We start from the raw sequence: 72,089 nt of genomic DNA, 5'->3' as shown, positions 1-72,089 counted from the left end.
TCGCTGGCAGCACCTCTCGAGATGATCCGTAACTCGTGAGTCCAACTTGTGGGGGTATAATCTGTGTGGGTCGCTCCTTCATACACAACCATTGCCATCGGTACAGATGGTTTGGTGGCTGTGCGGAGGGACATGTTATAGCATTCCCTCGCTTCCTTCTGCTTCCCTTTCACGCATGCTACTCCCTCGGGGATCGGGAACTTCATAGCTGGATGATACATAGAAGTTATCGCCTTCAATTCTCTCAGAGAGGGTCTCCCTAATACCGCATTGAAGGCTGAGGTGCAATCCACCACAACAAAGTTAGCCATTACGGTGGTTTGCTTGGGTCGCTCCCCCATGGTGAGGGCTAATTCGATTGCCCCCAGGGGCTGTATCGAATCTCCCGTAAACCCATACAAAGACGTAGGGCAAGGCTTTAGGTGGCGGAGGCTCAACCCCATATTTTCTAGCGCTGGTCGATACGAGATGTCCACAGAGCTCCCGTTATCCACCAAGACCCGATGTACCCTCATGTTAGCAAGCTAGGCAGTTAGCACCAGGGGGTCATTATGAGGGAAATGCACCCCCTGCGCATCTTCTTCAGTGAAAGTTATTGAGTCATTCTCGCCCTTGAAGCTCTTCGGGGGGCGCTGCTCCAAATTTAAAATGCAAGGTGGTGGACTTCGTCTGGCCTCCTTGGCGTACTTGTCTCGCCCCTTCCTTGAATCGCCTCCGAATCCTGGTCCTCCAAAGATGCTCCTGACCTCTCCTTGCACTTCTGGGGCCACCCCTCGTGTCCGCGGCGGGGACACTCCTTATTCTGGCCTTTGGTTCTCCTTGCGCACATATCTGTCCAAATGTCCTCTGCGGATGAGCTCCTCGATTTCCACCTTCAAATGGTTGCACTCCGCGGTGGTGTGGTCGATATCCTTGTGATATTGGCAATACTTGCCGGGTCTCTTTTAGACCGATCCTTTTTTATTGGCGGGGGCCTTTTAAAAGGGACCCAGTTTTTGTTCGTAACGAAAATATCCTCTCTCGCATGGGTGAGGTTTGTGTAAAAGGTGTAGGGGCTCTGTATGCGCTCATCAAAGCGTTGGTGCTTTCGGGGTCGATCGTCCCTCGTTCACTCATAAACTCCCTTCTTCTTTGCACTGCTTTGGTTTTCCCGGACTAGAGGTTTTGGGGGTGATGGGCCTTTTCCAGCTTTGAGGTTCTCGTGACCATCCTCCACGCGAATGTACTTTTGTGCCCGCTCGTAGAAATCATCCAAGTCCGTGACCTCTCTCTTGAGCATGTTATCCCATAACTTGCTCCCTGGGCATACTCCAGCTGTGATGGCCATTTTCAGCTCTTGGCGGGTCAGGCTCCCTACCTTAGCTGCCTCCATATTGAACCAGTGGATATAGCTCTTCAAACTCTCGTTTTCTCCCTGCTTCACATTGGCGAAGTTGGTGCCTGGCATCGTGTAATCTCACACGGCGTGGTGCTGCTGGAGGAATTCATCAGAGAGTTGCTGCCAAGATCGAATGGACCCCGGTCTAAGCCTCCTAAACCACTTGTATGTAGGTCCTCTTAAGGTGACAGCAAAGCAATGGCATCTCGCCCCGCAGCCAATTCCCCTCAGCTTCATCAGGTCATTAAATGTATCTAGATGATATTTTGGATCTGTGCTTCCTTTGTAGGTGTCATGTGGGGCTCTTTAAAGTTGACCGGGAGCCTGATGGCCTGGATCTCACTAACGAAGGGTGACTCATGGTCGAACTCCTCCTCAAAAACCTGACCGCCAAAGGCGGTGACGATCCTGCTTCGCAGGCTCCTTATTTCTGTGTCTAGGTCCTGCCTCCTCTTGCTTAGAGAGTCCTTCAAAGAGGACGGGTTAAGATCCGCCTTTCCCTTGCCCTCCCGAGGCGCCATAGGGGGCGTGGTTCCTTTACCCACCCTCTTTTTATTTAGCTCCTCCCGTAAATCCGAGGGTGTTCTTTTAGAGGTGATCTCGTCCTCGTTGCGAGGGGCAGCGTTGGCCCTTGGTGCTGGTTTCTGGGCCTGCTTCGGTGGTTCAGGATGTTTGCGTTGCTTCGCTCGAGGGGTGGTACTGGTAGAGTGTCGGGTCCTCCCATCATCGACTGGTACGGTGGTCTCTACCCCCTCCTGACCTTTCTCCTTCCTCTTGGGCAAGGTCACGCTTGACTTACCCTACAATAGGCCATTCAACATCTCTTGCATATTCTCCAGGGTGGTCTCCAACCTTTGGTTCTTACGGTGGAGCTCACGTATTTCTTCTTCATAGAATCGAGATTTCGAACTCGAGCTCACGGAATGGACCCGGGGATGCTTATCCTGCCTACGCGTAGAGGGGCCCAGGTCCTGCCGGCCGGAGTTCGGTACTTGTGGTGGTTTAGGGAGCAGGAACTCGTTAGCATTTCCCGGTGGTGCTCCTGGAGGACTCTCTATAGGCGGGACGCCTGGTGACGAGGCCTCTCTATCACCCTCGTGAACCTCAGGTTCCCTTGGGGGCTCCACCTCTCTGGGTGGAGGGGGGTCCTTCATGGAGGCCTTCAGCTGGACTCCGTTAAGGTGGACCTCCACCTCTCGTGGCTCCCTGAGTCGCTTTGAACATCTTGGCATTTCTTCTCGCGGAATGTAATGGTAGAACAGTAGCTTGGAACATAAGTTCCCACAGACGGTGCCAAACTGTTGACGATAAGAACTCGTCAACTAAGTTAAGTTGGAAAAAATCGCAAAGTAAAGACTGTCAATAAAATAGCCTTAGAAATTTAAGTAATATCTCAAGAATAATGGCAGCACAACAATGGAGAAATTAATTTTTCTATTCACTCTCAAGCACTTGCTACAGTAAATTTTCCAACCCCCTTTTAGGTGGAGTTAGAGTTCATTTTATACTAGGCTCTAATGGCCTTGGGTACATGGTGGTCCAAGGGACTAGATGGTACACGAGTACACTAACATGAGAGTGGTTCCAAGGGTAGTGGTGTCGGCTCTGGTACATGGTTAGAGTTCGTGGGAGCACCTCAGCTTTTGTACCCAGTCATGACTCCACTACTTGTCTTGTACGGGTGTCAAAGACATGGTGGTGGTGTAGCCACTTCTCGTACTATTCCCAACTGCCTCTATTTTTCGGGTACAGGTGTCAGGCCTGTCCCATGATCCCTGTGGGCGTGTACGTACCCCTTTAGAGGTACCTTGTTCATATCCTTTTTGTCTCTTGTGGGTCACCTTGAACCCTGACACCATCCACGCGTAGCCTTTCATCTAAAGGTTGCTGTACCTCGCGCGGTCGTGGCTGAGTGCAAGGCGGGGCGACGACGGGTCCGCGCATGGGCTCGGGCCTTGCTTGCGAGGTGCTGGGACGCTGGGCCTCGCGTGGCCGAGGCTGAGCACGAGACGGGTCTTGCATGGCCAAGGGTGGCCTTGCATGGCCAAGGTGCGACGCCGAGAAGGGCCTCGCGTGGACGAGGCACGACGCCGAGACGGGTCTTGCATGGCCGAGGGTGGCCTTCCGGGGCCGTGGTACGATACCGAGATAGGTCTTGCATGGCCGAGGGTGACCTTGTGTGGCCGAGGTGCGACACCGAGAAGGGCCTCGCGTGGCCGAGGGTGGCCTCGCGTGGGCGAGGCGCGACGCCGAGACGGGTCTTGCATGGCCGAGGGTGGCCTTGTGTGGTCGAGGTGCGACGCCGAGAAGGGCCTCGCGTGGCCGAGGGTGGCCTCGCGTGGGCGAGGCACGACGCCGAGACGGGTCTTGCATGGCCGAGGGCGGCCTCGCGTGGGTGAGGCGCGATGCCGAGAAGGGCCTTGCATGGGCGAGGCGTGACGCTAAGACGGGCATCGCGTGGCCGAGGGTGGCCTTGCATGGGCGAGGTGCGATGCCGAGAAGGGCCTCACGTGGCCGAGGGTGGACTCGCGTGGGCATGCTGAGAGTGAAGCAGGGCCTCACACCTGGACATGGCCGAGTGAGGCAGGGCCTTGCGCCTAGGTGCGTCTTGGATCTTTTGTGGGCGCGGAATATTGAGCATCCACAGTTTTCACTGTAAAGTTTTGGAGGTACTATCTGTACGAAAAAAAGTTTGAAATCCATACGAACAACAAGAGTTTAAAGTAATTCTTTGCGCAAAAGGAACTCAATATGAGGCAATGGAGGTGGCTGGAGCTAGTAAAGGACTATGAATGTGAGATCTTGTATCATTCGGGAAAGGGTAATGTCATGGTAGATGCGCTTAGTAGACGAAGTTATGAAAGAATATCAACACTTAAGGGGATAGTGCAACACTTACAAGATGATATTAAGAAGTCCAAAATTGAGTTAATAATTGGACAACTAGCCGACCTCATGATCAAGTCAACACTAATGGTGGAAATAAAGGAGAGACAACAAGAGGACGAGTTTCTCCTTAAGAAGAGGGAAGCACTACAAAGCACAGAGAATGTTGATTTTTACTTGACAAGAAAAGGCATGCTATGATATAGGAACTGAGTGTGTGTTCCAAGAAAAGGTAAATTACGAGATAGTATTATGAAAGAAGCGCACACTACTCCATATTCACTTCACCCGAGATAGACCAAGATGTACAACAATGTTAAGACAATATACTGGTGGGCGGGGATGAAGAAAGACAGCGGAATTTGTAGCAAAATGCCTTACATGTCAACAAGTTAAAGCTAAACATCGAGAGACCCGCTGGAACATTGCAACCATTAGAGATTCCTAAATGAAAATGGGAAGATATAGCGATGGACTTCGTGACGGGGTTACCAAGAACCACCAAGCAGCATGACTCTATGTGGGTGATTATAAACAAACTTACAAAATCAGCTCACTTCTTGATAGTAAGAATGGTTTACAACGCAACGCTTTAGGTGGAAGAGATAGTGAGATTACATGGAGTTCCAAAGATGATAGTTTCTGATATAGGCTCAATTCTTACCTCAAATTTCTGGGAAAGTCTACAACATTCAATGGGCACTAAGTTAAAGTTAATTATGACATTTCACCCTCAAACCGATGGTCATTCAGAACGTAACATACAAATATTAGAATATATGTTGAGGGCGTGTGCTTTAGACTTCTTAGGATCATGGAGTAAGTATCTTCCATTAATAGAATTCTCTTACAACAACAGTTATCAAGCAACGATAGACATGGCGCCTTATGAGATGCTATATAGACGAAAGTGTCGATCACCACTTCATTGGGACGGGGTTGGTGAAAGACGATACTTATGACCCGAGGTCGTAAGAGAAGTAACAAAAGCGATACAAAAGATAAGACAAAGAATGATTGCCGCTCAAAGTTGTCAGAAGAGCTATGCAGATGCTAAAATGAGAATTGTTGAGTTTTTAGTAGGCGATCAAGTCTTTCTCAAAGTATCTCCGATGAAGGGGATTATGTGTTTTGGAAAGAAGGGAAAGTTAAGCCTGAGGTTTATAGGTCCTTTTGAGAAATTGGAAAAAGTAGGGCAAGTAGCATATCGGTTGGCTTTACTGTAATCATTAGATGAAACACATAATGTTTTCCATGTATCTATGTTGAGAAGGTATGTATAAGATCCCCCATGTGCTCAATTACAAGGCTGTAGAGTTGAAACAAGATTTCAGTTATGAAGAACGACCAGTACGCATTATAGATCAGGTAACTAAGGAGTTAAGGTCCAAAAGTATCCCTATAGTTAAAATCTTGTGGAGCAATAGCATTGAAAGAGAGGCAACATGGGAATTGGAGGATGATATGAGGGAACAGTATCCCGAGGTATTTGGTAAGTAAAATTTCGAGAACGAAATTTCTTTAAGGAGAGAAGATTGTAATAACCAATGTTATTATGTTTTCCTTAATTATGACTATATTTTGTTATTATAGTTTATAATTTAGTTTGAGTGGTGGAAATTAAAAAGATTGCTTTAAGTATGAATTATTTAGTTTAAGGGTATGATTTTATGACTTAGAAAATAATTATAATTTGGATAATTATAATTATTTTAGTTAGTATTTATAAATATTTTAGCATATCATTTAAATTAGTGTATAGTTTTAAGCTTTTAATTAAATTAGAATTTAGTTTTAATGCAGACATTATTTGGGTGGTCTAAGGATTTTACATGTGGCATTAAATTAAGTCCCAATTATTTATAATATAAGGTGTGGTCGAAATTCCATATTAGTTATTTTTGAAAAGCCAAATTGAAGACCATAACTAGTCATAGATGTGTGGCACAATTCTAGGCTAGGTTTTGACTCATTTTTTAACTTAAGGAACTAGGTTTCACTCCAAGCTTGCAAAAAGGAAACTGAGCAATTAAGTTGATAATAGTTGAAACCATTTGAAATATTTTGAATTTTAAATGGCTTAGGTGTAGGCATGGGAGATTAAGGAGGGACAAATGGGGGACTTTGACTGCATTTTGTTACATATGAGGCTATGTGTCATCTTGAGAACAATTTTAACCCTTTGAATAGGTAGAAAATGGGCTGGCCGAAACTATGATTAAGGAATGATTTTTGAATTTTGAAAAATTGTAGAATGGAGTGAGAGAGAGTCAAGGAAAGGAGTTGGGGTTGGGGCCTATAAATAGATCTATTCTCGTCACCATATTTTACACTCAACAAAGTTTTCAAGCCTCTCCATTTTAGAAATCCTATAGTCCCAAAAGTATTCATCTTCTTAACCTACAAACACCTAATAGCCAAACCACTACATCCTTAATAGTGCTCGAAAATTCTTTTTCTTCTATTTTCTTAATTATCCTCAAACACTAGAGCCAATATCAACCACTATAGTCAAAACACTAAGCCCTTGTTAACCAATTTATACCGAAATAGACCAAGTATTGAAGCTCTTGGTGCTATGTTGGAGATAGGCATTTCAGAAGGCTTGGGATTTAGATCTTTTGGTTTTAAGGTGAATGTATAATTTTAATAAAGGTTTAGAGATTTTGGAAGTTTGTTTTTATTATAAGTTTCTAATCTTAAAATTTTATGTCATATATAAGGTTTGGGTGTTCGGTAGGCTTGGTTGCCAAAATTGTATGACAGACTTATGTCCAGGGCTTATTTGCCACCGTTGTATAAGCACTTATCTTTTTCTTATACTTGTCTTGTTATTATGACCTATTATTATTACCTATTATGAACTATTATGACCTATGATTATGACTTAGTATGACTTATGATTATGATCTCCGTTATGACCTATTGTATATATATTATGATGATTAGTAAATTAGCATTGTTATGAACACTTGTATGAACTTATGATATGTTTGTTATGACTATATGATTATATGTTTGCTTGATTGTATTTTCCTTACTGAGCTTAGAAGCTCACTCCTTATGATGTTGTTGTGCAGACAATTGAGGATAGGAAGGCAGGTGGCGAGTGGGACCTGAAAGCTTAGTGGTGTTAATACCCAAAGTTTAATTATTTTAAAGGATGTTTAAGATAATTAACAGTTGTATAATTCAAAATGGATATGGAAAAGGGTGGCATTGGCTCAACAAGACTACATCTCAAGTCTCGAGATCAAGGTGTTCTTCATCGGGCCTTAGCCAGTCTAGGTTATATTTTCATATATATTTTGCAAGTGTTGTTTAAATGTTTATTTATTTTAAATGTTTGAATATGATTAAAGTGTTTAATATTTTGTCATGCATTATAACATGTCATTCATGTACTCACACAGTGTGCAATTAACATGCATTACATACGTGTAGAAACATGCTAAAAGGAACGACCTATATTTTATTATATGATAATTCATATAATAATAAATTTATTATTAATTAGTTAAGATGGTAAATTAAAATTAAAGTTATTTAATTTATTATTTTAATGAAAAATGTTTTATTAAAATAAAGATGGTATTCTTTTAATTAAAGCAAAATTAAAATTAGAATTAAGGTCACAATTAATTCATTTTATTTTGCTTAATTGGATTAATAATTATTAGAATATCATTTGGTAAAAATAATTAAATTTATCTTTACAACTGAATGAAAAAATATTGATTTTGTGAAAAACACATTTTTCCAAAATAGTGAGTGGGAGAGGGAGTTATGACAATAAGTCCCATGGTCTCTATTATTGGTTGAACAATGAGAGGCATAGGAAGGGTCTCATGTCACCTCCATTTGCAGCCTCCCTAAGGAAATGCTTCTGAATATGTTTATTTTATCTCAAGGTTGACTTCTCTTATGATAATATAATTAACGATGTATTTCAAGTTTGACTAACCCTAAGGCATACTCTTGAGTTAAGTCATTAATCGAAAATAATGGGTGTAGATGCTCAAAATTCCACGCTGATGAAAGACTCAAAGTACGTGCTTAGGACCCATGTCCCTAGATGTGTATTGGGAAATCTTGACAAATGTAGCCCCAGCAAGTGTGCCACCCAGGACCCCCCGTCTCGTGCCTCGCGAGCCTAGGAAGTGTGCCACACGAGCCCCTCAGGCACCTACATGAGGTCGTCACCGCCACATCTCCGCGAGGCTGTTATGCCCTTGCCTCTCCTCGCCACAGCCGTGCCACCAAGGCCTCGCGAGGGATGGCCACACCTAGTCTTGGTCGTGCCACTAGGGCCTCGCGAAGGATGGCTTCGCCTAGCCTCGGTCGTGCCACCAGGGCTCGCGAGGGATCGCTCACCACGCCTTGCCATGCTCCTCATTCACGAGCGTCTCGCGCCAGGAGACACCTCACACCAAGAGTAGTCCCACATAAGCGTCTTGCGCCTAGAAGCGTCTCATGCCTCACCACGCCTCGCCATGCTCCTCGCCCACAAGCGTCTTGCGCCAGGATACGTCTTGCACCATGGGCCTTGCGAGACAATGTTTAGCCCTCACCTTGCCCCGCGCATCAACCATGTCATGGGCCTTGCGAGATGGTGTCTCGCCCTCGCCTACATGCGCCACACACCAATGACCCAAGGACTCCCTCTCATGCCTCGCCCAAGCCAGCGCCTCGTGCACCCAAGGCATCCTAGTTGGCCTCGCGCCTGGCACCTCAAGGTTGTGTATCCTATGAGGACCTGCGGAAACTCCAACGTTTAGAGGTAAAAGAACAAGTATAATTCGAAAAGATTGTACAAGTACGGAGCTCATACGGGGTATGACTTGTAAGACCCCGTATGTCTGATCCAAATACTCATGTCAGACAAGTAGTGGGAGTACTAGGAGAGGGGGCATGGCCTGTATGCTTCTAACCAGATGTCAGAGTCGACACCATCACCACCACCACTATGCCTGGTGCCACTCCTTTGACATTCGTACAAAATAAGTGGTTGCGACATCCTCACGGTATCTGACCACGTACTGGAGCCAGCACCACTACCCCTGAGACCACTCTCCTGACAGTGTACTTGCGTACAATCTGGTCCCCTGGACCACAATGTATCAGGGGCCATTAGAGCCCACTATAAAAGGAACCCCACTTCCACATGGAAGGGGTCAGAAAAAACACTGTAGCATCATACCACAAGAAATACAAGTTCTTTTTCACCATTTTCTTTCTGCAACTATTCTTTAAGTTTCTTATTATGTTCGTTTTTCATCTTTGAGCTATATATTTTGATTTTTCTAACTTAACTTTGTTGACGAGTTCTCACCGTCAACAGTTTAGCGTCGTTTGTGGGAAGAATAAGTGTCAAGCCACTGTTCTTCCATCAATTCTGATAAGAAAGGGATGCCACGACGTTCGAAGCGATTGAGAGAGCCGTGAAAAGTGGAGGTCCATCTCGACAGAGATCAGCTAAAAGCCTCTATGAAGGATCCTCCTCCACTCACAAACGTGGAGGCCCTAAAGGAGCTTGAGGTTCATGGAGATGAAAGGGAAGCCTCCTCCTTGGTAGTCCCACTTGAGGAGGATTGTCCAAGTCCAACGGTTGCCCTAGCAAGGGATGCCAGTGAGTTCCTGCCTCCAAGGCCGCCGTAGGTGCCAAACTTCGGCCGGCAGGATTCAGGCCCATTGGCGTGTAGACCTAACAAGCACCCTCGGGTCCACTCCGTGAGCTGGAGTTCTAGATCTCGATTCTACGAAGACGAGATACGTGAATTGCACCGTAAGAACCAAAGGCTAGAAACCACCCTGGAAAACATGCAAGAGGTGTTAAATGGCTTGTTGCAAGGGAGATCAAACGTAACACTCCCTGAGTGAAAAGAGAGAGGTCAAGAGGGGGAAAAAACCACTGTCCCAGTAGACGACGGAAGGACTCGACTCTCCACCAGTAACACCCCCTGGACGAAGCAGCACGAACGTCCCGGACCACCGAAGCAGCCCCAGAGGCCAGAGCCAAGAACTAACGCTGGCCCTCGTAATGATGTTGAAGTCACCTCAAGGAGAACACCCTCAGATTTACAAGAGGAACTCAACAAAAAGAGGGCGGGTAAAAGGACCACGCCTCCTATGGCGCCTCAGGAAGGTAAAGGAAAGGGAGACCCTAACCCTTCCACGCTGAGGGACTCCTTGAACAAGAGTAGACAAGACCTAGATACAGAAATGAGGAGCCTACGAAGTAAAATGATCACCGCCTCTGGATGACAAGCCATTGAAGACGAGTTCGACCATGATTCGCCCTTCATCAAGGAGATCCAAGCCATCCAACTCCCAGCCAACTTCATGGAGCCTGATATGACCCCATATGAAGGAAGCACATATCCTAAATACCATCTGGATGCATTTAATGACGTGATGAAGTTAAGGTGGATTAGTAACGGGGCCAGATTCCATTGCTTCGCTGTCACATTGAAAGGACCTGCGTACAAATGGTTCAAAAGTCTTAGACCAGGGTCCATCAGATCTTGGAAACAATTCTCCGTTGAATTTCTCCAGCAACACCATGCCATGCGGAACTACATGATGTCGGGCACTAGCCTCGCTAACGTGAAGCAAGGAGAAAATGTAAGTCTAAAGAGCTACATTCACAGGTTCAATGCGGAGGCGGCTAAAGTAGGGAGTATAACCCGTAGAGAGCTAAAAATGGCCATCACAGCCGGAGTACGCCCGGGAAGAAAGTTATGGGATAACATGCTCAAGAGGGAGGTCACAGATTTGGACGACTTCTATAAGCGAGTGAAGAAATATATTCGTGTGGAGGATGGCCATGAAAGCCTCAAGGCCGGAAAGGCCAATCGCCACCAAAACCCCCAATCCGAGAAAGCCAAAGTGGTGCAAAGAAGAAGAGGGTGTATGAAGGAACGGGAGATGATCGACCTCGGAAGCATCAACACACTAATGAGCGCAAACAGGGCCCCTACACCTTTTATACTGACCTCACCCATGCTAGAAAGAAAACATATTTTCATCACAAATGAAAACCAGGTCCCTTTCAGAAGGCCCCCGCCAATGAAAAAAGACCGGTCCAAAAGAGACCCCAGCAAATATTGCCAGTATCACAAAGATATCAGCCACACCACCACGGAATGCAACCATTTAAAGGTAGAAATCAAGGAGCTTATATGCAGGGGACATTTAGGTAGATATGTTCGCAAGGAGAGCCAAAGGCTGGAAGAAGGAGCATCCTCGCTGCGGGCATGAGAGGTGGCCCCGGAAGTACAAGGAGAGGTCAGGACCATCTTTGGAGGGCTCGAATTTGGGGGCAAATCAAGGAAGGGGCGAGATAAATATGCCAGGGAGGCCAGACGAAGTCCACCACTGTGCATCTTAAGTTTGGAACAACGCCCCCCGAAGAGTTTTAAGGGTGAAAATGACTCAATAACCTTCACTAAGGAAGACGCCCGGGGTGTACATTTCCCCCATAATGACCCCCTAGTGTTGACTGTCCAGCTTGCAAACATGAGGGTACATCGGGTCTTTGTGGATAACTGAAGGTCTGTGGACATCTTATATCGCCCTGCTTTGGAGAAGATGGGACTAAACATCTGGCACCTAAAGCCTTGCAGTACCTCCTTGTATGGATTTATGGGAGATTCAATACAGCCCCTAGGGGCGATCGAGTTAGCCCTCACTATAGGAGAACAGCCCAGACAAACCACCATAATGGCAAACTTTGTTGTGGTAGATTGCGCCTCAGCCTTCAATGCCGTATTAGGGAGACCTTCCCCAAGAGAATTGAAGGCGATAACTTCTGTGTACCACTTAGCTATGAAATTCCCAACTCTTGAGGGAATAGCATGCATGAAAGGAGAGCAGAAGGAAACGAGGGAATGCTATAACACATCCTTCCACACGGCCACAAAACCATCGATGCCTATGAAAATGGTTGTGCATGAAGGCGCGAACCCGCATGAGTTAGACCCACGAGTCATAGAAGAACCCAAAGCTAAACCAATAGAGGAGTTAGAGGAAGTCACGGTCATGAACGAGCCGTTAAGAAAGTTGAAGGTAGGAAAGAACCTTATGGGTGACGTGAAGGAGAAGCTAGTAGAATTCTTGAAAGCCAACATTGACGTATTCGCCTGGAGTCACGAGGACATGGTAGGGATAAACCCAGCGGTTATGTGCCACGACCTTAAAAGCAAGGCCTGTGAGGTAGAAAAGGAGAGTGCTGGACCCAGAGAGATATGCGACCCTAAAAGATGAGGATGACAAGTTAAGGCCAAATGGATTATCCAAGAGGCATTTTACCCACGATGGGTATCAAACCCAGTGCTAGTCTCGAAGCCCAACGGAAAGTGGAGGACTTGTGTGGACTTTACTAACCCCAATAAGGCCTGCCCTAAGGACAACTTCCCTCTTTCTAGGATAGACCAGTTAGTAGACGCCACAGCATGGCACGAACTACTTAGCTTCATTGATGCATATTCCGGGTACTACCAAATACCGATGAACCCGGCTGATAAAGATCACACTTCATTCATAACAAACAAGGGGTTGTATTACTACAAAGTGATGCCTTTTGGTTTAAAAAATGCAGGTGCTACTTATCAAAGGCTGGTGAACAAAATGTTTTCAAATCAAATAGGAAGGAATATGGAAGTATACGTGGACGATATGATGGTAAAGACAAAGAAAGTGGGAGAGCTCACCAATGATCTCATGGAAATGTTCGACACCCTTCGAAAGTTTAGAATGAAGCTAAACCCACTCAAGTGCACCTTCGGGGTTTCGTCAGGAAAGTTCCTAGGTTTTATGGTGAATTCCCGAGGTATCGAAGCTAACCCTGAAAAAATCAAGGCATTGCTGTAAATGAGCCCACCATGAAGGAAGAAGAAGGTGCAGTGCTTAACAAGGAGAGTAGCAACCCTCAATAGGTTCATCTCCAGGTCTACTAACAAATGCCTTGCTTTCTTCAACATCCTAAAAGGGAACAAAAGGTTCGCTTGGGATGATGAATGTCAAGATGCCTTCACCAAGTTGAAGGAGCACCTTGGAAAACCACCCCTTTTGGCCAAGACAGAAAAATGGGAGAGGTTGTATATGTATCTAGCTGTATTAGAGCATGCTATAAGTGTTGCCTTGGTCAAAGGGGAAAAGAAGCACCAACAGCCCGTGTACTATGTGAGCAAATGGTTAATAGACGCAGAAGCCCAGTACCCAGAAATAGAGAAGTTAGCATATGACTTGATTGTGGCTTCTTGAAAGTTGAGGCCCTATTTTCATGCTCATGCTATCAAGGTGCTCACAAACACCCCTCTGCATCAAGTCTTTCACATGCCGGAGACTTCGGGAAGGTTGCTAAAATGGTCGATTGAATTAAGTAAATTCGACATCACTTACACCCCAAGGACCTCAATCAATAGGCAGGTACTTGCAGACTTTATAATCGAGTTTTCATACCGACCCCATGAGGAGGGAGAAATAAAAGAGAATGAATCGGTGCATGAAGAGGAAAAGCACCCTGAAGAATGGAGCCTCCATGTAGACGGGGCATCTAACGAAGGAGGAGCCAGCGCTGGCATAGTAATGACGGGACCTGAGGGGCACAAGATGTATTGTGCCTTGAGATTTGGATTCGGAGCTTAGAACAAGGAGGCAGTATACGAGGCGTTGTTGGCCACCCTGCAGCTAGCTAGGGAGTTAAAGGTAACCCATTTGCATGTCTTTAGTGACTCACAGCTGGTAGTGTTTCAGGTGAAGGGTGAATAATAACCTAGAGGTCCAAAAATTGCTGCATATCTCGCCAAGGTGAAGGGGTATTTGGATTAGTTCGAAAAATACACCATAGAACATATCCCAAGGGAGTAGAACACAAACGTCGATGCACTCGCAAAACTTGCCTCCACATGAGACGAAGACACGCTTTAGTCCATCCCGGTCGAATAGCACTGAGGAGTCATGGTTTGCACCCATCGTGAGGTACTTAAATGACTGGACCTTGCCTTTGGACAAAAAAGATGCCTGTAAACTGACTTACAAAACCGCTCAGTACACCCTAGTTAATGGAGCCTTATATAAGAGAGGCTTCTTTACCCTGCTCCTACGGTGCGTAGATAAGGGAGAGGCTTTAAATTTTTTACAAGAGATACATGAAGGGGAATTTGGAAATCATGCTGGGGGGGCATTCCACGGCAAAAAAGGCCATCCGTCAGGGGTATTATTGGCCTACCATGGAGAAGGATGCAAGCAACTTCGTAATAAGGTGTGACAAGTGCCAGAGACATGCAAATTACCCCCGACAGTCACCAAATGAGCTGGTGAACATGACCAGTCCGTGGCCCTTCGCTGTGTGGGGAATTGACTTGATTGGAGTGTTGCCATAAGGAAGAGGAGGAGCTAAATATGTGGTGGTAGCAGTCAATTATTTCACGAAGTGGGTGGAAGCAGAGCCTTTAGTCAACATAACGGCTAGGCAAATCACCACCTTTGTCAACGAGTATATCGTCTACAAATTTGGAGTACCCTACAAGATTATCTCTGATAATGGAACGTAGTTTGAAGGAGGAATATTTGAGGAATACTGCAAGGAAAAAGTAATCAAGAGGAGTTTCTCCACAGTAGTACACCCATAAGCCAATGGACAAGTAGAGGCCATCAACAAGATCCTAAAAAGGAACTTGAAAACAAAGTTGGAAAAGTTGAAAGGGGTCTGGGTCGAGGAACTCCCCAATGTACTATGGGCCTACAGGACCTCCCCTCGTTCCACCACTGGGGAGACACCTTTCGCCTTGGCCTACGGCTGTCCTTCCGATAGAAAAGAAGATTAACTCCATCCGCACACAAGCATATGATGACCCGGCTAATATCACAGCATTGGTCGGGAATTTGGACCTGTTGGAAGCCAAGAGAGAAAGGGCACAACTGAGGTTAGCCACATATCAGCAATGAGCAGCAAGGTACTACAACTCAATGGTGTGAGAGAGAATGTTCAGGGTAGGAGACTTGGTACTGAGAAAAGTACTCCCCAACACACGAGACCCATGGGCGGGGGTACTAGGAGCGAACTGGGAAGGACCCTGCCAGGTCGCTCAATGCATACCACCAAACACCTACAAACTGGCCCGCATGGATAACACCGTCATACCTCGAGCATGGAATGTGGAACACCTCAAGAAATACTTCCAGTGAGACTTCTGCACCCGATGCAAAGAAGACCTATGTTTAGTTTGTTCCTTGTTATGTTAACTTAGTAGGTAGGAATCAAAGAGGCTACCTGGGTAACCTCCCAATTAGATGTAACCCTTTCATATATGTCATTGTAACCCGCACGCTATGAATGAAACTGTTCACAACTTCACGTGTTATTCTTCTTCTCTATAGCATCCACCAAAGTGCCTACTGAAATAAATTTCACCAAGCACTTAGGGGGGTAGGACAGGAGGCAAAATATACAGCAAAGAAGAGGATCCTAAAAGGACCCTTATATCAAAAGGATCCTAAAAGGACCCCTGATATCAAAAGGATCCTAAAAGGACCCCTTATATCAGAGGGATCCTAAAAGGACCCCTTATATCAGAGGGATCCTAAAAGGACCCCCTATCAGGAGGATCCTCAAAGGACCCCCTTATTAGGAGGACCCTAAAAGGACCCCTTATCTCAAGATCCTAAATGAGACCCTCATATATATGTATATATAAAAAAAGGGACCCTTATACCAAAAGGATCCTAAAAGGACCCCTGATATCAAAAGGATCCTAAAAGGTCCCCTTATATCAGAGGGATCCTAAAAAGGACCCCCTATCAGGAGGATCCTAAAAGGACCCCCTTATCAGGAGGACCCTAAAAGGACCCCTTATCTCAGGATCCTAAATGAGACCCTCATATATATGTATATATATATAAAAAGAGGGAAACCCCTTATAAATCAAGAAGAAGACCTTGTAAGGTATCGCTTAGGTTCACAAGGATTAGCTACCCTTATGAACATCAAGAAGGCTACAAGAAAAGCATCTAAATAAGAGAAAATGCTTCCAGAAGAGGAATTGCCTCAGGGGAAGCACCCTCCGATAAGCCTAGAGTGGCCACCATGTCGTCTAGCTAAAAATGATCCTAAAAGAGATCCTTGCAAAAATAGTACTATGAATAATGACGAGAAGGATGCTTCTCGCAATAAATAATAAGCGTGCACAAAAATATATAATAGGATAACTAGAACCCAAGGGGTCAATATATCCTTATAGGAACAATCAAGAGGCATCGAAGAGGGACCTATTGAACCCCTTGGCATGGGCTTCAAAGGACCTCAAGCCTGATAAATAAAAAAGAGGACTTATCGAACCCCATTGTGCGGGCTCGAAAGGACCTCGAACACAGAGGAATAAAGATGAATGATCACATATGTATATATATATATTAAAAAAAAATAGTTTTGACAATATAACAGGACTCGGAGAAATTACAAGTAAAATAGGGCTCAAATGAGCATACAACTGCATTGGACTAAATGGCAAAAATCGTAAAATGATAATCTCAAGGCCTCCTACCATGGGCGTTCCACTCAGCCGCCCGGGCAACGGCGTGCTCACCGAAGGAGGAGAAATCGAAGTTAGGATTCCACCTCCATACTTTGTAAAGGGCGCGCTCTATGGATCTATACTCAATACCTGCCTTGTCCGCCTCTAAGGAAGCAACCCTCCCCTGCAACGTTGCGATGGTAGCCTTTGCACCCTCAAGTTCGGTCTCTAAGCAAGTGACCTTTTCCTATTGCATTGTGACCTTGGAAATCGCCCTCTTCTTCTCTTTTGATGAGGAAGAGGCCTTCGCCAGGGCCTCCTCAAGCTTTAGCCTAGTTTCAGCAAGTTCCCTCTCAAGCCCCTGGACCTGGACCGTGAGACAGTCCCTCTCAGCATTCGACGTGGAGAGGTCTTGAGCCGAGTCAGTAAATCACTAAGCCACTGTATAGGTCTACACAAGAAAAATAACAATAACAATGATAAGCAACAAAAGAAAGGGAGCAAAGGGATAAGGCCGACGTAAGATGCATGAACTCACCCAAGCGGCGAAACGCGTAAGAGTCTCCCCAAGCTCTGACTTTCAAAAACTCCCAAGACCACTCCAATCAACCTTAGGAAGATCTGTGGAAACCTGGACATACCGTCGCCCATAAGAGGACGCCATACGGCCCACCTAGGGTGCCCTTTCCGAGCCAAGGGCACTTGGCTAGGTAGGGACAGATGACCCGCTCGCCGAAGGAGGATGGGGAGCAGGAAGATCAGAAAAATGAGCCCCTGGTGAACCAGGAGGAGGCGCAAGAAGATCGAAAAAATGAGCCCCAAATGGACCAGGATCAAGGGAAGCCTGAGGAAAAGCATCGAAGTCCTTAGAATAACGTGTATTCCAGGCCAACACAGTAGTTCCCCATTATCTCCAACAATTTATTTTAAAACACATGGGACACTAGAGTGGATGCTAACAGGGGGCCAGTGTCTTGATCATCAGCAGTCACCTGTCGTCGCCCTCTCTTCGGCATATCTGTAAAACCAAAAGAAAAAGGTGAGGTGGAAACAGGGCACTTTACCCTCCATTTTTTCTTCCTAGACTCCATCGGTAAATCTAAATGGGTCACCCTAAGGCTTGCTACATGGTAGTTAAGGTCAAGGGGGAAAGGTACTCCGTCTCCCTTCAAAATCGAGTCTATTTCGCTCTCTACCACCCAAATTTTACGCCTAAGTTCAGCCATATGCTCAAGATGATGAATACGGGCCTGCCTTAAGGTGTTGTAGTCATTGTGAGGATTGCCCTTGGGGGACTCCGAGTCTGAAGACAAGTCAACAAACTCGACCCCCGGAGGAGCGTCGAATGGACTTTCACATGCCATGAAACCTCATCCTGAAAGCAAAAAGGGTTCACGAATAAATGAGAGGATTTCTACAAAACACAAAGGAATGGGCTCAAAACCTCTAGGCTTAAGAGCTCTAAATAACCCACTACGGGGTATAAATGAGGATACGCAATTGAGTTAACTCATGACAAGTTCAGGCCAAAGTACCCCATCCCGAGTGGTGCTAATTTGGCCCGAATAAACATAAGGGAGAAAGAAAGTATACCTCAAGCAAGCAAAATTGGGCGCTGTTGTGGTCAAAAGGAGATCGAGGGCCAAAAGCACCATCACGGTCAAATAGAGGCAAGTGGTCGAAAGTACGCGTCTGCAAAAATAAAGGGAAAAGGTGTTTTAGTCCTCAAATGCCTGCATGGATATAGAAATACAAGAAATGAATTCAAATATATATATATATATATAAAAGAAAAAAAAGATAGCGAAAGTGAGGTTGTGGGGCATTGAACCCCTTACCTCTTGAAAGGAGAAAGGATCTAAAAACCACTAAGCTAAGTAGATGGAGTGTAAATAATAGGCTAGATGTGAAGGCTTATTTATAGGAGCCACAGGCTCATCTCAACTATCGAACCTAAAGACTGATCTGTGGCTAAGAAGGGAGCTTGGCATCTAGATTGAGACCCATGAAGCAAGACGATAGGCTCACGATCAATCTCAAGAAATCACAATGATCACCACTAACACCACCCGTGTTTTCAAGACACCATATCGAAAAGTCTACCAGAGTGCCTAAAGGCCCTTTCCTAGACTGGGAGCAAGTGTAGATGCTCAAAATTCCACGCTGATGAAAGACACAAAGTACGTGCTTAGGACCCATGTCCCTAGATGTGTATTGGGAAATCTTGACCTACGTAGCCCCAGCAAGTGTGCCACCCAGGACCTCCCGTCTCGTGCCTCGCGAGCCTAGGAGGTGTGCCACACGAGCCCCTCAGGCACCTACACGAGGTCACCACCCCCACATCTTTGCGAGGCTATTATGCCCTCGCCTCACCTCGCCACAGCCATGCCACCAGGGCCTCGCGAGGGATGGCCTCGCCTAGTCTCGGTCGTGCCACTAGGGCCTCTCGAAGGATGGCTTTGCATAGCCTCGGCCGTGCCACTAGGGCCTCGCAAGGGATCGCTTCACCACGCCTCGCCATGATGCTCGCCCACGAGCGTCTCGCACCATGAGACGCCTCACTCCAGGAGGAGCCCCACACAAGCATCTCGCATCAGAAGACGCCTTGTGCCAGGAGGAGCGCCATGCAAGGAGGCGCCTCACGCCTAGAAGCGTCTCGTGCCTCACCACACCTCACAATGCTCCTCGCCCATGAGTGTGTCGCACCAGGAGATGCCTCACGCCAGAAGAAGCCCCACACAAGGAGGTGCCTCGCGCCTCACCATGCCTTGGCCGCGCACCCATGTTTTTCATCTAGTTTTGATGAACATGAAAAATATGATGAATGGATGAGATTGAATCACCTGGCACATCAATGCATGCTATCGACCTTGCATGGCGACATTAAAGAAAGTTATAGGGTTATTGAAACTGCATACAAGATCTGGGCCTTGATAAAGAGTGATGCTCTAGCATAAGCTCAATTTTTAAGAGTTTACCCAAAATATTTTCGTGATGACGTCGCAGGATTAAGGTGCACGTGGATAGCACATGACTGATTATTGCTGATGACTTGATCGACCAATGACCAGATTATCAAGAGGAAAATTATGTTGTTCGATGGGAGAAAGGAATATGTTGAACAACAAGGAAGGAGATGTGGTGACATATGCAACCAGATCTTATCGCCGGAACGATACTAGAATTCAAATACAATTATGTGTCAGATATTTCTAAGATATTTGACCCTCTTTATATGTAACTATCATTATTTTTGTTATGAGTAAAATATCCATGTAACAAAACTTTAACATGTACATCTTGATGCCTATAAATAGGATTGATGGATTCATTTAGAGATACACAATAATTTGAATTCAGAGAGAACAAGTGCTTTTATACATGTCTTTTGTATTCCACTTTTGAGCTTATGAAACTTAGTGAACCCTAGTTTGCTGATTGCAGGTTTCACAGTTTACATCAATAAAATCACTAAGTGGACGTAGGTTATTACCAATATTTGGGGCCGAACCACTATAAAATATTTGTGTAGTTTTAGTTCTTGCATTCAGCTTATTAATTCTTATAATTTTTAGTGACTCTGTGTCCTTGAATAAATCGCTAATAAACATTTTTTGTGTTATCATTGAGAGCTGAAATTAAGGACTTCAAGATCAACAATGGCAAAGAACTCTAGGAGAGCAGGTCAAACTAGGCACACATCTGAAAGTGTGCCAAGTCAACCTCCTCCACAAGGTGTAGCAGAGGACAAGCTACAAGTGGAATTGAAAGAGGAAGAGACAGATGTTGAAACCTTGCAGAAAACTTTGATAGTGTTGCAAGAGGAATTAGCTACTCTGAAAGCTAACCAAGAGAATGTGGATGAAACTATGGTGCTACAAAAAATGGATATTGATTGGCCTCGCCAAGAACTGAATGAGCGACAATCTAACATGGATCGTTGGCAGAGAGATGCCACGTTAGCTTTGGAAGTAGCCATTCAGTTGGCTCAAGGACAACCTGCACCAACCTCTCAACTAGATCAGTCACCAGACACTCACCCTCACCAAAATCCGCTATCAGATCATCCCCAGTATCATCATAATCCACCACACCCATGGATTACGCAAAGACCAGAGCAACCTCCCGCTGCTTAGCAAGAAAGGAAAACCCAAGATCCTAACAGAAACAACAAGAAACAAACACCCTCTCGGTCTGGTCGAGATAATGCTCAACAGCACAGGCAAAATAGGGACGAGCAGCGCCCCATAAGCCCTGGACGGCAAATAGCTGGGGAATAGAACCTTTCTAGCAGGGGACAGTGTCCCTCGGGGAGATGAAGATAGGTGGACTCAGGCTCTGCAGCCCAGGACCCCCCACGACATAGTAATATCAGAGGACCCAACGACTAACGCAAGCCCAACCAGTTTACCGAGATGGCTAGGAAGAAGAGAGTGGAACAGTGTGTACAGCAGGTTGCGCACTCATAGACCGCAATTTAGAGATGACCATGACTACAATGAGGCAGACTCTGGAAAGAGGAACAATGGTCGACAGAAGCAGGAAAAAGACGAACAGCGAAATCCTCCCCCAATGCAGAACCGACTGACAAGCCAAAATGATGGGGACAGCTTGAACAACCTAATGTCTTTGACCGATTAGGTGCAAGCGAGCAGAAACGTAAGGATGAAGATCTGAAGGATGTGATCAATGACTGAAGAGAAAGACACAACAAATACTTCCCTTCACCTCTAGTCGCTCCAGCAATATCAGATGTTGTTCAGGCTCAGATAGATGCCTTTAATTAGGTCGTGCAACAGCTGGACAGGTATAAAATGTCCCATATAGAGTATGATCGAAGTAAGGGCACCCCATTCATTAATATAATTTTTGTGGCATAAATCCCGACCAAATTCAAAATGCCAGTCTTGCCCAACTTCACTGGAGGAGAAGATCCAATATCTCACGTAAACAAGTTTGAGATACAAATGGATATCCAAAAGGTGTTCGAAGATGCTCGGTGTAGGATTTTTCCTACCACTTTGTCTGAATCTGCTCAGGAATCATACTTCAAGTTCCCTCTGGCTAGTATAGTTTCTTGGGAGATGTTCGTGAAGGATTTTTACGGACAATTTTACACTGGTCGAATACACCCAACAGAGGCTAATGAGCAGCTGCTTGGGCCAAAACTATTGGAGACGAGGGAAAGATGATGGGAATCACAGCTGGAGTGCAACGCCATTTTCCCCTCTAGAGTAGTCTGCAGAATAATGGTGTCCAGAGCACTCAAGAATTTATGGATCGAGCAAACAAATATATATAGCTCAAGGAGGCCTTTGCCAATGAAGAAAAGTCCACAAAGATCAACCAGGGTAAGAAGGAAGACCCGACCATAGCCACCAATGGGTCTGATAAATCCAACGGCAACGACAAAGGTAAAAATAAGAATGGGGGGAAAAAGGAAATCACTAAACCAGTGACATCTGTTAACAAGTGCCCCAAACAAAACAGATACGAACCAAGGTTCACTAATTACACTGCCATGGTCAATAGCAGTGCTGAAGTGTATCAGGCTAGTCATAATACCATTCCATTTAGACGACCACCCCCGATCAAGAAAGACATATCCAAAAGGGATACAACCAAGCTTTGTTATTTTCACGTCGAATATGGCCATGATACAAACAAGTGTAACCTGCTTAAGGATGAGATCAAGTTCCTTATTTGACAAGGACATCTGAGGAGATATGTACAGCAGAAGAAAATTCTCAGCAATTGGCTCATGGATGCAATGAGTAGGCAAATGTGCGCCAATGCTCGCCTCCTCTACAGCCAGCTCCTATCGTTGGTACATTGCTGACTATTTGGGGAGGACCACATATATCAAGTGACAGTGGTAAGGCGAGGGAGAGATATGCTAGAACCCTACATCGGGATTAGGACATCGAAATGCTAAACGTCAAAGATCGATCTCCCAAAAAAGCTCAAACAAAGGAAGAATTACTAACTTTCTCCGAGCTGGATGCACAACATGTCTGATTCCCCCACTCATATCCTCTTGTTATGGATGTTAAGATCGCCAACATGATGGTAAAACAAGTGTTGGTGGACACAGGAAGCTCGGTCAACATTTAATACAAATTTTCACTGGAAAGAATGAAATTATCAGTCCAAGAATTAGAACCATGCAACCAAACCATCTATGGTTTTCCTGGTGAAGGGCTAGCACCAACTGGGTCGATCAGACTCCCAGTCATGGCAGGATCAGCACCCGTGAATAGGACATTGCTCGCTACTTTTATAGTAGTTTATTGTCTGTCCGCATATAATGTTGTGATCGGAAGACCCATACTCGCCGACCTACGAGTCGTAACTTTGGTCTGGCATCTGGCCATGGAATTTCCAACTAATTTAGGTGTTGGGTGCATGTTGGGAAATCAATGAGAGGCTAGAGAATGTTACAAGTCCTCGATCATGAAGGCATGACAAGGTTGATCGGGGAGTGCAGTAGAGAAAAGGTCGCTAGTGGTAAATGAGGCACAAGCCCAATTAGGTGAACAAGTCACCAAATAGGGCATTTCCCAAAGTGAGGATATGGACTTAGATCCTCCCTTTAGGGATTTAGAAGAAAACATTGGGCATGTGGAGGACCTCGAGGAGGTCCAACTAGAAGAGAAAGATACGACTAGGGTTGTGAAAGTCAGTAAAAACCTAGAGACAACAATACAAAACAAACTAGTGGAGTTTTTGAGGAGGCACCAGGAAGTCGTTGCCTACTCGCATAAATATATGATTGGGATAGACCCAGTAGTGATTAGTCATGTCTTGAATATAGACAAAAATCATCCACCAGTACAACAAAAAAGAAGGTTGCTCGACAAAGACAACCTTAAAAGAAGAAGTCGAGAAGTTGAATGAAAATGGATTCATCAAGGTAGCATTGTATCCATCTTGGGTCTCTAATCTCGTACTAGTTCCCAAACCAAATGGTAAGTGGAGGATGTGCGTGGATTTCACATACCTTAATAAAGCCTGCCTGAAGGACTGTTTCCCACTCCCAAGAATCGACCAGTTGATCGATGCTACATCAGGACACAAAGTTTTGCCATTTATGGATGCGTACTCCAATTATAATCAAATTGGTATGCATCCACCTGATGAAGACCATACCAGCTTTCGAACAGATACGTAACTTTACTTCTACAAGGCAATTCCATTCGGTTTGAAAAATGGTGTGTCGACTTACCAACGACTAGTCACCCACATGTTCAAAGAACTGATCGGCAACAACATGGAGGTTTACGTTGATGATATGCTGGTCAAGTCGAGAAAGGCCAATGAGCACATGAAGGACCTACAGGAATGCTTCAACATCTTGAACAAATATCAGATGAAGGTAAATCCTCTAAAGTGTTCCTTTGATGTTGGATCAAGAAATTTTTTGCAATTCATAGTAAACTCGCGAGGAATCGAAGCCAGTCTCGAAAATATTCGAGCACTGATCGAGATGCAGTCACTAGCCAAAGTCAAAGATGTACAAAGCCTGACAAGAAGAATTGCTGCCCTGAGTAGATTCATATCTTAGTCTACGGACAAGTGTGTCCCATTTTTTAATCTACTCAGAGGAAACAAAATGTTTGAATGGATAGAAGAATGCAGATAGGATTTTCATGCACTCAAAGCTCATATGTCACAACTGCCCATTTTTTCCAAGCCAGTCAAAGGAGAGACTTCGTACATCTACTTAGCCATAACAAACTATGCTGCCAGTACTATTTTAATCAGGGAGGAAGACAACATTCAAAAGCAGTATACTATGTAAGTCAAAGGCTATTGGGAGCAGACTTACGATATCCACCTATAGAGAAATTGGCTTATTGCTTGATACTTGCATCTACAAAACTACGACCCTACTTTCAAGCTCACCTCATGATAGTGCTTACCGACCAGCCACTACGGAAAGTCTTGCAAAAACCAGAAGTCGCTGGTCTACTATTAAAATGGGCAATAATGTTGGGACCGTTTGATATTTCCTATGCACCTCGAGCAGCCATAAAGGGATAAGCCTTAGTGGATTTCGTTGCTGATATCATCGGACTCCCTGCCAGCAAGCCGACGATAGAGACATATGATCAAAATTAAACTCTCGCCTGGAGAGTGTTCGTAGATGGGCTCTCTAACGAGCACAACGCGAGGGCATGGCTGATCTCAATCACCCGTGAAGGACATTGGTTTCACTGTGCAATCCAATTCAAATTTACAGCCTCCAACAATGAAGCTGAGAAAGAGGCACTACTCGCAGGATTAAGACTAGCCAATGATATGAACATAAAGTCACTCAAAAGATACAGTGACTCCCAGGTAGTAGTTAATCAGATTATTGGAGAATATCATACTAGGGTTCTTAAGATGGATGCTTATCTAAACAAGGTGAAGGACATACTAGCACAGTTCGAGAAGTATACTCTCCAACAAGTACCTCGCGACTAGAATTCAAACGCCGATGCCTTAGCCAAGCAAGCAAGTGCCAAAGATGCTGGCACTTTCAGCATAGTTTTGGTCGAATGTTTATCAGCACCAAGCATTCAAGCGGAAGAATCCTCCCTACTAATAAAATTGTCCGACACGTGGATGACTCCAATCATACAATATCTCGAACAAGGATTATTGCTAGCAGATAGAATAAGGCGAGGACGCTTCAAAGGCAATCAGCTCAGTTTATCTTGTTCGATGGAATCTTATATAGACGAGGATACTCAATGCCTTTGTTACAATGTATTTCCAAGGAAAAGGTTAAGGAATTGATTCAAGAAGTACATGAAGGATTCTGTGGAAATCATGCTTGGGGACAATTTGTCAAAGAAGATTCTCCGACAAGTGTATTTCTGGCCTACAATGACAAATTCTAACGATTCTCCAAAATACCTCGAGCAGCCCCAAATGACCTTTAACATATGCAAAGCATGTGGCCATTCGTAGTTTGGGGAATTGACCTAATCAAATCTTTGCCCACAGGAAAAGAGAATGTCAAGTATGCAGTAGTTGTTGTCGATTACTTTACTAAGTGGGCTAAAGCTGAACAACTCGCAACAATCACGACCAAGAAAGTATTTATTTCGTTGTCGAAAACATTGTATATCGATATGGTTTGTCGTAAAATATTGTATCAGATAATGGCATACATTTTGACAGCGACCATTTTAGCAATTTCTGAGAGCGGCACGACATCACGAAGAGATTTTCGTCCGTCGCCTACCCAAAGCGAACACACAGATTGAAGCTGTTAACAAAACTCTGAAGGACACAATGAAGAAAAGGCTTGAAGAAGCAAAAGGAGCATGGCCAGAACAATTGCCAGAAGTACTCTGGTCGTATAGGACTTCTCACTGAACAGCAACAGGCCATACGCCATTTTCCTTAGCCTATGGGTATGAAGCCATGTTACCTGTTGAGTTAGATCTACCATCGCATAGAAGCCTGACATACGACCAGAGCAAGAATAACCAATTATTAATGGAGTCTTTGAACTCAATCGATGAAAGGCACGAGCAAGCTCAATTACGAGTTGTAGCGTAGAAATAAAAGATCGCTCGATATTTTAACTCCAAAGTGTGCGAGAGAAAGTTTGACGTGGGAGATTTGGTACTTAGAAGAGTTTTTCTTAATACTCACGATTAGGCTGCTGGAGTACTCTAACCAAACTGGGAAGGGTCGTATCAGATTGGAGAAATCCTTCAACCAGGCACATACAAACTTGCTCGCTTGAATGGAGATCTCATTCCTCGCTATTGGATTGGAGAACACATGCGCAAGTATTACTTATGTGTTATCCAATCCGACAGCGAGGAACAAGATCTCCATTCCATGGCTAGTATCTTATAAGTGTAAGATCAATTTTTGATCACTAGTACAGACACAATCTTGTCCATTTTATTACAAGAAATAAAAGGAATTGTGCACATCCAATTATTCTTGCCAACTATTGTATTTATTACAAGTATTTGCTCATTACATGTGTTGTTTTGCTATATTACCATTGATTGTTTATAAGTACGAGAGCAGTAATGTTCGAACAAGTATTGGTCATGGCCAGTGACCGAGAACCTTAGACTCCTCAATCACTTGGGGGGCATATAAGATACTAAGCAAGCAAAGCATATCATAAACATATGTAAACACGTGAGCAAAATAAGGGAAAGCATACTATGAAACTTAGAGTATTTTTCAAAAAACTTAGTTAATTTTGTGAAATCATAATAAAGTGTTATGCTAAGTTCGGTCATATGAGCAGATGTTATAATAGCAATAGTATAGTGAAACTGTTATAATATCACAATCAAACGTCCTTACACCAAGAGCAATTGCTGCTCGAATGTAATTAAAAATATTAAAAGGTAAATAAAACTGCCTTAGGTATACATAAGAACAAATTCTTGCTGTGCAGCTGAAGGGGGTCTTGCTGAGGCTGTTGGTCGACTGAAGGTCCGACTTCTTCATCAGCACCATAAATTCTTATCGCCAAGGAAATTTCAGGTGAATTCGAGGAAATTTGGGCATTTTTCTCCTATTCTAGTTAAGCAACACGCTTGGTGAGTTCGGCTTGTTTTACCTGTTTATGACGATAGTCAAAATTTGCATCTGAGTTGTTCTTCTAGAATATGTAAAAGCAAGTGAAGGCGACTCCTCAGAACTTCTCCAGGTTTTGGGCATTTTTCTCTTCGAGCAGCTTCACTCGCCTTCCTAGGTTGTTTGCCTCCTTCATGCTTCCCTCCAGATCCTCTTGAAGCTTGGCTGCTTCCTTGTAGTTGGTTTCAGAGGCTTCCTTAAATTTCTCCTTTGCAGCAACAGCCTTAGCCAGATCTTCTTGGCTTTTCTTCGGTTCCTTGGTTAAAACAACTTTCTCTTTAGTTGCCTTAACCTTAGCCTCCCATGCCTTGATCTCCACAGCATGGTTTAAATCAACCTTCTCAGCGCGGTTTCGATCGTTGTTTATGGTCAGAATACCCTGGGAACAGTGGGAAAAAGAAGCTGTAAGAGCAAATCAAATGAAATGTTGTTTGACTAAAATACAATGTAGAAGAAACTTACACTGAGGACTTCATTGAACCAACGAGCAAGGACTTGGCAAGGTTTGAACAAAGGGAGACAAGAAAAGGCCTTCTGGCTGCGGCGATCCTTGGATAGTCTCTGCAACTTATCGTTTGTTGAGCTATAAGCATTGCTCATAAATTCTACTGCCAAAGATCCCCCCGTCTAGTCGGTGGAAGCCCCAGTGAGAGGAGGAGGGGGAGGTGTAGTTGACCTAGAAAGAATAGGAGCTGGAGGGTCCTCTGGCCAAGCCCTTTTTCTTGATGGTTCCCCGCTGGCTTCTCCAGAATTTCTTCTGCTCCACTTCTTCTTGCTTGCTGGTACGCCTCTAGAGGCGTAAATGCCGAAGGCATCGTCAGATTGCATGACTACAAAAACAAACAAGTAGATATGTCAAGAAATAGTTTTGCATAATAAGGGAGCAAAGTAAAAGAAAATTCTAAGTAGTATACATGAACTACAATTATTGGTCTCTACATTATTTAAAGAACTACTGCTAGACTCACTATCTGCCTCGAAGAAGTCCAAGCTAAAAATACTAGACATAAATTTAAAATTGTCGTCCCTATCAAATAAATCTATACCATTCTCGTCAGAGGATTCGAGAATAAGACCAGCATATTCTGGCAATTTTTTTTCCCCCTCCCATGTTGGGAAGGGGTGCTAGCTGGTCGAGTATTATGGTTGGGTTATTGAATGGTCAATCTCGTAGGTCGACACCTTTGGGTTTGTGACACATCCTGCTGCTGCTCGGGGTTTTCTTGGGCTGCAGTGTTGTCTCGAGTGGTATTCCCTACAGTTGATTCCCTCGCTTCTTGATGTGGTTCAAAAAGGCCAACCAACCTTAAGTTGCTCTTTGTGACCAGATCTTTGACGCTCTATTCTATGTTCGTCATGCTGGCTAGGGCAACGACTCTTATCTCCATTTCTGGAGTGGGGTTTGGTCGATACCATGGACCTAAGTACAACGCAAGCTAACTAAGAACAACGGAAAAATGCAAAGTAACTAGATAAATGTCAAACGAAGATTAAAATTTTTACCTCCTCGTGTGAAGGCCATGTTTTCTACGTCTAAGTCAGTCGTTAGGAAGTACTCTTGGAAGTACCTTCCTACATTGGACTAGTAGGATATGTCACTCAGGAATGTGCGAGAGGATTCCTGGTGGTAGAAATGGAAAAACCCCATGTTGTTTTGATTGGGGTTGGATTTGAGATAAAATAGATAGTTGATCTCATGAGGGGTAAGCACAGACCATTTTTTGTGGTTGTATAGAATATAGAATGCTGAGAGTACTCTATATCCATTGGGGGTTATTTGGTAATGGGCGACCTCGAAATAATTGGCCACCCCCCAGAAAAAGTCATGCAAGGGCAAGATTTCCCCCGCTTCTATGTGATACCTCGACCAGGCGTTGTAGGTGCCTCCAGGCACGTTCGCCCTCTGGTCGGGTGTAGGTTTGTATAAAGAAATCCCAGGAAGCCCATACTTCTTGGGATACTTGGCCACCATCCTGGTCGATATCGCGCTAGGATGGGCGATGTACCAGGCTACCTCTGCTCGAGGGACATCACGTGGATGAGCTTTAGGCTGGATATCTGGTGGAAAAAAATTTAAGGGTTGAAGGTCGTTTGAAGCACCCTCGGTATTGGCTGTAGGTTGGCTAGTAGGAGAGGCAGCAGGCTGGCTGGTAGGAGAGTTTGTGGGTTTTCTTTTTCTATGAGCGGTGTGTTTGACACAACCCATATTTGGTTGGTTCTATGAAAGATTATGAGGAGGACAGCAAAGCGAGAAGATTGTCGTCTATTGGTCTCTCACCTCCCCAGGGATCATGCATGAATATCTGAGAAGAGCAAATGGGAAGTGAGAATCTACGACCAATAGATTGAAGAAAGAGAAAAGCAAGGATAACGTTTCTCGTGTATAAAAGATAAGCTTTTATATGACCAGCAGCATCCTGATAAAAGCACAATAAACATGTGAGCAAGTTGGAAAAATAGACAAAAAAGTGATATTGGAAAGTTTTTTCGGAAAAAATTTTCGACTCCGAGAATCGGCGGGAAAAACCCTGTTTTTTCGAAATACTCAAAATAAAATTTTCACTTTGATTTTGGACCCGAAATTAGTGTACCTATACCCCATATTCCTTCTAAGCATTGCTTTGTGTGATATATTACCTAAAATCCCTATTCTAGGATAGTTGTTTTATGTATTTTTGCCTAAACCATTACGCAAAAATATACCAAGAACAGTAGAAACCAAGTCATGAAAACTGGTGAATCCGGACCAGAATACATGAAAATTGCTACAAAGATAAGAGGATGGGTTCGAAAACTTACTTGGAGTAGGGATTGTATAAGAAATCACAAAAGTTCTGCTCAGAGTTGCTCAATGACGTCTTGGATCACAATGGAGTCTCTGGGTTTCTTGAAGGTTTTTCTGAGTATTCTTGAAAAGAGAGAAGGTTCGAGTAAAAATGAAAAAAGGTAAAGAGGCTTATATTTATACTGCTCAGAGAATAAATTGAAGATAATGATGGAAATAGGGTTTCGATGCATGGGGAATCGTAATAACCGTCAAAATGTGTGTGGGGAATCGAAAGGGAAATAATTACTTACCTTTTCGAAAAAGTAAGTATTGACAGATGCGACGGATCAACTAGATCGCTGGTCCAATAAGTTTATTAAAAGCTAATCGCATTAAAATAAACTTGGAGGAAAATGTTTACCCAAAATATTTTCATGATGATGTGGCACGATTGAGGTGCACGTGGATAGCACATGACTGATGACTACTGAAGACCTGATCGACCAACGACCAGATTATCAAGAGGAAAATTAAGCTGCTCGATGGGTGCAAGGAATATGCTGAACAATAAGGAAGGAAATGAACTGACATATGCGACCAGATCTGATCATAGGAACAACGCTAGAATTCAAATACAATTATAAGTTGGATATTTCTAAGATATTTGACCCTCTTTATATGTAACTATCATTATTTCTGTTATAAGTAAAATATGCTTGTAACAGGACTTGAACATGGCCCATAGGTCCATATGTACATCCTGAAGCCTATAAAAAGGATTGATGGATTCATTTAGAGATACATAATAATTTGTATTCAGAGAGAACAAGTGCTTTTGTACACGTCTTTTGTATTCCACTTTAGAGCTTGTAAAACTTAGTGAACCCTAGTTTGCTGATTCCAGGTTTCACAGTTTACATCAATAAAATCACTAAGTGGACGTAGGTTATTACCAATCTTTGGGGCTAAACCACTATAAAATATTTGTGTAGTTTTAGTTCTTGCATTCAGCTTATTAATTCTTATAATTTTTAGTGACTCCGTGTCCTTGAATAAATCGCTAATAAACATTTTTTGTGTTTTCATTGAGAGCTGAAATCAAGGACTTCAAGATCAACAATGGCAAAGAACACTAGGAGAGCGGGTCAAACTGGGCAGACATCTGAAAGTGTGCCAAGTCAATCTCCTCCACAAGGTGTAGCAGAGGACGAGCTACAAGTGGAATTGAAAGAGGAAGAGACGGATGTTTAAACCTTGCAGACAACTTTGATAGTGTTGCAAGAGGAATTAGCTACTCTGAAAGCTAACAAGGAGAATGTGGATGAAACTATGGTGCTACAGCAAATGGAGATTGACCGGCAATGCTGAGAACTGAATGAACGACAGGCTGACATGGATCGTTTGCAGAGAAATGCCATGCCAGCCCTTGAAGTAGCCATTTAGTTGGCTCAAGGACAACCTGCACCAACCTCTCAACTAGATCAGCCACCAAACATTCACCCTCACCAAAATCCATAGTCAGATCATCCCTAGTATCATCATAATCCACCACACCCAAGGAGTCTGCAAAGACCAGAGCAACCTCCTGCTGCTCAGTAGGAAACGCAAACCAAAAATCCTAACAGAAACAACAAGCAACAAACACCCTCTCGATTTGGTCGAAATAACGCTTAACAGCACAGGAAAAATAGGGACGAGCAGCATCCCAGAGGCCTTGGATGCCAAACAGCTGGGGAACAAAAACTACAAAAGATAGTTACAAAAGCTAATGATAAACTAACATCACCATCGATTTTTCCACATTTATAAGTTCAAAAGCACAAGAAATAACTCTTTATTCAAGAGTTATCAGCTATTCTTCCACAGGACCTTATCTAATGGAATCTTTTGGGATCTCAGTTACTTGATTCCCCTTTCGATAATACGCTCAAGTTGTTCATCATAATTCAGGTCTTGCTTCAGCTGTAACGGCTCATAGCTCAGAACATGAGAGGGATCTGACACGTACTTACGCAACATCGAGATGTGAATGACGTTATGCGTTTTAGCTAGTGCTTGGGACAGTGCTAAACAGTACGCAACTTGCCCTACTCTATCCAAAATCTCAAATTAACCTATATATCTCGGGCTCAACTTCCCTTTCTTCCCAAAACACATAACAACTTCCATCGGCGAGACTCTCAAGAACATAAACTCGCCCACTGAGAACTCTATGTCCCTTCTCTTAAGGTCTACATAACTCTTGGAATCGATATCTCACCCATTCAATCAATCCATCCCCAATACACATGCCAAGCTGCCACGAATCCATCTCGCCTTCTAAGTTTACTTTCCTACACCTTCTAAAATAAAAGGAATAAGCCTAATGCCCAGCACAGAAAATCTACTAAAATCATATATCATAAATCACAAGACTATATCATAAAACATATACTATAAAACATATGACGTAAAAACGTATATCATATAGGACTACAATATTAATTCCCATTAACTCATTACTGTAGCATGTGATAAACCATCTAGGTCCTGGGTCTACTAATCGAGGTAGGTTAGATCACAAGGTAGTATATGATAACCCATCTAGGTCCTCTGTCTACTAATCGAGGTGGGGTAAATCATAACTCTAAACCACGATAATGATAAAAACTTGGGGTTTGCTATCTAAGCAACTATAAGCCCCAAACGGCTGAAAACATATTCATACATATAGACATAGTACAAAACATGTCATAGCATATAAACATATCATAACACATATAATCTAACATATTTTCCTTACCAAAAACTAGGATATTGGAGACAAGAACGGGATTGGAAAACTCCTAAAACCAACAATAAGAATCATGAGTTTCTAATGAAATGGAGATGAAAAAGAGATCTAAACCATCAAGCTAGAAACTTACCGAAGAACCTTAAGTTTCAAGAAACTTAAACACCTAACAAACAAGCCTTAAAATCAAGTTAGGATCTGAAAGAAAATAAATAAACTATGATGAACTAAATCAGAGGATAAGAATACCATGATAGACTAGAACTTTGATCTACACCTCAATACCAAAATAACACTCTATCTTACTTCCAAAATGTTTAGAAAATCTTAGACTGAAAAGCTTTTAAATCCTAAACCCTACTGTTTTTTCTCTAGAATAAACTTAGCAGCTCAGTGCCTCTGAAGACTGCTTGAATGATGAATGAAATGACTGAGTACTAGGTCCTATTTATAGAGTTCAAGGAGTGAAACTAACCCCTTTTAAAATGAATATAAATTGAATATATTTGAATTTTTGGTTCAACAGATGTCCAGAACTCGGTAAAAAATGTTCAAGATCAAGTCCATGTGGTTAAGGGTTGTTTCTAATTTAAATACACAAATTTTCAACAATGGCTCTAGGAGCCAATATATCGCCCACCCTAGGTGATATATCGCCCCTACCTATGCCCCAAGCTTTCGTGGTTTCGTTCATGCGAAATCGACGTATTTTCCGTATCTTCCGTAGGCGATGTATCGGCCCTATAGTTGCGATATATCGACATACAATGATATTTTAAACACGTTTTGCACACTTTCAGCATATTTGAAGTTTGTTAAAACAACTTTGACTGAGTAAAACAAAATCCTAACGGCTACTGGAAGGTTCTAGAGCTTCTAGATTCATCCATTATTAATTTATTCATCTAAAATCCTTAAATATTTAAATAAGCAAGCATGTGACAAGTGTCACGTTCTTAATAATTCTATCTAAACCTTAGGTTATAATAAATAATATTTCTAGAACTAGTTATATTAATTTAACCTTATCCCCTTATCCCCTTAAAGGTGATGTCTCCATATCTTCAGTGCGAACACCACTGCTGCTAACTCAAGATCATGGGTGGGATATCGTTGCTCATAATCCTTGAGTTGTCTGGAAACATAAGCTACCACCCTCCCATCCTACATCAACACACACCCTAAGTCATTCTTCGATGCGTCACAATACACCATGAATTTTCCCACCCTCTGTGGGAACACAAAGGATAGGTTCAAACATCAACTTATGCTTCATAGTCTGAAAGCTTTCTTCACATTTCTCGGTCCATGTGATCTTCTGGTGTTTGCGGGTCAAGTTGGTCAAGGGTGTGGCAATCTTTGAAAAAGCCTCGACAAACTTCCAGTAATAACCCGATAACCTTAAGAAGCTTCGAACCTCTGAGGCATTCTTTGGTTGGGGCCAGTTTCTAATGGCCTCAATCTTTTCTGCATCCATTACTATTCCATTATTGGACACTGTATGCCTTAGGAAAGTCACTTGTTCCAACAAAAACTCACACTTAGAGAACTTAGTGTATAATTGAAGCTCTCGTAGTCTATTTGGGGTCAACTTCAAGTGCTCCTCATTAGTCTTTGAGTAGATAAGGATATCATCTATATACACTACTACAACTTATCCTAGTAGTCCTTAAATTCCTTGTTCATCATGTCCATGAATGTTGCTGGGGCATTAGTGAATCCAAAAGACATCACTAGGAACTCATAATGTCCATAGCGAATTCTGAAAGCTGTTTTAGGATTGTCTCCCTCCTTTACTTTCAACTGATGGTACCCAGACAGCAAATTATTCTTTGAGAACACTGCTGCCCCTTGCAGTTGACGAACAGGTCATCTATCCTAGGCAAAGGATATTTTTTCTTGATTTTTACCTTATTTAGCTCTTTGTAATCAATGCACATTCTCATGCTTCCATCCTTCTTTTTCAAAAATACGCCTGGTGCCCCCATGGAGAATGACTAGGTCATATGAACCCCTTATCCAAAAATTCCTATATTTGGGTCTTAAGTTCCTTCAACTCTATAGGTGCCATTTGATAGGGTGCTTTAGATATTGGTGTTGTTTCTGGTGAAAGTTCAATCACAAATTCAATTTCTATGTTTGGGGGCAAACCTGGTAATTTCTCAAGAAACACTTCCGGAAACTCACAAACGATATGAATATTCTCTGGTTTCAACTCTGTCTCCTTGGATTTCTCAACCAAACTAGAAAGATATGTTGAACACCCTTACTGCATCATATTTTGAGCTTCTAGTACCGATATTATGGGTGTACGGAAACTTACCACTTCTCCCTTAAAAGAAAAAAGTTTTCCTTCTTCTGGTCAGAACTCCATGGTCACTTTCCAACAATCAATCGTCGCTCCATGTTTGGATAACCAATCCATGCCAAGTATGGCATCATAGTCTGGTATGTCTAACTCTAAAAGATCTGCCGAGCACTTGCTGCCCTCTATTGTTATAGGTGCTGATTGTAACCACCTAGTTGACAACATCACGTCTCTTGACGGTAACGTTGTATTAAGACTATGCTCAAACAGTTTACAAGGCATACCGAAATTATCAATCACATTCATAGCAACATAAGAGTGAGTCGCTCTAGAATCAATAAGGACTCTACACATCATACCAGAAATTGGGAGCTGACCTGTGACCACGGTGTTACAGTTGACTGCTTCCTTTTGGGTCAATGCAAAAACCCTCACTGGCACTAGGTTGCTGCTACTGCCCTGCCCCACTTTCCATTGTGGGTAATCCTTCTTCAGATGGCCTGCCTGACCACACTTGTAACATTTTTTGGTGTAGGCCTGACATTCTCCCAAGTGCGTCGCGAGCATTTAGGGTAGCTAGGGTGCTCAACTCTGTTGTTTTGGTTATTTCCAAGGTTATAATCATTGTTGTGACTGTTATGATTGTTGTGATTGTTGTTATTTGTGGTCGGGGGTCTAGACTTCTTCTCAGTGCCGTTGTTCTGCCCTTCATTAGCCTTCCTCTTATTGCCCTCATGGAAGCCCTTGTTTCTGTTGGCCCCCCTTCTTGCATCATTGTCCTTCCATATATGATCCTCCAAGTATTCCGCTTCGAGTGCCTTATCCAATAGCTCATCATAACTGATCACCTTTGCACTGGTCATCTTGGCATCTCTAGCAATCATTGGCTTAAGTCCTCTCATAAACCTTTGGACCCACATGGCTTCGGTTGGTACTACCTCATGTGCAAATCTAGCCAACCTATCAAACTTTTGTGCATAGTCATTAATAGAGAGGTTCCCTTGAACCAAAGTCACGAACTCGTCCACCCTAGATGCCAATACAGCTACACTATAGTACTTCTTGTCAAATTCTTGAACAAAGTCTGCCCAGGTCATAGTATTCAAGTCACGAGTTTGCTTTACCACATCCCACCATATTCTTGCATCCAACTTGAGTAGGTGAGCTACACATGAAATTCTCTAATGATCGTTCAACTCCATGTGATTGAAGATGGCTTCTACTATGACATATCGTAAAATCTCTTAACATAATTTGTAGAAAGATATAACCATTTTCTAAAAATAAGGTAACCGAAAGTCCATACAGAAAAAAAAGCTTTTCAAAACATGCAAAAGTTCAGAAGTATGCCCATACTTAAAAGTAAATTACAGTGTCATAATTTTAAAACATTAAACAAGCCCAAAAATAATTTATTAGTTATCATATGGGTTCTAGTCCCCAAAACATAAATTTCCACAAGGTTAGTCCACATGTACATCCTCACAGATAAACTCCAATGCTCACTGATCCACTTTGCCTTTGAGCTTACCTATAACACGAAACAACTAGGTAAGCAGAACGCTTAGTGAGAACAACTTAACAATCATGACAACATAAAAGAAGCAAGAACTTACCTAACTGTAACTAGGCAAATAAACAACCAAGAATAGGATTCTAATGAAACTGAACCCTAACATACATTTTAAGAACGTGCGAATGTCCTGGCAAACTTATGGTCTGTCTCATAACCAACATTTATATCTTCAAAGTACACCTTCACGTAGAAAATCCCAGAGCATACATATAGTCTTAACTGGTAACATACATACTTACTTACTTAGTCGTATCATGATATACATACATACTTAGCCATTCATATCATAACATACATACATACTTAGGCATTCATATCTTAACATACACACTTACTTAGGCATTCATATCTTAACATACACACTTACTTAGGCATTCATATCTTAACATACATACTTGCTTACTAGTCGTATCATAGCATACATACTTAGCGAATTCTATCATATCTTACCATAGCATCAATGGGTGTAAACTAGTTACACTGGTTACCCAGACTCCTAGAAGAATTTAGCATACTTTCTTCGTCATAGAGATTTGATTCTGAAATTAACTTACTTAAGTGTGACGAGGTTTAAGCGGACTCTTATATCACTGGTGTTAAACCAAAATTGTTACATGTTGCGGTGGCCAACCGAACTTAGTTACATAGTCATCAGTGGCAAACCGATTTCTTACCTAGTTCCCCGGGGGCTAGCCGGAGTTCATAGTTTTCACGGTAGCTAGCCGAGCTCAGAATCAACTTACTTATGTGACCCGGAGTTTTTTGTCACGGTAGCTAGCTAGACTCTTATGTCAAGGATGTTAAGCCGGACTTCTTACATATTGTGGTGGCCAACCGACCTTAGTTACATAATCATCGGTGGTTAACTGGTTTCCTACTTAGTTCCCCGGTAGCTATCCAGAGTTCATAGTCATCGTGGTGGCTAGACAGACTGCTTACCTTAGTCATGAGCATGCGAACCGTCTAGGACCACGGTCTTGAGTAAACCTTTTATGACTAGTTCAAATTATTAGCTTATAACTTAGTTATCTAAACTGGTCAGTAATGTGTTGTAGCCAAACATATCATTAGTTATCTTACCAAGATCCCTTAGCACTTGCTTGTGGAAATCTTCTATCTAGAAGCGAGCCTTCGCGCTTAGATAACACTGTAGTGAAACCACACAGTGAATCAGATTTAACTATGGCATATTCTTATAGTTAATATTCCACAATAGCTACATGAAATAAATTCTTAGAGACTCTATACTATAGTCTCTTATACACTTCATAATGTATAAGGCCGGATTTCGTTTCGGACTTTACCGTAATATGAGAAAATCGGCCTCACCGCAACATGTTCACAATGTAGTGCATTTTAATATTCTATAAATGAAGAACTCCCTTATCAGATAACTTGTATTTTGATTTTAGGAAAAAAGAGTTTTATTCAACTCATATCTTTAGGAAATACCAACTTGTCGTCCTCTTATCATTCTCTTAGAGGTTCTACAAAACCCAAACTCTCATTCTTACCAATTCTTACCCATAACCTAGGATCTCTCTCTATGTTATTTTTTAAAAGAAGAGTAATTGGACCCTTAACTTATAGAATGGTAAAAAAAAATCAACTTCTCGTTAAGGTTCAAAATTGCTACCTTTCAGTTTTTAGGGCAAACTCAGAAAAATTATTTCTCTTAAACCATAACACATTTTTCTCTCAAATTTTATAGGATTCCTTGTGCACATCTTAGCTAATTCCCTTAACAAAATTATAATTTTTGGGATGTCAAAACCCATTCTAATTTTTAAAGCAATCTGGACAGTGCCTACTGCCGAGAAGTTTTTCCCAGATTTTATGGTAACTTTGAAATTTTATTTCTCTTACACCGTAGTCTAGTTCTTTTTGAAAGGTTACAGGGATATTTATACATGTATAAATTAGCTTCTTACAAAATTTAAAGAAAATTAGAATAATAAAACTCAACCAATTATTAAAGCCATCTGGGCAATGCTTGCTGCGCCCAGAAGTTTTGTTACTAGATTCTAGGGAAAACTTTGAAAAATCATCTCTTTAACCATTTTTCATTTTCCTCTAAACAGTTGTTGTGATCCTTTTACATATTTAAACTAACGGATTACCAAATTTCATGGATTTTGGCTCAGTAAAACGTGTTCAATATTCAAAACAATCTAGGCAGTGCATGCTGCCTAGAAATTTTCCAGATTGCATCAATATGCCAAAAAGTTCATAACTTAGGTTTGAAAACACCTTCTTTCGATTTTTCAAAGCCTAAACTCAAGTGCTCATCTATAACTATGCAACCATACACATTATTTCCACAAACAGAGATAGTAGGGTATGATCTGATCCATTGGACACTCCAAATAAAATACATGTGATATGAGATATTATATGATATTGTTTGGACACTCCAAACTTGTGAAAAGAAACTACTTGAAATATTACTGTGCTATAAAGATGACATAAAGGTGAAAGTGAAACATTTTGCCACTGTGTCTTGATAACATTTAATGATATCTCACCAAAAACTAGAAGATTCCCAAAACACACCCACAAATAATTAAATGTCACAATCATAAACAAAAACTGAAACACTAATGATATACATTTTCCTTTAAAGAAAAAATTACCTGCAAGTAGCGTACGTATCTCTTCGTATAGCCTAAATCATTCACCAACGGCACCTCCAAAGTTTTCGCCAATTGGCGAGCTGATGCCACAAACCTAACATACAATTAGCCCCATTTAAATCCAGTCAGGACATTTAAAGTCAAGTCAAATCATTAAAGTCATACTGCATAGTCGTAACAAATTGAACACCAATGATCTAAAAAAATACATGACCCTTATTGGTGTGAAAATTATCCAACACAGAGACTGAAGATATAGAAAGCAGTAAGAATTACATCACATTAAGACCTAAATATGTCAAAATAAATAATCCTACCACAGAATTAAGTAATATACCCAAGGGAGCTTGAGAAAAATCGAAAAAACATTATCAAATGCATTATTCTATAAAGAGCTAAGCTAAGAATACTTGCCCTATTTAGAACTTTCATAATCTATTCATTAACTGCCAAAATTTAGCATTGACAATAAAATACATTTATCATATGGATAACTGTACAGAAACCTACATATTACAGTTATTTTGCATCTCTGGAAGTGAGAGATTGGAAGAAGTATTTTGAGTAGTTGTTTGATATTTTTGGGCTACAGCACCAAGCTGACTAACCTGTACAACAAAATAAACATTAGCCACCACTAGACTAACATAACAGCAAAAAAGTCCATATGATTCATATTCATCCATATCTTAATTCCAAAAAGAATTACAAGGGAATCCACATCTTAATTAATATATCAGCAACTATGGTTGTGTGAATCCAAATCATTACTGACTATAATCAACATGAACAAAACAGAATTCAAAAATCCAAATATAAATAAGCATAATAGAAAACAAAATGAAGATTCAAACAAAGCTTGGGAATAACTGCAAGATGAAAACTAAAATAAATAAATAATATAACAAGTGAATGCAAAGCCAATCCCATAACTATCATATAAAATATAACTTACCAAAGCTATAAATAAGAAAAGAGAATACAATGCAAATAAAATCAAACTTGTCAAACAACTTGCTGCCAATAAGAGAATACAGTGAATGTATATCAATATGTATTATCAGTATATTTGTATTTTACTATTTTAACAAGTTAATAATGAGTTCATACAATCCTTTAAGTAAACTGAGAGGCATTTATAGTGATACTATTTTTTTCCATCATTTTGCAGAAAAGGAAAGGGAGTTAGGGGTTGCTCACAGTGAAATCAAGTCAATGAGAGCAACTGAAACTCTTAAAGATAAGGCAGTAGAAGAGGTACTGAAGAAATTTCTGCCAGCCTACTATATTCACTTGAGTTTCACATACAATAAATTCAGTATTCTAACACTTAAATTGTGTCTGAAGTTACTTTTTTTTTGTTGTTATTTCCTTTCCAGCTCAAGAATGAGGTTGAAAAAATGGATGAAAAAGTCTGTCACTGAAAATCTTCTTTAGCACAAGGTGAGTTATGGTCTTTCATGAGATATTTTCAAACATTATGAGTGTACTTCAAATAAGATCTAATGGAGGCATTTGTAATGTACAAAAATGACCAAGAATCTTGAAATCAATAGACTAACAAATGACAAAATATGCGCTGGCCGCACAGTTTGCTGCTGAAGTAGCTCTTAGAAGGGTGCATACAAATCAAAAGGATGATGACTTTCTTCCTTTGGCTTCTGTTGTTGCTCCTCTTGAGGCTGAAATCAAAATGTACAAGAGTGAGGTACTACTTTAAAGAGAAAATTCCCTTACATTAGAAGTTGCATTTTGACAAGTCATGGCCAGAATTCAAGCCCTTACTTTTTTTCAATTGTTTTCTTGTTAATATCATCAGATTGTAGCCCTCCAAGAAGATAAGAAGGATTTGGAATGCCACACCAAGTCAAAAGAATCAGCTCTGCTTGAAGCATAAAGGATTTTGAAAAGTGCTTTAGAAAGAGCTTTGATAGTTGAAGAGGTTCAAAACCAGAACTTTGAGTTGAGGAGATAGATTGAGATCTGCCAGGTATTTATAACATCACACCAGATTCTATTTTGTTGGTTCGGTATATACATATGGTGAGGCTGAATTGTCAAAGTAACTGACATGTGTAACATGTGCAGGAAGAAAATAGAATTCTTGAGAAAACAAACCACCAAAAGGTCCAGGAGGTGGAAAAGCTTAACCAAACCATTCAAGAACTTGAGGAGGTTATTTAAGCTGGAGGAGTTGCAGTCAATGCTATTCACGATTACAAATGACAGATAGAAGAATTGAATGTGAGTCTAGATAAATTTACTTGTTGTCTTTTTGACAATTACTGTACGCTAACCTCATTTGAGTAAAAAATTCAGGAGGAAAAGAGGACTCTAGAGCGAGAACTTGCAAGAGCAAAAGTTTTAGCAAACCGCATAGCAACTGTGATGGCCAATGAGTGGAAGGACGAAAATGATAAAGTTATGCCAGTTAAGAAGTGGTTGGAAGAAAGAAGGCTTATGTAGGTATAGTTTGATTACCTCAGAAATTTCCTACAAATGCTACATTTGACACAATGTTACAACTCAGTTATGACTTTCCACTGCTTTTCATCCACTGTTCTTTCTAGTTGTACGAGTCTCCTTACAAATGAAAGAAGAAACTTATTATTACGTATATGTTAGCATTTATTTTCACTTATTCTGTGAATGTTCAATTCTACAATATGTAGGCAGTAAAAAAACAACACAAACCAGTAACAAAATACACCAAAGCCAATAGCAAAATAAATATTCTATGCCATTAAACCAGTAGAAAAATGCACCAAAGATGTTTTCAAAAAATACCTTCTTGCTTTCAAAAAATCCCATATGCACTAATACAATGCAAAAGTAATGCCATCACAAACAAATAAACCAAGCTCTTCTCTTTGTTGTGTAATAATGACTAAATGATATTCACATTCAGTCATAATACAAACAATATATAGAAACCACCAAAAAAATCTATTTGAAAGGGTTTGTAAAATTCTGTAACACTAAATGTGCATAAGAATGGATCAAGGAAAAGAACAAACCTCCAAATTGTCAAGAGTGACATGCCCAACCTTGATCATCCCATTTTCCATCATCATTCAATCGGTAGACCTTAACATTGAAATTTATGTTCAAAAACTAAGGTTAATTAGTCAAACAAACATATGTATACATATGTTAATTAGTTATATATATAACTAAAAATAAAAATTCACCTGAGAATGAGACACGCATGGAGAGGAAGATAGAGAAAAAAAAGAGAACCACATCTGGGCCCTTGTTCTTGCTTGTCGCCTGAGGGTTGAGGCAGAGAGAAAGAAAAAGGGAGGGTTTGTGGTGTGCTTCAAGGGATCATCCTTCAGCCATCAATGGCCTGATGACGTCAACGGTGGTGATGGAAGGAAGAGCTGGAGAGACTAGAGAGTAAAGGCGTGAGAGAAGGAAGTGATAATAGCAACACAGAGAGAGATAAAAAACATATATATACACTACTAAGTTGTTATTAAGACACACCAGAAGTAAAATCTAACGAGTCCATGTATCAAAAGTTTAATTTTTTTCTTAGAGGACCCGCATAGGTCAATTTGTGCCTTCAATATTCGCTTGCCTAAATATAGATGACTTAATTACGAATATTGTAGGAGGGAAATCATACTTGTTGTAAGCCTAATCGATACTACGGATTTAGCTTCGTTTACTATGGACATTAGATATTCAAAAATGCGTGAAAGAAAAATGAAGATATGTCTATAGTTGGATTTCTTTTAATAAAAACTCCATTGCAAAACTGCACTAAATTGCTTGGTGGGAGGGCCTAAGCTCATAATGCAACAACTACAAAAGCTTTAGTCTTGCAAGTTAAATGGCCAGATTCACCATAACATCGAGTAACATGAGAGTATAACACATTCAGATAAAAAACATCTATCATATAAATAAATATACTATACTAAGAGGAGCAAGATCAATAAAGACTATATAGATCAGATATACAGAACATAAAACAATAAAAACACTAATGAATAATTCAGATTCAAAAATACTATCACTAATAAGTACATGAACAGCAATTAAGACTCATTCACCTCGTTAAAATTTCCATATTAGAGCAATCACACACCAGAACAAAAAATGAGCAACTCAAAACGCAAAGAAGAAAAATTACACGTACGAAATTGAAATTAACAAACAGGTCGTGCAATGCAAATCAATAACACAACGATTCGACGAGAAATTGGAAACGAATTCCATAATAGCTGAAAACCCAGATCAAAAAAATCACAAAAACATGAAGAATGTAGACACACAAAACGCAAAAACAAAGCAAACCCAGATCACAAAAATCATCGAAAAACTTGAGAGAAAAGAAGAATTTACGAGAGAAAGAGTGGAGAGAAGGAACATACTCGTGTGGAGGCAGAGAGAGATGGTAGTAGCTTCACTCAAGAGCTTATTACAAAGAGGGCACGTCATGCATGCCTCCAGATTTTCCCTCCTCGCTTTAACAATCTGACCCGCCATCTCTGTGTGCGACTCCCTCTCTCGCTTTCTCTCTCTCTCTCTAGGCTGAGAAATTGGTGTCTATTGAAACGGAATTCGACTCAAATAAATTGAATATATATATACATTGATTATATGATATTAATTGAAATCTAAATGATAAAAAAACAAAAACAAAATACCTCACAGAAAAACAGAGGTCCAGCGGGAGAAACATCAGAGAGAAAGAATGATGGGGAAGCTGGCACGGTCATGGTGTATTTCAGCGACTCGTATGAGAGAGAGAGGGCTGAGGAAACTAAGTGAGAGAGAGAGGAAGAGGAGGCGACACTGATTTAGGGAGCTGGGTTTGGGTAGTTTAGGGTTTAGGAATTCAATGAGAGCAGATGAGGGATTAGAGAAATTTCTGTGGTTGTTCACTTTTTTTCTTTTCTTTTCGGATTAGACCAAATTTCATATGGCGCCTAACACATACAGGACTTGTTAAAAAATAATTAATTCTCTGTTTTTTTTCATTTGCCCATTAATAACGCTTCTTCATTTATGTAATATTTTACTGTAACATATTGTCAAAATTGTTGTAGTGATAGGACCTTGACTATCGGAATACTCTAAGACCGCAATTCCTGCATCCCCTTCTCTAGGATACTAACTGGACGTTCCTCGTAACTCAGGTCTTTTTGGAGTGCTATCGTATCGTACTTAAGGACGTGAGATGGGCCTGACACATCTATACGCAGCATCGAGACGTGAAATGCATTATGGCTATCTGCTAGATCTGGCGGTAGGGCTAATCTATATGCAACGGTTCCCACCTTGTCCAATATCTAAAAAGGGCCTATAAACAGGGGACTAAGTTTGCCTTTCTTCCCAAACCGTTTCAGTCCCTTCATAGGAGATATCATTAAGAAGACTTGATCTCCGACTTTGAATTCCACAACTCGTCGCTTGGCATCCTCATAAATTTTCTGTCGACTCTAAGCAGCGAGCATACGCTTTCTAATCAACACCACTACATCCTGAGCCTCTCTAAAAGCTTCGAGTCCAATAAGTTGTCTTTCTCCTACCTTGTCGCAATGTAATGGAGATCGACACTTCCTTCCATAAAGTAACTCATAGGGTGCCATACCGATCGTTGCCTAGTAGCTATTATTGTAGGAGAATTCTTTAAGTGGCAAATACTTACGCCACGATTCTCTGAAGTCTAGTACACAAGTGCGAAACATATCTTCTAAAATCTGTATGGTACGCCCGGACTAACCGTCGGTCTGTGGATGAAATGCCATACTAAGACTTAACTTGGTACCCATGGCTTGCTGTAAGCTTTCCCAAAATCTTGATGTGAACATCAATCCTCTATCTGATACTATGGTCTTAGGAATTCCATGCAGTCATACTATTTCTCAAACATAAATGTCTGCGTACTAGTCAATAGTGTATGTAGTCTTGACAGGCAGGAAGTGAGTTGGCTTGGTGAGTCTATCTACCACAACCCAAGTCGAGACGTGCCGCTTATTTGTTCATGGAAATCCTATCACAAAGTCCATGGCTATATCGTTTCACTTCCATTCCAAAATACTAAGGAGTTGCAATAAGCCTGCAAGTCACTGATGTTCCGCTTTTACTTACTGGCATATAATGCATTTGGACACATATTCTGCTATGTCTTTCTTCATTCCAGGCCACCAATATAGTGTCTTAAGGTCATGAGTCATCTTGGTCGACCTCGGATGAACTGAGTATGGGGTAGTGTGTGCCTCTTCTAAAATCTTCATCTTAATTCCATACTCATTTGGCACGCACACCCATCCTTTTTATCTCAAGAACCCTTGTCCTGATATGGAGAAATTTGTAGTCTTGCCTTCTTTGATACTAACGTGTCATCATGCCCTTGCCCGATCCATAAATCTTCTAATAGACTTGATTGGATGGACAAGTTAGCCAGTTAACCAATGACTACTTCTATTCTGACATTAATCAGCTCCTGCTAAAGCGGCTTTTCTATTACGGATAATGCTGCCAGATTTCCGTAACTCTTTCGGCTTAACGCATCTACAACTACATTCACTTTTCCTGGGTGGTATAGGATTTCGCAGTCATAATCTTTTACTGGTTCTAACCACCTGTGTTGCGTCATGTTGAGCTCTTTCTGTGTGAAGAAATACTTTATGCTCTTGTGGTTCGTATAAATCTCACACCGTTCTCCACAAAGATAGTGGCGCCAGATTTTCAATGCGAAGACCATCGCTGCCAACTCCATATCATATGTTGGATAGCGTTTCTCGTATTCCTTCAGCTACCTTGAGGCATAGGCTATCAATTTGTCATTTTTCTACAGCACACAACCCAAACCTTGCTTCAACGCATCACAGTATACTACAAACTTGTCGTTGGGTGTCGGTACACAAAGTACTGGTGCTGAGCATAACTTATCCTTGAGCAACTGGAAGCTCTCTTGACATCTATCCATCCAGTTGAACTTTTGTTGTTTCTGGTTCAGGTTAGTAAGCGGAGTGGTTGTCTTAGAAAAGCCGTCTACAAATCTCCGATAATAGCTTGCTAGCCCGAGAAAACTTGTTACTTCTGACGCATTCTTAGGTCTTGGAAAATCCTTCACAGCCTCTATCTTAGTTGGGTCTAATATGACTCCGTCTTTAGATACTATATGGCCAAGGAATGCTACTTGTGAAAGCCAAAATTCGTACTTCTTAAACTTGGTGTAAAGTTGATGCTCCTTCAGTTGCAGCATAGTCAATTTCAAAAGTTCCTCGTGCTCGACTCCATCCTTAGATTACACCAAAATATCGTCAATGAACACTACAACAAAATTGTCCAAGTAATCCTTGAAGACCCGATTCATTAAATCCATAAATGCAACTGTAGCGTTGGTAAGACCAAATTACATAACTAGAAACTCGTAATGTCCATATCGAGTTCTAAAAGATATTTTTTGTATATCTTCTTTGAAAATACAGTCGTTCCTCGGAATTGATCAAATAAGTCATCGCTCCGGGGTAGTAGGTACTTATTCTTAATTGTCACCTTATTCAGCTCACGGTAATCGATACACATCCGCATGCTTCCATCCATCTTTTTCACAAATAGAACCGGTGCTCTCCATGGCGAATGGCTTGGTCTGATGAAACCCAAGTCTAAGAGTTCTGGCAACTGTGTTTTCAACTCCTTGAGTTTAGTAGGTGCCATCTGGTATGGTGCCTTGGAGATAGGCTCGGTTCCTGGTGCTAATTCAATTATGAAGTCAATTTCTCAAGTAGGTGGCAACCCTGGTAAGTCGTCGGGAAATATTTCTGGAAATTCCTTTATAATGTGCATGTCTCCAACCTTTAGTGGTGTTTCTTTTGCCACATCTGTGACGCTTGCTAAGAATGTGTGACATCCTTTCTCTATAATCCTCTGAGCTTTAAGAGATGAGATAAGCAGTCGTAGTCCTGAAACCTTTCCCAAAAAACATAGTTTCTGACCATCAGGAGTTTCGAACGTCACTTGTTTATGTATACAGTCAATGGTTGCGCCATGCCTTGCTAGCCAATCCATGCCCAGGATTACGTCGAAGTCCTTGATATCTAACGCTATCAGGTCTCCTTCTAGTTCTGTGCCCTCGATTTTGATCGATACTCCTCATATTATTCGTGATGATGGGACTACTTCGCCCGAAGGCAATTTTGTCACAAACCTAGTTCTAAATCTCTCACAAGGTTTGTCTAATTTCTTTATCATTCCTAACAAGATATATGAGTGTGTTGCTCCTGAATCAAACAATATTGAACATAGATTATCAAGGATAGGAATCTGACCTGTGACCACTTTGTTGCTAGCTTCGACTTCTCCCTGGGTCAAGGCAAAGACTCTGGCTAGAACAATCTTGTTGTCCCTCTTTTCTTCTTATTTGAGTTGTGGACATTCCTTTTTTCGATGACCTTTCTGTTGGGGTTTTATGCCCTAATTAAAACCCAATTTCTTTGTAATCTCATTTTATTATCAATAAAATAATAGAAATCATTTTTTGACTTGGTCAATCACTTTGCTCACATGTTTTATTTTCATGATTATTTGTTTAATATAAACTTCTATTAAATCCCGAGCATATAGCTAATCGTATTTATAGTGACGTAATCACAGTGGAATATAAATATGCTTATATGTTCAAAAATAAGTTAGTCATAAGATTAGTCAGTGCACAGGATTTACACTGACTTGTCAATCTACTATATGATTTACTTACACATTACAGTGTTATGTTCTTTCCAGAACATTAGCAAAGTAGATAAGATCGGATGTATTTGTTACATCAGACTGGACCGATATTGACAGTAGATAAGATAAGCAAACATACCATTATTATCTATTCTAGTCATATCATATAGTTGACCATAGGTCAATTCAATCTCAATTTTCAGTGGTTAGTATTATAACTAATTGTATTATTTGAGTTCTTTGACTTGTTTATTACCAGCTTACCCTACGGACTAGCCCATACTTACATCTTGGGAACTCGGTAGTATAATTGAGTGGGAGTGTTAATCATAGATATGAACATCTATAGCTTCCGATGAAGAAGCGAAACGATGTTTTCCTTTTAGCTTGGTTCAAGGTGTTAAATGATATAGATCTCATTTCAGTAATTAAATTAGTTTACTGAAATATCATTTACAAGGAACTAAGTGTTTTAAGGATAAAATACAATGAGGGGTAAAATGATATTTTAGTCATATCTCATTGTAGACCGTCTATAGAGGATTAAGTGACAATTATGGTTGTAACAATGGAAAATTAATAGCATATCTATATTTGTTATAGAGCGTCTACGAATTCAAGAGTGCAATTCTGAGTCTATATTGGAGTCGCGAGGAATTAATAAGTTTTAAATTTATTTGTTAGATTTATGATAACTTATTGGAGCTTGATTTCATAGGTCCATGGTCCCCATTGTACCTTGGATAAAATCATCTAGATAGTCTCAATTTATTTATTTAAATATCAATTAGAATTATCAAAGTTGACCAGGTCAATTTTGGATAGTTTCACAGAGTTAAGTAATTTTGAGAAGAAAAGAGAAATTATGGCATATTTATTAATTAAGATAAATTGATATCTAAATTAATAAATAAATTTAAATCAAGGTTCAAACTATAAATAATTAATTTGATAAATGATTTAAATAATTATTTAATTAATTAAATCAATAGAAAATAATACAGGCCTTGATTTTAAGTCTAATGGCTTATAATCAAATGGGAAATTTCACGGGCCTAAAGCCTATGATAATTTCGACCTAGGGCTTCAAATTGGCTATTATTTTATTGATTTTTTAATTAAATTAAATGACTTAATTGAGTCTATAAAAGGAGTACTTAGAGAGAAGTCAAGACAGACGACAGAGAAGTTTAATCACTGGTTTTCTGATAGTTTAAGATTCTCTCTAAACACAAGTCCTATTCTAAGCCTCTTTGTTATTTTCTCTTCTTCTCTCTGTATCTATCTCATGTGTTGAGAATTTCCCACACTCGTCTAGTCTATTCTAAGGATACATTGGAAGACTGTGAAGAAATTAGAAGAATGGTTCAGTTTCTTGATAATACTCTACGACAGAAAGGATACAAGAGTTAGAGAAACTGAAGGAAGGACTATTTCATTCCGCTGCATATACTGTAAGTATTTTTATCTTTGTTTCTCTTTGAATTCAATTTTAGAAACAGGTTCTAGGTTATCTCATATTAATTTGTTTAATATTAGATCTACAGGAAAATAAATAAAGATCTTGTACAAGTTTTACCAACAACTGGCCTCAGAGTCTTTGGTCATCTTTATTTTCATGCATGAACATATTTAAAATTAGATTATTTGATGTTTTTGAATAATTGGATGGATTTTCATGTTTTTATGAAGCATATTGATTTTATGTGATTATTAGCAATTTTAGGTTATTTTGTTGTGTTTTCTATGCTATTAATTTTTATATATGCTTTATTTTGTGTAAAACATGTTAAAAATTAATTAGAAAATGGCTTGGGTTTGAAAAATTGCTTAAAAAAAATTTGGGAAATTTTTTGGCCTGGCTTTATTTTAAATTAAAGAAAAATAAAAATTGTGAAAATAAATTATTTATAATCAAAACCAAAAATATCAAACTTCTTTTTGCATTTAAAATTGTTTTTTTTAAGATATTTTTGTTAGTTGAGATTTAAATAATTAGATATTTTCTAAAAAGATTCAAATTCAAATTTAAAAATAGACTAACAACTTAATTTTAAATCATATAATATATTAAAATATTAGAATTAAGATATCAGATATTTAAGATATTTTATTTTAAATTCTTGATATTTTTATTAAATATTTATTTGAAAATATAAATATATGTTTATTCTATAGTTTTTAATATTTAAATTATTTGAAAATTGAAATTTGTTAGTTAGATATTTTCATGGATATTTGAATTTGTTAAACTATTTTAAGATATTTTAGGGTTGTTATAACTATTTATATTTTTTTAAAGGGTTAAAATATTATATGATAGTTGTAACAACACAATATATTTTTTAAAAACAGTTAAGATATTGATTTTAAAATTTAAAATTGGTTAAATTTTGAAAAATATCAATTTTTTCAGCCAATTAATAAAATATTTTTTTAATAAATGGGATTTAAATTAATTTTGGTTAATTGTTGATAAATCCTGTTTAAATTAATTTTTTTTTTCAAATTAACCTAAAACCAAGTTGATTGTTGATGAATGAAATTTAAATTAACTAGTGTTAATTGTTGATAAATTTCATTTAAATTGACTTATTTTTTGTAAAAATTTAATTAATTTGATTTTTTTTTTATAAATTCTAGATAATTAATTGTGGTAATTTTGCATAAATTCATAGAATTGCTCATATAGTAACATGATTAAGCCCATCTAATTATAACATGTTTGTTTGCACTATATGTGGTATTTTTGCAATTGGGCTTAGATGCATATAGTGGCCCATATGTTTGTTAGATATATGGATTTTTCCAAACAAAATATTCATAAAATGATAGGTTTATTTGGGCCCATTAGAAAATGTAAAGTTTAAATTCCTCTATTGTGGGTGATTCCACTTGTGAATGCCCATTTTCTTTGCATGACTATACTGAACCTAATCAATTAATAACAATTAATAAAACGAAGGTTTAAATTCCTGTATTTTGGACCTTGTATAGAATATAGGGGGTCTTTGTAGTGGGAACGACATACTGGACCCAGCCCTCCTCCATGCAAGCCCAATGGTTAAGGCTCATTTACTTGAGTTGGACTTAATTGTACAGGTTCATTATATTAGTTAAACCTAAATATTGATTAGCAACAAATTAATTCTAAATTAATTGAATTTGTTTCAATGTGATACTTTAGAATTAATAGGAAATTATAGGACTTTGGTTTTAAAAATTTTAATCTGTTTAATTATTTTTGGGAAAACCATAGTCATTAATTTTCTAAAAATAAATAATAAAAATACTATTTTTTAATTTAATAATTAGCTTATTTTAAGAATTGTATTCAATCTCCACCGTTGGTTTAACATAGTCAATAGCATAATGGGGTCTCGAGACGCTTCGATTCGTCCCCGTATGGAATATGTTCATTAGTTATTTTGACAAGGTTAGATCTCGAAAGACAGATAATTATAGGTCAAATTCTACTAGACTCACCCCTATGGTGACTACTAGGACTAAATATATGATTATCGAAACCATGGGTCTAGCTCATAAAAAAAAAAGATTTTGTTTTCTTATTTTGATCGAATAGTAAGTTGTTAATAGTGGTGTCCATTATTAAATGAGTTTACAACTCTATTTAACTAGTGGTATTTTTTACTCTTGCCAACCGGGACAAGGATACCATAGATTAGTTAAAAACCTAAAGAAATAGAGATATGATTATTTTTGATATTTTTTCTCATATCTTAAATACTTTTGGTATATGTTGTGCTATTTCTTGAAATTTGTGTGAATAGAAGTTTTATTGAGCAAATGTGATTTATTTCTATTTTATTGATAATTTGTAGTTTTAAGTTAAGTAGTGTCTATGTCTACTCTCATCCTTTCTCAACTTTCGATGGAGAAACTCACTGGAGAAAACTTCCTTAATTGGAAGCAGAATATCAACATAGAGTTGACTGGTGACAACTCCGAGTTCGTCATGATTGAGGAATCCCCAGAACGAGCACTGTGTCCTTACGTTCGTGATGGCATCGTAAATGTTTGGATAGCACCGTCTCCGCACATACGTGATGACACCGTGAATGCTCAAAAAGCACCGTGTCTGCACGTTCGTGATCAACTCAACCATGGTCTGACGTAGCTCATGAACGAGTTTCAGATTATTGAACCTGTCATGGGTGGACCTAGTAAATGAGGAAAAATTAAGACTATTGTTGTTGCAGCTAATCTAGCTAAGGCTGAAGCTAACCAAGCTTCGTCTTCGAAAGTTGGAAACAAGAGGAAGAATGGACAAAACAACAACCCCAAGCCTGCGAAGGCTGCAAAGACGAGTGCACAACGATATGCACAGATGCCCAAGGGGAAGAACAAGAAAAACAAGAAAGGTTAAGATAAGTGCTTTCACTACAAAGACAAGGGGCATTGGAAACGAGATTTCCCTAAGTTTCTAGCAGCGAAAAACAAAGCTTCTTTAATCGTGGGAGGAAATGGACGAAGGCGGCTTAAAGCTTAGAGTTGGGAACGGAGCGTTCGTTAAGGTCCAAGCAAGAGGAATAGCTCATCTGAAGTTTGGAAATAAATACTAAATTTTAAAGATGTATTTTTTATTCCGGATTTTAGTAGAAATTTAAATTCAGTTTCCATGTTGAAATTAGAACAATTTGTTATGACTTTCACAAGTTCTAATATATCTATTTCCTTCAATGGATCACAATTGTGTATTGCATGTTTGGAAAACGGGCTTTATATTATGCGACCTAACGAACCCCTCTCTCTTAACAATGATTTATTCAAAGTGGCTAAACCTAGGATCAAAAAACTTCAAAAGACCGATAACGATAATATGACGTATTTATGGCACTTGAGACTAGGTCACATTGGCTATGATAGGATTCAAAGACTTACAAAGGACAGACCTTTGAGGGAACTCACCTTAGGTGAATTACCTGTCTGTGAATCTTGTCTAGAAGGCAAACTTACCAAGCGTCCATTCTCTGCAAAGAGTGATAAGGCCAAAGAACCACTTAGACTTGTTCATTAAGATGTTTGTGGACCTTTGAATATACAAGCCAGGGGTGATTTTGAGTATTTTGTCTCTTTAATTGACAATTACTCTAGATACTCATGTCTTTACCTAATTCATAGGAAATGAGAAACATTTTCAAAGTTTCAAGAATTCCTAGCAATGGCTCAGAACCAATTAGGTAAAACGTTAAAGATCTTCCGATCTGATAGGGGTGGAGAATATTTGGATATGCAGTTCCAAGATCATTTAACTGAACTTGGTATTTTATCACAACTTACTGCCCCAGGTACTCCGCAACAATATGGTGTAGCGGAATGCCAGAACAGAACTTTATTGGAAATGGTTAGATGCATGCTTAGTTACTCAACTCTACCAACTTCGTTCTAGTAACATGCAATTAAAACCGCGAATGACATTCTCAATGTCATGCCGTCAAAATCAATACCCAAAACACCTTTAGAACGATGAATGGTCGTGAACCTAGTTTACGCCATTATAGAATCTGGGGGTGTCCCACTCACGTCCTAAGGGAAAATGAGGGAAAGCTAGAACTGCGAACTAAAGTTTGCATGTTTGTTGGCTATCCTATAGGTACTCGGGGTGGAATTTTCTATAGTCATTTAGAAAAGAAAGTGTTTACTTCTACGAATGCTACTTTTCTGGAAAATGACTATGTCCAAAACTTCAAACCTCGCAGCAAAGTAGTTTTAGAGGATATGGTTAAAGAGTTGACTCTAACCAATGTTTCATCATCATCAACGCAAGTTGATGATGAAATTCCCGCTCTTCATGTCCAACCGACGTAAGTCGATTTAAATGAAGAAAGTACCACTGCTCCTGAGCAAATAGTCACAGAGCCTCGTCATAGTGGAAGGGTTTCTATGAACTCGGTTCACTATGGTTTGGATGGTGAAACCAATATGGTTGTTGGTGACACTAGTGATGATGATCCGTTGTCTTTCAAATAGGCAATGGCTAGCCCTGAAAAGGAAATATGGCTCGAAGCCATGAAATAGGAAATGGAGTCCATGTACTCAAATTCCGTCTGGGATCTTGTGGAAGCACCTAGTGACTTTAGGGACATTGGGTGCAAGTGGATCTACTTGAAGAAATGAGGTGTTGATGGAAATATAGAGACTTATAAAGCTCGATTAGTGGCAAAGGGTTATACCCAAAAAGAATGCGTGGACTATGAGGAAACTTTTAGTCTGGTAGCCATGCTCAAATCCCTTCGCATCCTCCTATGTAGATGATATCTTACTCATTGGAAACATTGTTAAGAAATTATTAGATGTGAAGAATTGGCTGAGCACTCAATTTTAGATGAAGGATTTGGGTGAAGCAAGTTATGTTCTAGGCATCCAGATTATCAGGGATAGAAAGAACAGACTCTTAGCTCTATCTCAAGCAGCTTACATTGATAAAGTGCTTGAACGTTTCTCAATGACAAATTCCAAGAAAGGGTGGCTACCATCCCGCCATGGAATTCATCTTTCAAAGAAGCAGTCTCCCCAGACCCCTAAAGAGGAAGATGCAATGAGAAAAGTTTCTTAGGCATCTACAGTTGGATGTCTGATGTATGCCATGTTGTGTACTATACTAGATATCTGCTATGTAGTGGGAGTAATGAGCAGGTATCAGTCAAACCCAAGACCGGAACATTGGATAGCAGTTAACCATATCCTGAAGTATTTGAGACGGACTAGGGATTATATGTTAGTCTACAAGGGTGGTGTTCTGAACCCTGTAGGCTACATCGATTCAGATTTTCAGACTGATGTCGATGACTGGAAGTCTACTTATGGAATGGTGTTTACTCTTAGGGGTGGAGCTGTGATTTGGAGAAGCGTAAAGCAATCTGCAATCTCAGATTCCACCATGGAGGCCGAGTACAGAGCCACGTCAGAAGCAGCTAAAGAAATACTCTGGCTAAAGAAGTTGTATTAGGATCTTGGTATTATTCTAAAAATGGACAAACCGCTTGTGATGTTTTGTGACAATACAGAAGCGATAGCCAACTCCAAAGAACGTCGAAGTCACAAGAGGAGTAAGCATATAGAAAGAAAGTATCACATTATTCGAGAATATGTGGCCAGGGGAGATGTAAAGGTTATGAAGATTGCAACTAAAGATAATCTTGCGGATCTGTTTACAAAAACACTACCAGAAGCTACATTTGATAAGCATATAAAGGAAATGGGATTAGTAGAATTAAGGCATTAGTTTCAATTAGTGCAAGTGGGAGTTTGTTGGGGATTTAGCCCTAATTAAAACCCAAATTCTTTGTAATCTCATTTTGTTATCAATAAAAGAATATAAATCATTTTTTGACTTGGTCAATCACTTTGCTCACATGTTTTATTTTCATGATTATTTGTTTAATATAAACTTCTATTAAATCCCGAGCATATAGCTAATCGTATTTATAGTGACGTAATCACAATGGAATATAAATATGATTGTATGTTCAAAAATAAGTTAGTCCTAAGATTAGTCAATGCATAGGATTTACACTGACTTGCCAATTGACGATATGATCTACTTACACATTACAGTGTTATGTTCTTTCCAGAGCATTAGCAAAGTAGATAAGATCGGATGTATTTGTTACATCGGACTGAACCGATAATGACAGTTGATATGATAAGTAAACATATCGTTATTATCTATTCTAGTCATATCATATAGCTTACCATAGGTCAATTCAATCTCAATTCTGAGTGGTTAGTATTATAACTGATTGTATTATTTGAGTTCTTTGATTTGTTCGTTACCAGCTTACCCTACGGACTAGCCCATACTTACATCTTGGGAACTCGGTAGTATAATTGAGTGTGAGCGTTAATCATAGATATGAACATCTATAGCTTCTGATGAAGAAGTGAAACGATGGTTTCCTTTTAGTTTGGTTCAAGGTGTTAAATGATAGAGATCTCATTTCAGTAATTAAATTAGTCTATTGAAATATCATTTACAAGGAACTAAGTGTTTTAGGATAAAATACAATCAGGGATAAAACGGTATTTTAGTCCTATCTCATTGTATACCGCCTATAGAGGATTGAGTGAAAATTATGGTTATAAAAATGGATAATTAATAGTGTATCTATATTTGTTATAGAGCATTCTATGAATTCAAGAGTGCAATTCCGTGTCTATAGTGGAGTCACGAGGAATTAATAAGTTAGTACATTTATTTGTTAGATTTATGATAACTTATTGAAGCTTGATTTCATAGGTCCATGGTCCCCATTGTACCTTGGATAAAATCATCTCGATAGTCTCAATTAATTGATTTAATTATCAATTAGAATTATCAAAGTTGATCAGGTCAACTTTGGATAGTTTCACAGAGTTATGTAATTTTGAGAAGAAAAGAGAAATTAAGGAATATTTATTAATTAAGATAAATTGGTATCTAAATTAATAAATAAATTTAAATCAAGGTTCAAATTATAAATAATTAATTTTATAAATGATTTAAATAAATATTTAATTAATAAAATCAATAGAAAATAATACAGGCCTTGATTTTAAGTCCAATAGCTTATAATCAAATGGGAAATTTCACAGGCCTAAAACCCATGATAATTTCGACCTAGGGCTTCAAATTGGCTATTATTTTATTGATTTTTTAATCAAATTAAATGGCCTAATTGAGTCTATAAAAGGAGTGGTTAGAGAGAAGTCAAGACAGACGACAGAGAAGTTTAATCACTTGTATTCTGATCGTTTTAGATTCTCCCTAAACACAAATCTTTTTCTAAGCCTCTTTATTACTTTATCTTCTTCTCTCTATATCATTCTCATGTGTTGAGAATTTCCCACACTAGTCTTGGTGAATCTAAGGATACATTGGAAGACTGTGAAGAAATTAGAAGAACGGTTCAGTTTCTTTGTAATACTCTGCGACAGAAAGGATACAAGAGTTAGAGAAACTGAAGGAAGGACTCTTTCATTCCGCTGCGTATACTGTAAGTATTCTTATCTTTGTTTCTCTGCGAATTCAATTTTAGAAACATGTTCTAGGTTATCTCATATCAATTTTTTTTAATATTAGATATACTTGAAAATAAATAAAGATCCTATATAAATTTTCCCAACACTTTCAGGCCACAGTTGTAACAACCATTGGTGTTTGCTCGACTTTCCCCAGGATGTCTTTTCTGGCACTTGGAGCACTGCTGGTATTCAACATAACCCGACCTATTACTTCCATTATCTGTCTGTGCTATTTTTTCATTGTCGGCCTGCTTACTATCAGGATGATTCCTTTTCTGGCCATTATTGTTGTGCTGGTGGTTATTGTTGATTCTACCATTTTGAGTCTTATTCTGCTTCCTGGGTTAAGACTTGCTGGCCTCTTCCTTACTAACATTTTCTTGGAGTCTTTCCACCTCTATAGATATTTCTAGAGCATCGGCGTAAAAAATGGTTATGGGGTTTGCTAGCTTTACTCTGAGCTCAATCTTGGGTCTGAGTCCCCTGGTGAACTTGGTAACCATCAAGAAATCAGTTGGGACCAACTCTGGCGTGAACTTGGCTAGTCGATTGAATTATCGAGCGTACTTGACTACTGTTAGATTGCCCTGCTTTAGACTGGAAAATTCATCCACCCTCGTAGCGATGACAGCCGAGTTGTTATACTTTTTGTGAAACATCTTCACAAATCCAGTCCATGTCATGGTGGCGACGTCATGATTTTTTTGTACTAAATCCCACCAGATTCTAGCTTCCTTTTTCAAAAGAGACGCAATGCAGGATATGCGATCTGCGTTGCCGAGGTTCATGTGTGCTAGGATCAGCTCTACATTTCTGAGCCATTCATCAACCTCAATGTAACGACCCAAATTCGCTAATAAGGCTTAAGGGCCTTGATTAGCGTGCCAGGAGGGCATGATGGGATTTATGTGTGACTTTAATGAGTTAAATGCATGATTATGATTTAAAGCATGTTATATGACTATTTGACTATTTGAGATGCATGATTATGTGTATTAGTATGCATGTAGGCCCTGATTGTGTTAGAAGGGCATAATTGTAATTTTGGCCATTTTGGGCATAACTGTATTGATATGTGATGATTGTTGAGACCACAGTGGTATGTGGGTGTATCCGTGATTTGTGACTCGAGACGATCCCAGAGAGCAGGTTAGCGGAAAAGTCATGCGGGAATTTATACCTGGCTCGGGGCGAGCCTGGGGGTATAAGCAGGAATTTAGAGAATAGATTGATATTAATTTTGATGATGGGGAATACTTATTTGGTGATTTATCAGGTGTTGGAAAGCAACGGGAAAATATTAGAGACACTTGAGGATTAGCGGGAATTGGGTAAAATGACTAAAATGGCCCTACTTGGACAAAAAGGGTTTAGAATTAATAGGGAGGGAATTTTGGTCAATTGGCTTTTAGAGATTGATTTATGAGGCTTTATATACTTAGTGGGTTTGGTAGAGAGAGTGAATGGCTGTGGAAAAGAAAGAAAAAGGAAGAAAAAGAAAAGAGAGAAAAACAGAGGGGTTTTGTTTCAAAGGATCGGTTTGGGGTTCTAGCACCATTTCTCTTCAAATTTCTTGGAGCAAAGCTCAGTGGAGAGATATGATAGGCTGAGCATCAAGGATCTTGAGTTAGACTTGAAGATTTGGCAAGGATTAGCAAGAACACATCAACTTTTGAGGCAAGTTCTTAGAGTTTTCAGTTTTAAGGGTTTGGTTGGTTTGAGCTGTGTTTTGGGCTGAGATGATGGGAATTTTAGGGAATTTCTGGGCAAGCTTTGAGGAAGAGCAAGCTAAGGAGGTCTAGGAAATGAATCAAGGTTGAAATTGCATCAACGGTATGAATTCTAAGCCTTTAACTTTATTGTTTGACTGAATTTTTGGGTTTAGGGTTGATCATGGTGAATTTTGAGATTTGGGTTGAATGTGCTTGGGTTTTGAGGATTTGGGAGGCTTGGGATGAGTGGAGAGTGTTTATAAGCTTGATTTTGAGTTTGGTAAAGATTTGGGGAAGTTTGGGTTGAGATTGGCTCAAAGAAATCGCAGAAATGGAATTTGGGTTTTGCCTGCCTGCAACTAGCGCTAGTTTTTGGGCGCTGTATCCCTAGGCCCTGTTTCTGGGGATGCTGATTCTACTTGTAGCACTATAGCACCCCCTTTTGAGCGCTGTAGCGCTACCCTGTTCCCAGAAAGGGGTTTTTGGGCTATTTGTGAGGGATTTTGACCTAGGGTTCGGGGTTCGATTCCACCACCTTGTTTTGTGGATCTAGGACTTCCCGGGGGGCTTGGGATTGGTCCCGAGGCTAGGTTATCGGACTTGGGGTTTGGTGTTGACTTTGACCTATGTATGTGCTTAGGTGTGCGCTAAGGCTCGAGTGGGATCGTGCTCAAGGAGTCAAGTGTTGAAAGCTATCAAATTGACAGGTAAGAAAACTATAGCACCCATAGGACAGGGCATGGGCCCATAGTGTGATTGCAAGGCACGGCCCTATATTGCATTACATGTTAGGGTGCAGACTTGATTGTATTGATATATGTTCAAATGTTATTTGTGTTAGACTATCTGTGATTATAGTTGAATGAAACGGCGAGGAGCCGAGAACGGCGAAAGGCCGAGAACGGCAGTGGGGCCGGAAGTACCACTTAGCACGTGAAGTGCTTGTAGTCAGGTTGGGACTCCATGGATACATGCGATATCCTTACGGTAAGGACCGAGACCCCAGGCATTGGTAAGGCTTCTGGGGCGGCATGGCCGGGTCGCTTAAGTCTATTGGTTGACCTGTTTATCTGTGAACTATCTGATATGATTAACTGTATAATTTGCATATGTTATGAACTGCTTGAGTTTTCTTGCTGGGCTTCGGCTCACGGGTGCTCTGTGTTGCAGGTAAGGGCATAGATTGAGTCAACCAGCCATGAGTATGGAGAGCGTGAAGCGACGCGTACATGTGTTGGCCTGCCCGACTGCTTTGGTTGGGGGTATTTTCGAGAAATGGCTGTAATAACCTGTGATTTCAATAACGGATCAACTGTAAACTGATTTTAAGTTGTAAATAGTTTTCAAACCTTATTTTGGGATCCCAAATGTTAAATACTAGAAGTTTTCAATGAAACCACGCATTTTTAAAGATTACAGCCTTAACTTTTGCTTAGTCACACTTTTGTTTTAAAAACCTCGGTTAGCGAGTTCATTGCACACTGTTTTGTCTTATTGGTAACGGCTCTAAAGAAGTAGGGCGTTACACTCAAAGGGGTCGGTTGTCCCTTCAATGTTTGGAATGTGCTGTTTACGGAAACACTCGTAGATTGGCTCTATGTACTGAGCTGGATAAGGAGCGTAGTTCGCCATCAGCCATCCCCCATCTGAACCTACTTACTGGGTTGCTTGAGCCGCTGGCTGAGGCTGCGGTTGTCGCTGAGTCTGGGGCTAAGTCTGAGGCTGCGGCTGAGTCTGTTGTCATTGTTACTATACCAATTCTTCCACTTTATGACGTATTCGGACAATCTCAGCGGTGTTTTCCACAGCAGTAATAGTAGCAAACGTTCCCCTTCTTCAGACTTGAGGGGCTTCATGAGTCTCGTTGGCGGTGTTGGAGGCATTGGCATTCGTGTGTGCAGACCTTCCTTGCAACATCTTCTACAAAGTTCTAATAGTTTAGAAAACACGTTTGAACTTACCCTAATAGGTTCTAAGGCAAAACTTAGTCAAAGTAAACATAACTCGGACCTATCAGCTATGATTTCTTATGAAAAATTATGTAAGCCTTTCTTTATAATTAAGGTGTGTTTCTATACTAAGAAAAATAAGCCATATTTATTATTTTCTAAGTTTGTTTCTAACCATCCTATTTGACTTAATTATCAGGCTCGAAACTCATCGTTGTTCCAAAGTTAACCAAATTGAGGGAAGGTTGGGATCAGTAAAATCGTTTCCACTACTATGGCCCCCTAAACTCTCAATACAGATCCCGGTCCATTGATTTGTATCTACCTTCACTGAACTTAGCCATTATTTATTTATTCCAAATTTATTATGATTGTAAAAAAAAACCAAATGCATACATGTCATTCAAAAATAACAACTTTATTCATTTGGAAAAAAAAATTCACCAAGTAGAATCATAAATTCAAAAATTAAGAAATTAAGAAACTAAACTAAAAATAACTAGGATAAATCTAAAAATTAGGATCCTCTACACTTGACCCTTCATCTAACATATCATCATCTATTTCTTCATAATCATCATTACTATGAGCCTCAAAACTACCTCGGGCAATTTTCATTAAGATATTATGCTTTTGTTCGTTAGTGAATTGAAATTCAAACTTAGAGGTAAACCTAAGTCTAAGAAAATAATATCTCACGGCCACCGATAAATCATCTTCATCATCTATAGTCTTCCATAATTCTTATAATGTTGAAATTATAGAAGGAAAATCTTTAAAAAGCCTAATTACTAGGACATATTGTTCAATAGCTCTCATCATAATTTGCTTAGTAGTTTGAAGGTGAACTATCTCCTTGTGAAATAGGATTCATCTTTGAGGGATTCTTTCTAGCACTCCTATTGTATTCCTTGGTTCTCTAATCTTTTTCAATGCCTTAATGGCTCGGATATCTTGATAGGTCAAAGCTCCACCCATTCTTAACTGAAAACATAATGACTAAAACGTTAGCTATTAACATAAACACAATGACCATAACATAAACACTTACATTGGCGGTTAAATCCGGAGATTGTGCATGTGTATCAACAAGAATTTCATGCATATGAACTGTGGGCTCTGATACCAACTGTAATGCCCCGACTAATTCTAAGACATCGGACAATTAAAAACTACTATGACATAGCTACTATTTTGGAATACATATATACATAAATATTAGAACTTTATTAAAATTCCAATATACGGTACGGAATACAAAATATGGGATCCCATCGTTATTTACATAAAAACATAAACATAAACTTTTATTATTGTTTTAAAAAAACTAAATGCAGAAATACATAAGAACATAAATTAAAAGACTTGAAACAACGTCATTCTCGATCTTCCAGCAGTCCATTCAATCAATTCATCCACAATACACATGCCAAGTTACCACAAATCCATCCCGCCTTCCAAGCTAATTTTTATGCACCATCTAAAATAAAAGGAATGAGACTAAGCCCAGCAAGGAAAATCTACTAAAAACATATATCATAAATCATAAGACTATATCATAAAATATATACTACAAAACATATGATGTAAAAACGTATATCATATAGGACTACAATATTAATGGCCATTAAATCTTTTCCATAGCACGTGATAAAACCATCTAAGTCCCCAATCTACTAATCAAGGTAGGGTAAATCATAACTCTAAACCACAATAATGATTAAAATCTTGGGGTTTGCTATCTAAGCAACTATAAGCCCCAAGCAACTAAAAACATATTCATACATATATATAGCACATAACATATCATACCATATAAACATATCATAATTCATATAATCTAACCTATTTTTCTTACCAAAATCTGGGATATTGGAGACAAGAACGGGATGGAAAACTCCTAAAATCAACAATAAGAACCATGAGTTTCTAAAGAAATGGAAATGAAAAAGAGATCTAAACCATCAAGATGGAAACTTACTGAAGAACCTTAAGTTTCAAGAACTTAAACACCTAACCAAAAGCCATAATGATGAGTTAGAATCTGAAAGAAAATATAGAACTACGATGAACTAAATTTGAGGGTAAGAATAACTTGATAGTCTAGAACTTCGATCTACACCTCAATACTGAAATGTCACTCTATCTTACTTCCCAATTGTTTAGAAAAGCTTAGATTGGAAAGCTTTTAAATCCCAAACCCTAGTGTTTTCTCTCTAGAATAAACTTAGCAGCTTGGAGGCTCTGAAGAATGCTTGAATAATGAATGAAATGGATGAGTACTCGGTCCTATTTATAGATTTCAAGGAGTGAAACTAACCCCTTTTAAAATGAATAAATTTGAATTTTCGGTTCAACAGATGCCCAGAACTCGGTCAAAAACGTTCAAGAGCAAGTCCAAGTGGTTGAGGGCTGTTTCTATTTTAAATCCACAAAGTTTCAAAAATAGCTTCAAGAGTCAATATATCACCTACCCTAGGTGATATATCACCCCTACCTATGCCCCAAGATTTCGTGGTTTCGTTCGTGCGAAGTCGACATGTGTTCCGTATCTTCTGTAGGCAATGTATCAGCCCTATAAATGTGATATATCAGCATACGATGGTATTTAAAACATGTTTTTGCACACTTTCAGCATATTTGAAGTTTGTTAAAACAACTTTGACTGAGTAAAACGTAATCCTAAGAGTTGTTGGAAGGTTCTAGAGCTTCTAGATCTATCTTTTATTAATTTATTCATCTAAAATGCTTAAATCCTCAATAAACATGCTTGTGACAAGTGTCACGTTCTTATTAGTTCTATCTAAACCTTAGGTTATAATAAATAATATTTCTAGGACCAACTATATTAATCAAACCTTATGTTATAATTAATATTTCTGAACTATAGGTTAAACTTATAAAATCCATAACTACTTTTACGAGTTTCCAAATAAATCTTGGCTTGAAACAATAACCACTAAAACTAAAATACTACAAGTAATATTTCGAGACGCTACAGCAGAAGCCTTCATGTATTTCTTACAAGATATTATGCGCTTCCTCGACCAGAATACACCGTAAGAGGGGTAGCGAATGCCCTCGTCGATATAGAGTCCATTCAACCATAACATATCGCAGAGCTTGATATAGCATTTTTCTTACGCCCTTTTGATCGTCAAGTAACTTACCGGTTGTAAGGTACTCCACTATGGGGGTCATCCAGGTCAGTTTTATGCCAATCATTCTGACCTCAACTGTTTCTGCTATTATGGTCGGTTTTTCCAAGAACTCCACTGGAACTATGTTCAATGTATCCGCCTCTTTGGTGGTAGCAAGTCGAGCCAAAGCATCAGCATTTGAATTGTGCTCGTGGGGTACTTGTTCAATGGAGCTAAACTTGAATTCAGACAACTCTCTTTTAACCTTGGCTAAGTTGGCCGCCATCTTGATACCTTGAGCTTGGTATTCTCCCAATATATGATTGACTACAAGTTTGGAATCACTACAGCATTGGATCGTCTTTTCCTTTAGCTCTTTCGCCACCCTTAGCCCAGCCAATAAGTCCTCATACTCAGCTTAGTTTTTGGATGCTTCAAATCTGAACCTGAGAGCTGTATGGAATCGATGCCCTTCAAGTGAGATTAAAATTATCCCAGCTCCCGATATGTTTTCATTAGAGGATTCATCAAAGAATATTTTTCACAATTCCTGCACCGGTTCTCTCATCGGCTCGTCCTGAAAACCTGTACTTGGCCACGAAGTTAGCGAGGGCTTGACTCTTGATTGTTGTGCGTGGCATATATAATATCTTGAACTGACTGAGTCGATGGCCCACTTTAGTAGACATCCCTACGTTTCAAATTTTATCAAAACCTGCCTTAAAGGTTGGTCAGTTAAGATGTGGATAGTGTGGGACTAAAAATATGGTATGAGCTTCCTTGAAGCCAAAATAAGATAGAATGCGAGCTTTTCTATTAATGGATATCGGGACTCAGCTTCAAGAATTCGTTAACTTACATAATACATTGGTTTCTGTGCCCGATTTTCCTCTCAAACTAACACAACACTGATCGCATTTTTCATCAGATGCCAATTTTGATAGTACGGGGGGTTCAGCTAGGTGAGCTTTCAAGTCATTAAATGCATGTTCGCATTCTTTGGTCCACTCAAACTTCTTGTTTCATTTGAGCAAGTTGTAAAATGGGAGACACTTTTCAGTGGATTTTGAAACGAAGCGATTTAGGGTCGCCACCTTTCCAGTTAAACTTTGTACTTCCTTGAGCGACCTAGGCGAAAGCATTTCCAACAATGATATGATTTTTTCTGGATTTGCGTCTATCCCCCTTGTGTTGACTATAAACCCTAGAAACTTTCCCGAAGAAACTCTGAAAGTGCACTTTTGAGGATTTAACTTCATGTCGTACCTCCTTAGTATGCCAAAACACTCTTCTAGGTCAGATACATGGTTACTGACAGACTTTGATTTAATGAGCATATCATTGACGTACACCTCCATGTTTTTCCTAATCTGATTAGCGAACATTTTGTTGAATAATCATTGGTACGTAGCACCGACATTCTTCAACCCGAATGGCATAACTTTCTAGCAGTAAACGTTATGCTTAATCATGAAGCTCGTATGCTCTTGGTCTGTAGGGTTCATCATGATTTGTTTATATCCAGAGTACACGTCTATTAAAGACATGAGCTCATGACCAGCAATGGCATCTGCCAACTGATCAATTCTTGGTAATGGGAAACAGTCCTTAGGAAAGACCTTGTTGATATCGGAGCAGTCAATGCAAGTTCTACACTTCTCGTTTGTCTTTAGGATGAGAACGGGGTTAGCAACACAAATCGGGTATTTTACTTTCCTGATAAATCCACATTTAATTAGGTGAGCTACTTCTTCTTCTAATGCTTCCGACCGTACTCTCCCCGAAAGCCTTCTTTTTAACTTTGCAGGCACATTCTTGTCCAAGTTCAAAGTATGTATTATTATACTCAGGATGATTCCCACCATATCTACATGCAACCAGGTGAAGATGTCCAGGTTCTTCCTCAAGAATTCGACCAGCTCCTTCTTTCTTTTAACTCCAAGATTTTTCCCAACTTCAACAACTCTTGAAGGTGTTTCTGGGTCGATATTGAATTCCTTGAGTTCCACCACATCTTTGAGCTTAGATCTATCTTCGCATATTCCTAGATCAATGTTGTCTTGTTGGGCGACCTTGTTATCTCCTTCTTAAGATTCTTCTGTCCCATGGGTAACTTCCATTACCCGGGACTCCTCACCTTCTTCGGATATGACCATTGCTTGCTGGCTAGGTTGTGATTTTCCCTTCATGGCTATGTTGTAGCATTCTCTGGCAGCGAGCTGGTCTCCTCTTACTATTCATATACCCGAAGCTAAGGGGAACTTCATTGCCAGGTGTCAGATCAAGGCAATAGTTTCAAACACCATCAGCAATGGTCGTCCTAAAATCGCGTTATACGCAGTTGGACAATTGATTATAATGAACTCGAGTATTTTAGTAATAGCTTATCATCCCCTAGTGTGACCGTCAGTTCGATTGTCCCTATGGTCTGTAGAGTCCAAGAACTTTACTTAGCTAATTGTTTAGTAGTATTATAGTATGTTTAGTGTTATCATTGTTACTTTGGATTTTTGGTTCAGACCGGGAGTTATTTGGACACTCATAGTAGTACTTATAGATTTTCTAAGTTTAACCTATAGTTTAAGAATATTAAGTATAACCTAAGGTTTGATTAATGTGTCTGATATTAAGGAATATATTATTATATTATAAGGTTTAGACATCAACCAATAGGATTTTAAGCACATGTTTTGAATGGTAATTAAGGATTTAGTATTTTTGAGGATTAAATTAAATAAGGGTAAAAGTTTGAATGTATAGGGTCAGTCAGCAGCTTTGAGCACGTTGAGGGCTTAGTCAAGGCTGTTTACTCCATTCAAACTCAGCTAAAAATGTGTAAATTCGTGTTTAAATATTCAGCGTATGCCGATATATCGCAGCTATAGGGGGCGATATGTCGCAGCACGTAGATACGGAAAACACGAATCGATGCACGGTCGCCTCGGGAACAAAGGTCCAGGCGATATATCGCCTATAGGGGGCGATATATCGCCTCCACCAGCATGAATTCAAATACATTTGAATTCTTTTCCCTTCAGCCATTCAAACTCCTTCAACAGTCCAGCATCTTCTGAACGAGTCTTCAGCCTCTGCTGAACGATTATTCAAATGATTTTCACCTAAAAAGCCATTATTTTTATTCAAGTAAAATCAAGATATTTTCATTCCCAAACTCTATAAATAGGACCTAGTACCCAGCCATTATTCACCATTTGCTCTAAGTTCAGAGGCTGCTAGTGTTAAGTGAGTGTGAGAGTGTAAACACTTGGTTTGGGGAAAAACTATAAGCTTAAACATCATAAGCTTATCAAACACTTGGGAAGTGAGTTCTATAGTATTTCGGTGGAGGTTAGATTGATCTTGCAATCTTTGAGGTAAACCCAAAACTCTAGTCCTTTCTGTATTCTATGTTATTTCTTTTCTCAAAACCTTCTACTCAGTCCCCTAACCTTATTCTTATTTTTGGTTAGGGAATCCAAGTTCTTAAGCACTTAAGTGGTGGTAAGCATATTTTCGTTTAATGGTTTAGTCTTCCTATTCTCTTTCATTTCATCTCCTTTCTTTAGACTCACCCTTGTTCATTGTGGTTTTAGGAGTGTTCCAAAAGTCCTAACTCAGTCCATTTTATCCCGGTAACTTTGGTAAGGAAAATAGGCTAGAATTAATATGTTATGTGCTTATGTTATCTATATGTTTATGTTATTAAAAGTGTTATGATATGTATATGTGTATGTAGGCTTGGGCATATGACCCATATGACTAACAAGACCCCAAATGGGTTATGGGCATATGACCTACTTAGCTAGTAGGACCCCATTAGCCCCATGGGCATATGCTTGTTTAGTCTATGGGACCCCAAGTAATAATGGCCATTATAATAAGTGTATGTTATATGTATTATGTTAAGTCTTTATGTTTTCTTATGAAATTGTGTATATGACTATGTGTTAGGTTTTTCCTTGCTGGGCATTAGGCTCACTCCTTTCTGTTTATGTGCAGGAAAATAAGCTTAGAGGCGGTAAGATTCGTGATGCTTGGGAGGATGTGTATCGATGATGAATGGAGTCAAGGGGCCGAGCGTTATCGATTCGAGGATGTAGTCTCCTTTTATGTTTTTTATGGTTTTACATGTATTTTCCGCATTATTATGTAATGTCTTTTATTTTTAAATCATGTTTTGGCTTTAAAGACAATGGGATCCCAAAATCCTTTTTAGTATTCTGTTTATTTGTAAATAACTCTTATTTTGCAAGTTACTCAATAAATTATGGTATTTTCGTAAAAATGTAAGTTTTATGTATAGTTTCGATAATGGTCCAATTAGTCTAGATTAGTGGGTCATTACAGTTGGTATCAGAGCAACGGTTCCTTCACATGAAGTTCTCCTCGATACACATGCTCAAAGCTCCGAATCGGACCGCCAAGTAAGTGTTTAAGTTACAAGTTACAAGTTACTTTGTCTATGTGTATAGCTAACAACTTTAGTGTTTATGTTTCAGTTAAAAATGAATGGAGCTTTAACCTACCAAGATATCCGAGCCATTAAGGCCTTAAAAAGAATAAGGGAGCCAAGAAACACCGTAGGAGCCCTAGAAAGGATTACTCGAAGGTTGCTTTTGTTTCACCAAGCAATAGGTGGCCTTCAAGAGGCTAAACAAATAATGCTAAGATCAACGGAACAATATGTATTTGTGATTAGGTTGTTTAAAGATTTCCATCCTGTAATAGCAGCCTTAGAAGAAATATGGGAAGAAATGAATGATGAGGATGAATCACCATTAGCAATGAGATACTACTTCCTCTTAGTTAGGTTCACCGCAAAATTTGAATTTCAATTCACCAAGGAGCAAAAGAATAGGATTCTCACAAACCTTCCTAGAGGGCATTTTGATGCTCATGATAATGATGACTATGAGGCTATAGATGATGATATGTTAGATGACGGATCAGATGTAGAAGATCCCGATTTTTAGATTAGTAGTTTTTATTTGTTTTATTTACTTTTATGTTATGATTGTAATAAGTGAAATTGTTTTCCAAATGAATAAACATGCTATTTGAATATCATGTGTGAGTTTGAATTTTTTTTCACAATCATAATAAATACTAAATAAAATGAATAATGACTGAGTTCGGTGAGGGTGGATACGAATCAATGAACCTGGTTTCCTTGTTGAGAGTTAGGGGGCCTTAGTAGTGGGAACGATTTTACTGATCCCAGCCCTCCCTCAATATGGTTAACTTTGGAACAAAGATAAGTTTCGAGCTTGAGAATTAAGTCATATAGGATTATTAGAAACACACTTAGAAAATAAAGATGACTTGTTTTTCTAAGTATAGAAACCCACTCTAATAATAAATAAAGACCTATATAATTTTTCATAAAAAAGTCATAATAAATAGGTCCGAGATATGTTTGTTTTAGAATAAGTTTTTGCCTTAGAGCCTATTAGGAAAAAGTTCTAACATGTTTCTTTTAACTGTTAGAACTCTGCTACGATGTCTCTCCGAAGATCTGCTCGCACCAACGGGAACGCTTCCAACGATGTTCCAGCGAACAATGCGGTCCCTACCGTTCGCCGAAGGAGAGTGCGTGTTACTGCTCGCCGCAATGCGCCGGCACAGCCAGCTGACAACACTGCAGAGATTGCCAGACTGCGACAGCAAGTCGAGGAACTTCTGCAGCAACAACGCCAACAGGCTCAATCTCAGCCTCAGCCTCCGCCACAGCCGCAGCCGCAGCCACAGCCAATGGCCCCAGCACCCCAACAAGTTGGTCCATATGGGGGATGGCCTATGACGAACTACGCTCCTTATCCTGTACAGCATATGGAGCCAGTGTACGAGAGGTTCCGCAAGCAGCACGCTCCGAACTTCGAAGGGACTACGGACCCCTTTGAAGCAGAAGAATGGCTAATGAATGTGGAGCCGATCCTAGCCCACATGAACCTCAATAATGCTGACCGCATATCCTGCGTCTCATCTTTACTCAAGAAAGATGCCAGGATATGGTGGGATTTGGTCCAGCAATCCCACGATGCTGCCACTATGACGTGGACCCGATTTGTGGAGCTCTTCCACAAGAAGTACTACAATTCAGCAGTGCTTGCTACGAGAGTTGAGGAGTTCACCAATCTGAAGCAAGGGAACTTAACAGTGGCGGAATATGCTCGTCAGTTTGATCGCTTAGCCAAGTTCGCGGCAGAGTTAGTTCCGACCGATTATCTGAGGGTGAACAAATTCGTGAGAGGACTCCGACCAAAGATTGAGATGGGGGTGAAGCTAGCAAACCCGGGAAACACTTCATATGCCGACGTTCTTGAGACGGCAATTGAAGTAGAAAGGTTGCAAGCCAACGTGAGCAAAGAAGAAGCCAGCAAGCCGGAACCTAGGCAGCAGAGCCAACCTCAGGCCAGTCGGAACAACAATCAGTCCAGCAACAGTCAGTCCAACAACAATGGTAACAGACAGAAGAGAAGGCATCCTGACAACAAGCAAGCCGACAACAATAAAAGGGCACGACCAAGTAATGGGGGAAATAGGTCGGGCTACGTGGAATACCCGCCATGTGCCAAATGTCAGAAGAAGCACCCCGGAGAATGCCGTGCCAACACCAAGGAGTGTTTCAACTGTGGTCAAGAAGGGCATCGTAAAAGAGACTGTCCTCAGCAAAAGCCGGAAGGAAAGAAGGACAAAAAGATGGTTCCTGCTCGGGTTTTTGCTTTAACCCAAGGAGAGGCAGATGCTAGCAACAAGGTGGTCACAGGTCAGGTTTCCATCCTCAATAAATTATGTCATGTATTATTTGATTCGGGAGCCACCCATTCGTATATTTCGTTAGGAATGATAGATAAACTAGACAAACCTAGTGAAAGATTTAGAACTAGGTTTGCAACTGAGTTGCCTTCGGGCAAAGTAGTTCTATCATCACGAATTGTACGAGGCGTACCAATCAAGATTGAGGACAAGGAACTAGAAGGAGACCTGATAGAGCTGGTGATCAAAGACTTCGACGTCATACTAGGCATGGATTGGCTAGCACGGCATGGCGCAACGATCGACTGCAGACGCAAGAAGGTGACATTCGATACTCCTGACGGCCAGAAACTGTGCTTCATGGGACAAGCTTCAGGACTACGCACACCGTTAGTATCATCTCTCAAAGCTCAGAGAATGATGGAGAAAGGATGTCAAGCATTCTTAGCCAACATCACGAATGTGGAGAAGGAGACATCACTCAAAGTTGGAGATGTTCGAGTCATACAAGAATTTCCAGAAGTTTTCCCCGATGACTTGCCAGGATTGCCGCCAACTAGAGAAATAGACTTCACGATAGAATTAGTACCGGGCACCGAGCCTATCTCTAAGGCACCATACCGGATGGCACCTACGGAACTCAAGGAGTTAAAGACGCAGCTACAAGAACTCCTAGACTTGGGTTTCATTAGGCCAAGCCATTCACCATGGGGAGCTCCGGTACTATTCGTGAAAAAGAAGGACGGAAGTATGCGCATGTGCATAGACTACCGTGAGCTGAATAAAGTAACGATTAAGAACAAATACCCGCTACCTCGGATTGATGATTTGTTTGATCAACTCCGAGGCGCGACTGTATTCTCTAAGATCGATTTACGGTCCGGGTATCATCAGCTCAAGGTAAAGGGGGAAGATATTCCTAAGACAGCCTTTAGGACTCGTTATGGACATTACGAGTTCTTGGTTATGTCTTTTGGTCTTACTAACGCGCCAGCGCGTTTATGGACTTAATGAATAGGGTCTTCAAGGACTACTTGGATAAATTCGTCGTTGTGTTCATCGACGACATTTTAATTTACTCCAAGGATGAAGTGGAGCACGAGGAACACTTGAGGATAATTTTGACGCGATTGAAGGAGCACCAACTCTACGCGAAGTTCAAGAAATGCGAGTTTTGGCTCTCACAAGTGGCGTTCCTCGGGCACATCATATCGAAAGACGGAGTTGCAGTAGATCCATCGAAGGTAGAGGCCGTGAAAGATTGGCCTAGACCAAAGAACGCGTCGGAAGTAAGAAGCTTCTTAGGGCTAGCAGGTTACTATAGAAAGTTTGTAGAGGGCTTTTCTAAAATAGCCACTCCACTCACCAACCTGACC

The 72,089-nt window shown here is 40.1% G+C and overlaps 1 long non-coding RNA gene and 1 pseudogene across 1 annotated transcript; one reads left to right on the top strand and one right to left on the bottom strand.

Annotated features, from left to right (window-relative positions):
* Nucleotides 1-39,630: 39,630 nt before the first annotated feature.
* Nucleotides 39,631-42,779, bottom strand: LOC133814744 (uncharacterized). The gene is made up of 3 exons (XR_009884800.1): nucleotides 42,633-42,779; nucleotides 42,459-42,528; nucleotides 39,631-39,688 (listed from the first exon to the last, which is right to left on the bottom strand). It is a non-coding gene; the product is annotated as an uncharacterized LOC133814744 (long non-coding RNA).
* Nucleotides 40,540-41,907, top strand: LOC133812967 (microtubule-associated protein 70-5-like; annotated as a pseudogene).
* Nucleotides 42,780-72,089: the final 29,310 nt, after the last annotated feature.

The sequence above is a fragment of the Humulus lupulus genome, chromosome 1 (genome assembly GCF_963169125.1).
Source record: "Humulus lupulus chromosome 1, drHumLupu1.1, whole genome shotgun sequence".
Taxonomy (NCBI): domain Eukaryota; kingdom Viridiplantae; phylum Streptophyta; class Magnoliopsida; order Rosales; family Cannabaceae; genus Humulus; species Humulus lupulus.
Note: the sequence above shows the minus strand (reverse complement) of the source record. Positions and strands in the feature narration are given on the sequence as shown.